General features: G+C 49.7%; 1 protein-coding gene and 1 long non-coding RNA gene across 11 annotated transcripts; one reads left to right on the top strand and one right to left on the bottom strand.

The window, feature by feature from the left end:
• Positions 1 to 5,203: 5,203 nt before the first annotated feature.
• LOC102546363 (uncharacterized) lies at positions 5,204 to 25,175 on the bottom strand. 9 transcript variants are annotated; one of them, XR_010055633.1, is made up of 6 exons: positions 23,391 to 25,175; positions 21,598 to 21,704; positions 18,255 to 21,365; positions 17,021 to 17,084; positions 16,107 to 16,267; positions 5,204 to 5,456 (listed from the first exon to the last, which is right to left on the bottom strand). It is a non-coding gene; the product is annotated as an uncharacterized LOC102546363 (long non-coding RNA). The 9 variants fall into 9 exon arrangements; XR_010055630.1 differs by having other exon boundaries at positions 5,571 to 16,267; positions 18,255 to 18,324; XR_010055631.1 differs by having other exon boundaries at positions 7,781 to 16,267; positions 18,255 to 18,324.
• Positions 25,176 to 25,671: 496 nt separating this feature from the next.
• Positions 25,672 to 31,873, top strand: Prss38 (serine protease 38). Of its 2 annotated transcripts, NM_001304375.1 has the most exons (5): positions 28,725 to 29,141; positions 29,316 to 29,478; positions 30,139 to 30,410; positions 30,980 to 31,122; positions 31,365 to 31,867. In NM_001304375.1, exons 1-5 carry the CDS (start codon positions 29,006 to 29,008, stop codon positions 31,617 to 31,619), a joined length of 969 nt encoding a protein of 322 aa, NP_001291304.1. In that variant the 5' UTR covers positions 28,725 to 29,005; the 3' UTR covers positions 31,620 to 31,867. The 2 variants fall into 2 exon arrangements, with proteins under 2 accessions (XP_006246600.1, NP_001291304.1); XM_006246538.5 differs by having other exon boundaries at positions 25,672 to 29,478; positions 31,365 to 31,873.
• Positions 31,874 to 65,349: the final 33,476 nt, after the last annotated feature.

Below are 65,349 nucleotides of genomic sequence, written 5' to 3'. Positions count from 1 at the left end.
GCCATTGGCCTTTTGAGACTGAGTGTTACTGTGTATTCCAAGCTGGTTTCTCACTTGAGATCTTCCCACCTCTGCTTCTGGAGTGTTGGGGTTATAGTCCTGTACCCCTACATACAGCACGTATTACATTTCTTTAATCCATTCATACCACAAGACTTCACCTGTGTGGAAGCTGGAAAAGCTGATCGCATGGGAGCAGAGAATGGAATAGTAATCACTAGAGGCAGGGCCTAAGGGGTAGGCAGGGAAGTGGGTACAGAACTAAAGTCAGACGAGCAGCACACTCTGGTATTCTACTTAGCAGAGAGACCAGAATGAGCAATGGGTATTAATCCAGAGCAGCTGGAAGAGAGTTCTCACCTCTCAGGGACTGATGAGTACCTGGGGGTACGGACTCGCACCACCTGATCTGACAGCGCACCATCGGTGTGTGCCGGGGCATCACACCGCTACCCTCCAAGTAGGTAAAATCACCATGTTAATTACAGGCAAGGCCGAGGGGCTGGGGTGATGGCTCAGGGGTTAAGGACACTGGTGGTTCTTGCAAAGGATCTGGGTCCAATTCCCAGCAGGCACACAGTGGCTAACAACCTCCTGGAACTCAAGGTCCAAGGGATCTGACGTCCTCCTCTGATCTCAAAGACACCAGCACACACAGGGTGAACATGTGAACAGATACATTCAGGCAAAACATGCACACGCACGCACACACACACACACACACACACACACACGAAATACAAATCAAAACACAAAAGTAGCACCCAGAAGGCAGTGTGTAGGGATGTGTGGCTTTTGCAAGAGATCTCCTCTGAGTGCTACCCATGCTGGAAATGGGAGGAGCACCACCCAGCAGGTCCTTAAGACAAGTTCTAACATTTTGAGAAACTGATCCCAGTACAGCAGTTGGTGAGATTTGTGTGGTCTGTAAGTTGAGGCACTGCCCCAACCCAGGGCCAGAAGGGACCTCCGTGAAGGCCCGGGGCTGGCCTGGCGTCCCAACCACAGGCTGACGAGCTGCGTGTGGGTGCCAGGATGCCTGGTCGTAGGCACCTTCCGTCACTGCTGCGGATTCCACATCCCTGTCTTACGCCCCTGGCACCTTCTCAAAAGTTGATTCTGTTGGGAAGATTCTTCCCCTTGGTCCTTTTGAATAGAAAAAGCCACAGGGCTACTCACTCCTGGCCTAGAGGACTTGTCAGCCTTCTCTCCCCTATGGGGCCTCCAGACAAGCTAACAGGGCTTGGGATGGGAAGATTCAATGGTGAGCTTGCTTAGCGTGCGTTTCTCTGGTCACAGGGAAGTAAGGACCTTAGGAGTCCCCCACATTAAGCCCCTTTCCCTGTGTGACACTGGACTGTGGAGTGGAGACACAAATATGGAAGTGGCTGGCAGGCTCCAGTCTGGGCACTAAGGGCTCCAGGCCTGAGAGGTTCTGCTGGGGAGTGTGCAGAGCATCATGTAGGCGCCACTGTTCGAGCAGGTGCAGAAGACTGGAGTTAGAGAGGGTTACGAACTGAGAATTGAACCCAAGTCCTCTGAAAGAGCCTTCAGGGCTCTTAGCCACCGAGCCATCTCTCCAGCTCCCTGCCCCCATTTTTGAGTCAGTGTCTCACTATGTACTCATGACTGACCTGGAATTAATAAGTAGAACAGGCTGGTGTCGAATTCATAGAGATCCACCTGCCTCTGGCTTCTGAGGGATTACAAAAGAATCTGCCTCACATCCAGCTTTTAATTACTTTTTATAATTTATTCTTTGACATTTCATGTATGTATGTTCCCCTCCTTTTCTCCCCAGGCCCCACAATGGCCCTTTTCATGTCTGTCTGTCTGTCTGTCTGTCTGTCTGTCTGTCTCTCTCTCTCTCTCGTGTGTGTGTGTGTGTGTGTGTGTGTGTGTGTGTGTGTGATGTGTGTGTATGTGGTGTGTGTGTGTGTGGTGTGTATGTGTGTTTGTGTGTGTGTATGTGGTGTGTGTGTGGTGTGTGTGCATGTGTGTGTGCATGTGTGTGTATGTATGTGTGTGTTTGTGTATGTGGTGTGTGGGGTGTGTGTGTGTGTGTGTGTAAATCTTTTTTTTTAAAGATTTATTTATTATATAGAGGGTATCAGATCCCATTACAGATGGTTGTGAGCCACCATGTGGTTGCTGGGATTTGAACTCAGGACCTTGGGAAGAGCAGTCAGTGCTCTTAACCACTGAGCCATCTCTCCAGCCCCGTGTGTGTAAATCTTATCAGTTTCCCAGGGCTGGGATTTGAAATCCAGATGCTGGCAGGTTGTATCCTCATCTGGGCTCAACTGAGGTCTCCAGTGTAACCACATTGATGGCAAAATTCAGTGTCTGTGCCAGTAATGGCCCAGATTGCCACTTCTCTGACTACCGGATTGTTCTCAGTCCCCTGTTCTCTTTACACACAGCCTCTGCCTCCACACTAACAGCCACATAGGCCCTCCAGCTGTACTTCCTGGGCTCTCTATTGCCAGTGGTGATGCTAGGCCCAAGGAAAACTCCCTGTCTCACAATCAACTCATTCCACACCTTGCTCCCATCTGCAGAGCCCTACCAAGACCTCATTAGTGTTTGTTCACATCACTGAAAGAGTTGTGTGTACAGCAGGGCTTGAAATGTTATGGCATCTAAGGATCTGCCTTTCTTTTCCCTTCATCCATGAAACCATTGTCTGGCCCTCACTCCTGACTCTGAAATCTGGAAACTCTTTTGGTTAGATATTACTGTCAATTTGACATAACCTAGAGTTACCTGGGAAGAGAGAACCTCAACTGGAGAATTGCCTTGATCAGGTTGGCTTGTGGCCATGTCTTCAAGGGACTGTTACTGACTGAGGTGGGAGGGCCCAATCCCTGGGCGGGCGGTCTTGAGCTGCATGGGAAATCTAGCTGCCCATGAGCTTGAGAGCCAGCCAGAGAGCAAGCCAGCCAGCAGTGCTCATCCATGGCTTCTGATTCTAGTTCATTCCATCCATCGTGGATCGTGAGCTGGAAGTGTTAACCAAATAACCCAAAGTGCTTTTGATCAGAGTATTCTTTCACAGCCACAGAAAGGAAACTAAAACAGAAAGTCAACAGTCCACTTTCACTTGCTCAGCCCCTAGCCCCTTCATCCCAAGTCTTTCTGCCAATAAAACTCTCAAAACCCCACAAATCGCCTGTGCGCATCCGGGCTCTTTCAGCATTGGCTGTGCTATGCTGCGCTGCGCGTGGGGCTCCAGCAGTTACTGCTGATCCGAGCTTTTACTTCCGTGTTTATAGCATGCAGCTATCCCTATTTCCTATGAACAGTGACTGAGTGCAGCGGCCCAGCCAGCTAAGACCCTTGACTCAGCCCCATGGTGGGCAGTCTTGAACCTCCTAGTCCCTCCCTGTCCTCATCTGTGAAACAATGTCAGCCCCTATTCCTGCCCGTGTCCAGGGACTCCAGTTCCATGTGATATCTAAGGCAGAGGACACAGTGGTGCTATGGAGAGAGACTTCTCTCTCTTCCGTCCTTCCCATAAGATAGCCAGCACCTGTCATCCCTGTGGGCACCTTTCACCACGAGCGTCCCAGCAGGGTAGTGGCATCTTGGCAGCCAGCTTAGAAATCCAGTGAGGGCCTGGGTGAGACAACCACAGTGGCTGCCACACCCAGGGGGATGGAAGGCCCTTTTTGTTCTTGCTTTGTTGACGTACAGTGAGAAGGCTGGGTGCAGGCATAGCCCATTCACGGAGCTGTCGGGATTTGTTCCACATGTGAGGCATGTTTTTAATTTAATGGTTTATATCGTGGTGGATGGTGTTTACAGCAGTGAAGTCAGAGAGATGGAAGCACTGTGGGCCCAGAAACCTTGCTTGGCACACAGGCTGGTCTGACAGAGAATGTCATGTCTGGCTTGATGGTCATGGGTATAGGTCACCTGAGGGGCATAGCAATCCAAGGGAGGAAAAAAGCCAAGACACAGAAGGGCTGGGCCTCTTTGATCTCACTGGTCTCCACCTTGGAATCCCTCAGCCTTTCCCATATGTAGGAATCAAGACAGTTGGTCTGTTAGCCCCAGATCTGCACACCGTGCTGTGCAACTGGGAGCCATGAGGACAGAGAGATTCCAAGAGTCAAGATGATCTCAGGCAGATAGCCTCCATCTTGGGAGATGAATGTGAGTGTCTTGGGTTCTTTTTAACACTGCAGTTCAAAATCCCATCTTCCTAGTCCCATTAAGCCTGGGCCCCGACCTCCAGGAGCATACCGGAGGAATCATACTGGTTGTGGAGTCATTCAGCCAGCCCCTGGTCCCAGAGGAAGGAGAGGGCTCTCTGGAGGTTGGAGCCAAAGAGGGAAGGAACAAATCAGGCCAGCAGAAAAAGGCAGGTCTCCAGTTCTATTGAGGAGAGGGAAGGATGGCTAGGGAACAGGAGCATTACTCTTGGTTGTGCAAATGAACACACAAGTGTGTGTTTTTGTTTGTTGGGGTGACTTGATGGCGTTGGAACAGTACCCACAGATCAACAGGGAATGTCTTCTTCTTCTTTTTTTTAAAAGATTTACTTATTTATTTATTATATGTGAGTACACTGTAGCTGTCTTCAGACACACCAGAAGAGGGCATCAGATCTCATTACAGATGGTTGTGAGCCACCACGTGGTTGCTGGGAATTGAACTCAGGACCTTTGGAAGAACAGTCAGTGCTCTTAACCGCTGAGCCATCTCTCCAGCCCCCTAGGGAATGTCTTCTAAGAGCCCATTGGTTGTCTGAAACCTCACGCAGTGTCTGGCTTGACTACTTTTCTTTCATCTATGATTTTATAAGCTAAAATTCAGCCATGGCCAGAAACTAAAAACAGCAACTGGGCACAGTGGCACACATTTGTAATTCCAGCACCAGGAGGCTGAAGCAGGAGGATTGCTAAAAGTTTACTGCCACGCCCAACCCTGGAACATCCTTACCCAGATCTTAGCAAGCACTACAAGCTGGTTTTTAATTTGTTTATTACACTGCGAGTTTCCCTTTTTCACCCGAAGGAAGGACTTTCATGGCTGGTCTTTGGTATATGGTGGCAGTTGATCTGATTGTGGAAATAACTCCCAGGCCACTACAGGGTGGGTGATGTAAAAAGCTAGACAGAGGGGTGACTCACATACACAGAGGCAGTACTGAGCCCAAGGCCATGAAATTTTACCACGCCACACAGAGGATGGGTCAGTTCAGATGAAAGAACCATTTTTTAGAAAGTTTTATTAATGTCTTTAGATTGGGGTTGCCCAGAGTCAGATATCAGACCTGGGTGGGGGATCTGGCCCGGTGGCTGCCTGGCTTCAGTTCTGCACCCATGTCTGTTGGTGAGGACCCAGGCAGATGCCCTGGTAGGTGGGTTGGCTGACTTGATGCTGGACCAGGGCTCCGTCCCTCACCAAAAGCAGATGTTCATCTCTGGATCCCTGTCGCAGCGTGCAGCCTGAACAAATAAAAGAATGACCACAGGTTCAGAAGAAAGAGGGGCGGCATCGCCTTTCCCAGCTTTTCAAAGGAGAGGCTTCCAAAACAAGACTCTTTAGATTTGGAATCATACCTCCTAAGAAGCTAATTCTTTCCTTATGTCTGGAGCTTGATAAAAACAGGCTCCTTTGAACGCAGTCCCGTGGTGTTACGTGTATGACGGGAAAAGTTCCCAGAAAAAGCTCCCAGGGTCGTTTGTGGGCAGTGCCTGTGAACTGGTGCAGCCCTTGCTCAGGAGCACCCAGACAGGGTTGGGCCGTGTTGGGGGCGGCAGGAACAGAGAGAGGGTGACACCCTCAGACCCTGAGGGTGGGAGTGAGGCCACTGAGGGCTGAGGGGCACTTGTTAAAGTGAGAAGTGGGGTGTGCAGGGGAGGGGGTGGGTAGACTAGAGGCTAGGGCTCCTAAGAAACAGAGAAAACCTGGGTAGGGACACAGAGATAAGGGTCCAAAGGAAGGAGGGAATCAGAGGAAGTGGTAGGAGTGTGGGGGTGGGAAATGGTGATCCGAAGTGGCCACAGGAGGAGGGGCAAGGTAGGGAGCCAGAGACCTCAGGGAAAAGGATGTCAAAGGAAAGGAATGGAAGGGAGATGGGGTCCTGCGTATCAACAGAGACAAAGGTAGGAGTGGTGGGAAGATAGGGGCCTAAGAGAAAGATGTCCAAGACAGACAAGGTGAAGTTGCAGGCTGGTCTGTCAGTGAAGGTCCAAGTAGCTATTCCCAGCTGTGGAGGGGAAGGAGTTGGCAGTCCTGTAGGAGTGTAGAAGGGGAGGGTGGCGTTGGTGCTGGTGGGTATGCCATGAGGTAAAGAAGGCACCTGTATACAAAGCCCAGACTGTGATCTGGAGACAGCTCGCTGTGGCTTTTGCTGACTATCCCTGTGGAACCTGAGTGTGAGTACAGCTGTGTCTGTGTCCCTAGCCTCTTGGCCACCAGAACCAGACCAATTCAGGACAGCCAGCCATGGAAGGATTCCTCCCCAACAGCTGCTCTGGGGTCACTGCAGAAAGGACATTGGTCAAACCCAGCATCAAGGATAGGACTGTGCCTGGGGAAAAGGGACACAGGCTTCTAAGGCAGATGTGGTCCATCACCAACCTCCTCTGTCAAGTAACTCGGTGTTCCAAGGTGTTCGACAGAGTGTGTTTAGATGCCTGCGTCTGGGTGTGCCTTGTGTGTGTACTCAGATGTGATGGGTTGTCTGTTATCCTCCGTGTGTTTTCACAGGGGTGTGACTTCCTGTGTGTGTTCTCAGGCATGTGTACTTGGATGTGTTAATCTGTTGGTGTTCTTCGGTGTATGCCAAGGTGTGGCTGTTCTCATGTTTGCCCTGTGTGTGCTTTGGGTGGGTGGTGCACACTCTTGTGTTCAGAGGGATATCTGTGCACTGGACGCTGTCTTGCTTCCCTCCCTGGTGAGGGGATCCTCTCGTGGATAGCCGCTTTCACATAATTTCTTAAACACTATCACTTCCTGGGGACTTTGGCACTAAAATAATGACAGTCCTCGGCCACCCAGAACCTTAACTTCCCAAAGGTTATTTCCCAAACCTTAACTTCAAGGAACCCTATAATCCAATTGGGAACAGTTGGGCAGAGACAGTGTCTTCCTCCACTGACCAGTTGATGGCAGTTCCCTCCATCTTGGTTCCCAGACCCACTGAACCCACTGTCCCACCTCCATCTCCTAGAATGTTCTAGATGGAAGGAGTAGCTATCTTGCTGAAGCCTAGCTTTGGTCCTCCTATTGAGCCTCCCATGTCATGGGCCCAGAACCACAAAAGACCCTGACCAAGGGCTGCTGCCTCTCCCAGTGAGACATGGTCCTCACACCCACTTTGCACACCAGTGCCCACTCCTGGGTCCAGCTGGGCTTCAGACAGTCCGAGTATTATACAGTACGCAGCCGGTACCCATAGGAGGGGGATCCTCTCTTCTCTGCCTGTTTACCAACACTCTCTACGTGGACACCTGCTTATACTCAGCCCCGGAAGGAGGCTGGGCCCAACACTCTTGGGATGCTCACTACAGACTCAGCCAGCTATCAGTTCTCTGGAATCCAAAAGTTGTTCATGACAAGGATGTCGGTGCTGTCTGTCAGCAGCACTTGACCCTCAAGAATGGGGTCCGCTGCTGTTTGGAATTGGTGAATGTCTCCCAAGCCGTCAAGTGTTGAGATATGATCCTCACTGTGAAGGATGAGGAGGGAGGGGAGCTTTGGAAAGTAATTTGGACTAGATTCGGTCTACAATTGTGTCCCAGTAGCATGAGAAGAAGACAAAGACCTGAAGAGACACTGTACGTCCCCTTCCTCTTGCCATACCGATGCTACAGCCCCTCAAGACTTTGTCAGTCGAGTCTCTGGGGCAAAACCTTGACCTTGGTCCAGGAGCCTGGGAGGGATGAAATCACTCTCATGGATGACTGAAGAGCCTCGTGTGGGAGTTCACACCTACAGTCCAAGCACAAAAGGGGAAGAGCTCGGAGTTTGGGGCAAGCCTGCTCCCTTCTCCTTTTTTGAGACAGGATTTCTCTGTGTAGCCTCCCTCAGCTGTCCCAGAACTCACTTTGTACACTAGACTGGCCCAGAACTCAGAAATCCACCTGCTTCTGCCTCCCAAGTGCTTAAAGGCCTGAGCCGGATTGTTTCTTTTCTTTGTTTCAAGTCTGGAGTCTGGTCTAAATAAGCAAGCTCCAGGCTACCCTAGCGAGCCTGTCTCAAATAACCAAACAACAACAACAACAACAACAGAGAGAGAGAGAGAGAGAGAGAGAGAGAGGAGAGACTGAGTCAGGTTCTGCCCCAGGGTGGACTGTATACACACACACACACACACACACACACACACACACACACACACACACACACACACAGAGTACATAGCAACGACTTGAAGAGCCTGGAGAGATAAGAAGACGAAGGATACGGGATCAGATACGGGACACCATCCAGACCATCCAGACCCCGACGTGTGCCCATCACAGCAGGAAAGGAGTATTGTGTGGGACTGATGGGGGCACCAGATGACAGAAATTTTCCAACCTCACACCTGCCACCTGTTGTTGACCAAAATGACATCATGCCATGTTACCTGTATATAAGTCACTTAAAGTGAACTAAAAGTTAGACGGTATCACCCATGTGACAGAACAGAGCACATGGTGAATTGGCCATTGTTATTAGATTTATTTTATTTTTCTGTATGGATGATTTGCCTGCATATTTGTGTATGCACCAAGTTCACGTCTGGAATTCCAGAAAGTCAGAGCATATTGGATCTCCTAGAACTTGGCATCTGGAGTTATAGGTGGCTATGAGCTGCCATGTGGGTGCTGGGAACCTAACTCAGGTCCTCTGCAACAAATGTTTAACCACCGAGCCATCTCTCCAGCCCCCAAATTGGTCATTACGGGGCCAAATGTCAGATGGTTTCCTGGCGTCCAAGAGAACAGGGAGCTGCATACACGTTTCCCTGCATACACAGAGGCAAACTTAGTAAGAGGAACCTGCTCCCAGCAGGACATCTGCAAGGGGCTGGCCTTGGGGTTCCTCCCTCCAAATAGGCTGCAGTATCTTGGTACTTCAGTGGTCATTTCTGAGCCAGTCCTGGTTCTGGCCGCCTTCTTGTATCCAGAGCTTTCATAGATTAGACTGACTTCAAGATCCTTGTAAGTGTGGGCTGGCCTTGAACTCTGGTCTCAAGCAATCATGCTTCATCCTCCTACGTAATAGGTTGGCTGGCTTCCTGTTGCCCTTAATTGATTTTCACTAAACATATAAGCAGTTGTGGGTTTGGATTTTTGCCATGTTTTCCTTCTCTTGAGCTTCTGAGTCATTTTAATTAAATCTATCTTGTCTTACTTTTTTTTTTAAGGGCTTGCTCTGCAGCTCAGGGTAACCTTGACCTCTGAGCAATCTTCCCACCTTTGCCTCTCGAATGCTGAGACTACAGAGCTGCACCATTGTGCCAGGCTCGGACAGGACAGGGTAGTGTCCATCTCTAACTAAATGCTTCTGCACTTGGGAGGCAGAGGCCGGAGAACCGGGCTTCAGAGCCAGTCTGAGCTCCTAGTGAGTTTGAGGACAGCCTGAGCTACATGCAATCCAGTTTCAAAACTCCAAAGATACCTATTTAATATTGATTACATTTATTTATTTATGTCAGACATACAAGATGGGGGAAGGAAGGGGTGATGCACATAGATGAAGGCCAGAAGACAACTTGGGTTCTCTCCCTCCACCATGGAGGCTCTGGGAATCGAATCATGGCATCAGCTGATGACCTTAGCCACTGAGCCATCTCACAGCCTCAAAAACATTAAAAACAAAAGACAGAAGAGGACAAGGAAGAGGAGGAGAAGGGAGGAGGAGGAGGAGGAAGGGGAGGAAGAAGAGGGGGAAGAGGAGGAGGAATTTACTATGTGACCTATAGAATGCACTGTAGCTGAGACTCCTAATCTCAGATTTCACATTTTTGTGGAGCTCAAAGCCGATTCGCCACCGCCGCCTTCCTAAGCTGTCCGCACGGAGACTCACAGAAACGCGTGCATATGGGTTTCATTTGTTTCCCTGCTGTAAATCTGAAATCCACGACCTCCGCCGGAATGACTCTTGCACTGCTGGCTTGTTGCCCTGATGGGAGTCACATGGAAACCTCCGTTTACCAGCCTTGGTGTTAGGAACCAGTTTCAGTTTTCTCAAGGTATTCTCTCCCTTCAGGGCCCACCCTGTGTGTGTCACTCCTTCAGGGGACAGTCCCAAATCAGGCAGCTGACAGCAGATGAGAAGGGATTTGGGATCGGGCAAGGGTTTTCTTCCTGCTTTGGTTTTGTCTCGGTTGGTTGTCTTTTTGACCCAGGGGCTCACTGTGTTGCCAGGTTGGCCTTGAACTAATGATGATCCTCCTGCCCCAGCATCCCAGATGCTGGGGGCAAGACTTGGGCTCTGTGCCTTATCCTATTATGTTTTTTGAAACTATAGGAGAGAAGAACTCAGACCAGCAGCCTTACAGTATGTGCCAGGACTGAGTCAAGGCCAGGAGCTAAGAAGAGCATTCAAGGCTGAGTTTAAACTGTGAACCAAAGTGCCAGTCTCAAACACAGTTATTCCTACCATCAAGGCTTCCAAAATAAAACATTCTGAAAGAGCAAAATATCACAAAAATAGACCAACAAAAAAAATCAAAATCTTGAAAATTTTCATTTAAAGATTATATTGTTATTATTATCATTGTCATCAGCATTATCGTTACATTCACTTGTCTGTGGTGAATGCTAGTGTTATAGTTCCTGTGTGGAGGTCAGAGGACAACTTGCAGGAGTCAGGTCTCTTTCTACCATGCAGGTCCCCAGGAAGAAGACTTGGGTTGCCTGAATCTTCTGAACTCTTTTGGGCGGAGACAGAAGACAAAAGGCTTAGAATTCATTGGTGGGAAGTGAGGCAGGCAGGCTTCCCTTTGTCTGTCCTTCTTTGTGAGACAGTGAATAAACCTGTCTCCTCAGTATTTAACTTGTTACTAGGGCTAGTGGGCAAGCCTAGCATTTACTCTTCCAGGTGGCGGTGGGCCACACCTTTAGTCCTGGCCCTTGGGAGGCAGAGGCAGGTGTATCTCTGAGCTCAAGGCCAGCCTGGCCTACAGGATTCCAGGATCCCCAAGGCTACACAGAGAAAAAGAATGATTCCAATCCATCAATAAAGAGCATAGCTAGGGACCCAGTGGAGACAGATTGGCAGTCACCTGTCCTCCTCGAGGTGCCATGCAGGGCAGAGGGAAGGCTAGACTCAAACATCAAAAAGAAACACTGAGAAAATGAATCGCAAGTTGAAAAGGGAAAACAGAAAACTGACCTTCACGTAGTGAATGGCACATCACCAGAGGTCTCCAGCTATGACAACACATGTCATGTGACATGTCATGTGATACCATATGATGAACCACATCAGCAGCCAACAAGCCTCGGTGGTAACTAACTGCTCTAATTGGATTTAAGACCTTCTCAACAGGAGAGAACCAGTTCCTGAGCTCTCATTCTCTCTCTCTCTCTCTCTCTCTCTCTCTCTCTCTCTCTCTCTCTCTCATACACACACACATACACCACAAATAACAAATAAATATAATTTAAAAATAGGCCCAAAGTCTCTGACCGCAGTGCTCCTTGCTGACGTCAGATAAGGCCCACCCTTCTGATGACAGACAGAGAGACACAGACACACAGACACAGCAGTGCCACCCAGATACTTGAGAGCTTGGACTATTTCTGCCTTCAGATCTGTGACATTTAGACCCTTTATCCTCTAGAGCTGTGGCTAGAGTTTTAGACTGGAGGGCTTTTGGTCTTTGAGGGGTTTAGCTTGGGATGGTGGCATTCAGGTGTGTCTTTCAGGATTCTGCTTGACTCCACTCGTGTGCTGCCTGACTCTAGAGAAATGCTTTCTTGAATAGGTCTTGAATAGGTTCCACACACAAACATGCAGACAGATAGCAAACACTCAGTTAGGCACACTAATTCAAGTGTCCAGGCCTGGCTCCTGTGGGGGCTTCCTGCTTTTTCCAGATTTCTCTCCTTCCTAGTGTTCTGTCTCCCTTCCCTGGGGCTGTTGTCCCACATGCCAGAGATGAAGGCTATGGCTTCAGTGTGTATGGCACTCCTCTCTGGACCACAGGGGGCTGCGTATCTAGAGTCAAACAAGTTCGGGGACCTGAAGGGTTCGGATGTACCCTGTGTTGAGATAGAGAAAGGAAGTGGCCCACGAGACCCGTTCCAGGATGTACCATGTGGTTTTAGGTATTAATTCATTAATGGGCTTGGGAGAGCCCACCTGAGCTTGGCGACAAGGACATCTTGACACAGATGGTGTTAGAGCAGCCTCACCACCCCCTTCTCGGAGCAACACACCACATCTACTGGCTTCTACATACACAAGAAAACTCGTGTAACTGAAGCTGTTGATGTTGAAGCAAATATGGGCATCTCCTTGCAGAAACAGAGCATGTATTTCGCCTGGGTGTGCGAGGCACACTCCCCTGAGTGTGGTGCGAAGGGAGTTCGTCCAGAGGGCCTTCCCCTCAGCAGTTCCAGGCCCACAACATCAGTAACTGTTCCCAAGGTGTCTCCACTGTAACATTCACCCTCTACTAAAAAGCCAGCTGACATGAGCAGAATACATTTTACAAATATATGAGTTTCTCAAAGAGTAAATAGAAATATTAAAAGGGGGGTAAAAGCCAGCTGGAAGGGGATGCAGAAGGGCAGGCACTGTGGGAGGGCTCAAGTAACCTAAAGCACTAAGTCTGGGCACCAACGGTAGTACAGCTTTCAGAGAGACAAGCATCTGTGCCTCTGCTCCTCTGAGCCTTTTAAACTGGCTGTTAACCATTGATGCTGAGTATGGAGCCTATGGGCCCAAGTTGTGGCCTCACTATGTACAGGACAGAAATTGGTCAGTACCCTGCAACTTAAAAGATGTTACTGTGCCCCTCCCTGGGGACTAGCTTTCATGGTACCCGAAGGCACCATGCAGGCTTTCAAAGGAGGGAGGCAGGCAGCAACCCTGCCCAGCTATGACACCTGTGAACCACATCAACAGCCAGCATGGCCCAGTAACCCTATCTGTGCAGTAGCACATAGACCTTGGAGGTAACTAACTGCTCTATTTGGATTTAAGGCCTCAACAGGAGGGAAACCATGTTTGTACTTGAGACCTAACCACCTACTCATTGCTAGTGAAGTCATGGTTATTGGAGGATACGCTACAACCACCAATTTACTAAACCAACGTATTCTCTAACAACAATCTACAAACATTTGTCCTTACACCCACAGAAGAGTGTAGTCTGTACCCCTCATCACAGAAACTTCTCTTTGTGACGGGCAGAGACCGCTACAAAAACCTACAACCAATCAGTACACAGAGTTGTGAAGCCCAGACACAGTCAGTACATCTACCAAACATTGACACCTGAGGCTCAGGGGTAATTGCAGAAGAGGGGGCAGAAAGATTGTATGAGCTGGAAGATCAGGGACTTTGCTGTGAGATCTGTCTCCTAGCAACATCATAAGCTACATCCATAAAGTCTCACCAGCATGACTGTCCAAATGTAAACTGAACAAGGACCTCAGCGAACACGCCAAACAGCACGGGGAGGAAAGCCCATCCACGGTGAGGTCAGCCTACATAAAGAACTACAGGCAACTGAGTAACGCTGGGCACAGCAGAGGCGGTCCGCCCAGGGAAGAGCATCCCGATTGGTTGTCCAGTGCCAAATTGTCAGCCCTGAAAATACACATACAAGTAACATTATATGGACCAACAGGCTCTATCTGGGAATATTTTTGTATATACGAAGACATAAAGGCATGCAATAACAGAAAAACAAGGCCATGAATTTGAAGGAGAGAGAAGGGGCATATGAGAAGGTTTAGAGGAAGGAAGGGAAAGGAAACATGTTGTAATTAAAATACAATCTCAAAAGTAAAAATAGAGTCCACCTCATTGGTGTCCCAGGAGAAAGTGACCACAGCTTTTCCAAAATCCACACTCCTGTTTAAAGAATGGTTTTAAAAAAAAAAAGTCCCAGCCTGTGGGACAATCATTCAGGCTACGCACAAAAAACCAGGTTTGGTAAAGACAGCTGTGTCTGTCTGCCACCGTGTCTATCTGTCCCTGGAGGTACAAACCAGGACACAGGAGCCCATCAGAGGAAGGAGCAAGAACTCAAATGGGAGCAGAGGGTCACTCCACCATCTTCTCAAGTCCAGGAAGCAGGTGGTGCCTCATGGTGGAGACCAGAGAGGTGTGACGAGAGGTGAGCTCCACCCCAAGCGGAGGCTGCTCATCAGACTTCCCACCACACAGAAGGGAGGTGGCAGGGTAGCCCTGGGTGTGACGACTGTCCTTCGAAGATACAGATCACCTGCAGCCTGTCTCACCTTTCCTGCCCTCCACTAACACATGCCTTTTCCTGCTTAGGTGCTTCTTTGAGTCAGAGTACAGACCTTTCACAGGTCTCTCCGGGGGCAGTGTTGGCATCCTCTCTGTTGTGTGTCATCCAAATAGACTACAGAGCGTTGGTCTTCCTCATCTGCTCACTCACCTCAGCTGGGTTGTATCACCTCCTGCCTGGATAGTCTACATAGGGCCTTCCTTTGGCCCCATAAGTGCCTCCAACCTTGAGGGTACAGGACCCAGGGAGACAGTGACTGCTGGACTTTCCCAGAGACATCAGCCTGGCACATTCACAGCCAGATCTTATACCAGCTGAGCACCTTCTTCAGAGAAACTGAATTGTCACCTTGCTACTGTCAAAGGCACATAGTGAAGAGCTGTGGGCAGAACTGGACTTCAGGAGAAGGTCAGGAACTTCAGCAACCAGCTTGGCCCCTCTATGCCCGCCGGGGTCTGTTCAGGCACCTCAGGGGCTAGACAGCCTTCCAAGGAAGCCTGCTCCACATTAGAGCAGTGTGTCTAACTGGGTTGAGGTCTAGTCTCGAAGAGCCTTGAGTGTATGACCTCCAGGATCACAAGTAAAATGCCTGGGTCAGCCTTGGCTTCCATAGGGCCAGGCCTGGTCCCTTTGCAGTGTCTCCAAGAGAGTGATGCAGGGCCTGACTCCTCTGCATACACACAGTTAACACATGTAAGGCACACACATGTGCACAGCTTGGTCTCTGTTTAAATACACCTCAGGGAGGGCACAACCTAGGATCGGCCTCTGTAAGCACAAGCCTGTCTCAGATCTCTCTGCCTTTTATCTGCACAGGGGCAGGCAGAACAGGAAGTCCTGGGTCCTTGTTATTTCCGGGGCTACTTCCTGCACCAGTGGACCACCAAGACCTTTCCCTGAGCTCGACAAGAACCACTCAGACCTGAAAAAGAGATGGCCCAAGAAGGTGGTGTACCTGGCAGCCAAGTCCACAGGAGAGGGTGTCGCTTTCAGAACCAAGTTTTGAGGCCACCCAGGGAAGCTGAATAAATCAGGTTGGAGTTTGAGAACCAAGTAGATTTCAGCCTTCCTCAGAACCCAATGAGGCAGGTTTTAGATGCTCCTAAACGTACGTGTGTGTGTGTGTGTGTGTGTGTGTGTGTGTGTGTGTCTCCTTGTATGTCTGTGTATGTATCTGTCTCTGTGTGTATCTGTGTCTGTGTCAGGTGTTCGTGAACCTGTGTATGTATTGTCTCTCTGTTTGTGTGTCTGTATGTTTCTCTGTGTCTGTTATGTGTTCCTGAACATGTGTATTTGTGTGTGTGTGTAAGTCTCTCTTGTGCATCTGTCTCTGTGTGTGTCTGTCAGGTGTTCTTGAACCCTTGTGTGTGTCTGTCTGTTAGTATGTATGTGTACGTGTATATGTCTCTGTGTCAGTCTCTGTGTCATGTGTGTTTATCTGTGTTTGTGTGTATCTGTATCTGTGTCAGGTGTTTGGGAGGTAGTCTGTGTGTCTTTGCATGTGTGTCTTTGTGACCACACAGGGCACAGGGAAGGCAAGGGTGGGAGTCAAAAGCCAGTGGCTAGAAAATCCAGGCCAAGTAGAGAAAAGAGGAGCTGGGATAATAAAGCATATTTTATATCTTAAACAATATTAAGTATACCCAAAGCTTCCCAGATTTGTGACCTGCGGTCTCTGAAAATCTTCCATCACTTTGAATCTGTCCCATTCACATCGTTGGCAGTTTATTTTCATAGTCCTCATGGCTGGAGCTTCCCCAGATCCACTTCCTGGGAGCTTCACCCCAGGAGACAGGGATCCACTGGGAGGGCTCCTCTGTGCTCCTCCTGGAGAGGAGTGGGATGAGGACTGGGGTTAAGTTTCAGTCTTTGCCTGACATGCTCACTTCACCAAGGGGAGCTGAGCCCCCACAATCAGAACCAGCTGTGCCTCAGGCTGGGATGCTGGGGGTGCAGTGGCCATGTCTGCCTGGTCCCACTTCCCCAGGGAATACTTTCTGAAACCTCTCAGTTTATAGTCAGGAAACTGAGGTCAAAAATCCTGATCCAGAGTTCGAGTCACTACAGGGTCTCAGCCCCTCCCCCACCCTGCCTATTGAGCCTGTAGAGTGCGTCTGGCTGCAGAGACCAGGAAGCAGGACTCCAGGTATCAGACTCCAAGCTCTGACCAGCAAGTCTGCTGGCATTATTAGCCCCAGAAAGGGCTGTGACAGGTCCTGTGGACACACTGCACATGTGTCCGGATTTTCTGGTTGTGACGAGATGCCTGACAGGAACAACTTCAGTGAGAGTATGTCAGGGTTCATGGTTCCTGAGCATCCTGTACCCCTCCATCTGGCCCCAGTGTCAAGCCAGTGTGGGGAGCTGGTGCGACTGAGCATCCTGCAGGAGCAAGTGTGGGACAAAGCTGCTGGCCTAGTGGTGGAGAGGCAGACCCAGGAAGGAGCTGGGGACAGGCACATAGGTCACAGCCCTCAGGGTGTGTGTCAGTGGTCCTCCCCCAGCCAGGACCACACTCTTATGGCTTCCTCAGCCCAGAAGTCATCACTAAGTTATCTGATAATGAAGTCAGCGACTTACCAACACCATTCAGCTACTCTCCTAGATTTTTGTTGCTGTGTTCAGAATCTGTGACCAAAAGAAACTTGGGGGAGAAAAGGGAAGGATTTATTTGCCTTACAAATTATAGTCCATCATCGAGAGAAGTAGCTTGATTCGGAAACCATGGTTTCTTTCTGCTTGTTTCCAGGTTCATGGACCACCTGCCCAGGGTGGGGGCTCAACCCACAGCGAGCTAAGCCTTCTTCTATCAGTTAACAATCAAGAAAATGCCCCGCCCATAGACATACACAAGCCAATCTGATGAAGGCAGTGCCTCAATTGATGTTCTGTTTTCCCATGTATATCAAGTTGATGACCAAGATTAGCCATAGCAACTGGGAACTAAGGGTAAACACGGTAGTCTGGAGGCACATTTAAGCATAACGCCTTAAGACTGACCAATGGGTCTGGCAGCTCTAGCCTTAAAGTCCATTGCTTACTGCTTATACCAAGGGCATTAAAAAAAAAAAAAAAACCAACAAAAAGAGTCAGCCATGTAACAAATGTTCCACAAGGAATGAAACTGACCAGAAAGTCCCTGTCTCCAAAATCCACAAACTGGTAGACATAATTCAGGAAATAGGATGATGGAGGAGGAGCTTGAGCACAGGGTAGGGAGGACGTAAGGAAAGGAGCATGGACACAATGGAGGAGGATGAGGAGGAGAACACAAGCATAGTGCAGTGGGAGGACTCTGAGGGAGAGAGCAGTGTAGGGTATTCTGGACACTAGGCTGGATGCTCGTTAATGCTGTTCGTTTGTTAGTTTTTTGAGATAGGATTATTATGTGCAGCCCTGCCTGTCCTGAGACTCACTCTGCTTGCCTCTGCCTCCAGAATGCTGAGATTAAAGGTGTGTCCACCATGCCTGGCAGCCAATGCTATTTTAAACAATATTAAGTATACACGAAGCTTCCCCGTGTTGGTAGGTTTGTGACCTACAGTCTATGCTGCCCATCACTCTCCATCTTTCCCACTTATGTCTTGGCAGGTTATTTTCATATTAACCTTAGGGCACCTTGGCAGGGTTCTGTCTATCATCCTGTGTACCCATTGTAGCAAAGACCACTAAAATCCCCCCCACTGCTTGTGGAGAGTGCATGGATACAGTGTATCGCTATGGAGAGTGCATGGATACAGTATATCACTGCGGGAACTGCTCAGGATTTAAGCATCAGAAGAGGGTTAGCTAGGTGGTGGCATAGATAATGTACCTGCTAAGCATGCAAGAAGACCCTGAGTCCATCAACAGCACCTCATACTCTGCCTCCGAGACACACAGACCTGTACTCACAGACACCAGGAAAAAAAGAAATAAAACAGATTTGCTGTCTGCCACCCACATGCTTGGGACCATGCTTGGTCTTGTAGTATTTGCACATATGAAACAACTGATGATCTGAGGTCATGAGAAGTCCATGACTCATTCCCTCACCTGCCCCATTCACCTGCAGCTAGATGGCTAGGAGGGACTTCACTGTGCTTGCTCTTTGAGTGTGGCCTGTCTGTCACAGGAAGGCACGGGTGTCACTTACCTACTTCGACATCACAACTCTCAGAAGCTTCACATTTCAGATCCTTTTGGATTCTAGATTTTCAGATTAGGAATGCTTCGCCTGCCTCAGTGAGGGGGAGAAAAATCAAAGTATTTCTGGCTTGCTCATCAGGAATCCACGTCCGCAGGCTCATCGCCGCCTCTTTCAAAGGTTCCGGTTCAGCCTGTTCATATGAGCTCCTACCTGCTTGTACATGTCACCAGGGCCAAGGGGCATTTCCCTGTCATATCACCCATATCTCATCACCGCCTGCTCTGGAGGAGCCAAGAGGAAGAGCAATCCTGGCCCTGACCATGTTCCCCACTGAGAGGCTGAACTTAGGGCGCGGGGCTCCGGGTGAGGCCCGAGGGGGAGCATTCCAGGCATGCCGAGCTGGGAATTGACTCTGCGTGGTGGGTGGTGCCTCCGGAGGCCCCTGGCTGACCCTGCAAGAGTAGGAAGGATATTCTTCTGCCCCCAGACTCCTACTTGGCAGCAGAGTTCAGGGGGCCACCAGACCTTTCCCTCAGTGCAGTATGGGGGAGGTCACCAAATCACTCTGCCTGTCTCTGCTACCTCACACAAGAAGGGTGGTTGGCCACACCTTTGACAATGAACAGGCACGCAGAAGAAACCACAGAGGTCAGCGTAGGCAGCTCAGCCCCTCTGCGTATCTCAAGCTGCCCTGGAGGATGGTGTGGTACCTGCACACACTTTCCAACCGCAGGCATCTGCCTCCTGTTTCCCCAAGTTCAAAGGCAGACAGCTGGCAGGCAGAAGGAGAGTGGCTAGCCTGCAGTTGGGCGTGTTGTCTGTCTGGACAAGCTGGCCTGAAAGGGAGGAGGTGTGGCCCTCTGGCCCAGCCTTGACCCAGCCCTGCTTTGATTGAAGCCATGTGAAGGGTGGGTGGGCAGACAGCCAGGGCTCTGACCCTGGACAGCCAGGGCTCTGACCCTCAGGAGAGGGGCAGTGATCCTTGCCAGAGTCTGTTCGAGCTTTTTACAAGGCTGGGCACATTCTCCTGGTCTGAGTAGTAGCCCTGGCTACTACAAAGGAGGATGGGGCTTGTGGCTCAGCTCAATAGGGACTTCAGCTGTAGAGGCTGGGATGAAGCTCTCAGAGCATCTCAGCTGGACAGCGGAGGACAGTGACCTGCAGGGAGCTCTGTAGTTTTACAAGTGGACCTACTGGATACTGGGCTAGCCAGTCATTCAAGACTCTCAGTCGCTGTAGTACTGTCCATCCACCTATACAGTGTGCAGTGTTTATCAAGGGTTCACATGGGGGACCAGGTCCTCCAGGGGCATGGTGACACAGAGGAGAGATCAAAACCCAGAAGACTCCATATCTGGGCAGAAAGGCAAGGGAAATGTTGCTTACATCTTGTGGACAGCACTCTGTAAGGGGCCATAAGGATGGGGGCTGTGGACACTGATGGACAGGTAAGTGGCATTAAGGGGTATTGTCTCTGTGACATCTGGGTGTCCCTCATCCCAAATATCCATCTTCTCTCCTGCAGAATGCCCACTGCCAGCACCACAAACAGAGCAAGGCATGCGCCTTACTTTATATTGTGGGTTGAGCCCAGTCTCCAACTCCTGAGCATTTAATCCTGCAGGAAGTGGCCTTTGAGCCACTTCTGAGCCAGGACTGCCTGAAGCCCCTGCAGGGCTGACACGAGTTTTCCTGGAGAACAGAACAGGAATCTTTCCACCCCACTCTCCTGAGGTCAGCCCCTAGACACATCGCATAGTGCTAACTATACCATGCCTGTTACACGGTATGTGGTGTTCATGCTACACGGTGGGTGGTGCACACGTACACAGGGCACTGTATACACCACTTAGTGCATGGTAGGCTGCTGACTGGTAGCTGCTTAAATTCTGGGGTGTTGGACCCTGCCCTAAGTAAGGGCTCACCTCACTTACTCTATCCATTGATACAGAGTCCGCTGCCCTCCTGAATGTAAGTCTGTCCTCCTCTGATTCCTATCTCTGTGCCTAGAGGGGTCCTGGTATGCTCTGATGGCTGAGGGAATGAGGAGCCTCCTGGGAGGTTAGAGCCAGAAGGGCCAGGCACATTCTGTGTGAGGACCATGGGTGGAAGGGACAACCAGAACTCCAGATGCATGGATTTGATGAAAATTATGTAAGATGCAAAGAGACACATACTTCCCTGCCACCGACCCCCAAAGTTCTCAGCCAGGTAGAAGCCAGCCATCTAATGGGGCTTCTCCTAAAGTGAGGCCCAGGTCTGCCCTGCTCCCATCTTCTTGTTCCCCATCATCTTGCCCAAAGGGATGGAGCCTGGAAGATAAGACTGCTAAGAGAAATGTAGATCATGGAAGCCAGTAAGCAGGATCCCTCCACAGTCTCTGCATCAGCTCCTGCCCTCAATGCTTCTGATGACTGACTGTTGTATGAAACTGTGAGGGAAATAAACCTTTCCTCCCCAAGATGCTTTGGTCATGATGTTTTATCATAACAATAGTAACCCTAACTAAACAGACCATAAAATTTCCCAGCCTGCAATGTTCCTGCTTCCAAACCTCCTGAGGGGGTATCTCCCCATACCCCTGAGCTGCAAGGCTTGGCCAAATACAGTTGGCTCAGCCCTCTGCTCTGACCAGCATCGAAATATCCAGCAGTTCCAGCTGAGGCACTAGCTTCAGAGATCAATCTCTCCCTTGACTGGGGAATTCAACTGAGTTTGTAGAGTGCCTTCCTGGGGTACGTGATGTCCTCAGTTACTCCCCAACATTGCCCAAAGCCAGCCTGGGCTACATTAAGCCTGGGGGATAAGAGAGGGAGAGAGAGAGAGAGAGAGAGAGAGAGAGAGAGAGAGAGAGAACAGAAGAGACAGAGAGAGAAAGACAGAGAGACAAGAGACAGAGACAGATCACTCCAGATATTATAATGACAGCAGGAGAGCCCCACCTCCTCCTCACCAGAAGTAGATATCCCAGACAGAAATCCAACAAAGAACTTGAGAACCAACTGCCCTGTAGATCCACAGTACTTACAAGACACCAGCAGAATTATTTCACCCAATACCTGTGGTAAATGGGTTCTTCTCAGCAGTTCATGAAACTTTCTTCAAACCAGATCAGATTTTAGGCTCAAAGCAAGTCTTAATAAAGGGAAAAAAGAAATAACTTTACTATATTTTAAGATTGATATGGAATAAAACTGGCAAGCAAACAAGAGAAAGTATTCAAAGTTATGAACACTGGACAAAAAACACTTTTGAGTGGTCATTGGAGAGGTTCTGGGAGGAGATACAAGATTCCTAGGCCCAAATGTGAAGGTCGCCAGAACTTGCAGTGACCGCCATGGACTCTGCAAGAATGGTGCAGAGCTATGAGTTCTTATACTGAAGAAGTCAGAGTGTGAGGGGGCGACTGAGAGGTGCTACTCAAGCTCAGCCCAACACGAACAAGTGGAACCCCAAATCAGCAGAATAACAGAAACAATAACAATCCGAGCTAAGAATGATGAGACAGAGATGGAAAATACAAGTCAATGGAGTGAAAATCCAGTTCTCCCAAAAGGGTAAACAAGAGTGGCAAACCCTTAGGCAAACTAAGAGACAGAGAAAGAAGGCCTCAGTAAAATTAGAGGGAAAGGATTGCATGCTACAGCAGATACCACTGACGTTGAGATCATTAAGGTACATTTTGAAATTTTATATCCTAATAAATCAGAAAATTACAATAAATGTATTTCTCAACATGTAAAACCTACCAATACTAAACCTGAACAAAGCAATAACAACCAATTAACTTACAGCAGTGTAACCACCTCCCTGCCAAAAGCCCAGGGCCATACAGACTCACTGAGGAATTCTCCAGGCCTTTAAAAAGTCAATCAGTTTGACATACTGGCACACACCTCTCATCCCAGCACTTGGGAGGCTGAGACAGGAGGATCTCTGAGTTTGAGGCCAGCCTGATCTACATAGCAAGTTCCAGGACAGCCAGAGCTACATCTGAGACAGTCTTTTTTAAAAAAAAAAGAACTAACAAAAAGGGAAATGGGGGCTGGAGAAATGGAGGACCTGAGTTTGAATTCAACACCCATGTTGGCTGGCTCAGAGACCGGCACATTCTTTTGTCTTCATGGGTGAGTGCATGTGCACATACACACAACACACACACAAATAAAAATAAAGTAAGATTTAAAAATAATCGACAAATGGGACTGTATCAAATAAGTATCTCCATATAACAAAAGTAACAGCACCAATAGCTATTCTGTAGGACAGGGAACAATGTTTGCCAGCTATTCATCCAAAGAAGATTAATAACCAGAATATTCAAAGAACTCAAGTATAAACACCAAAAAGAGTGAAGAACATATTCAATGGCTAGGCAAATTAACCAAATACACACTCTTCAAAAGGAAAAATTACAAATGGCCAATTAACACATGAAAAAAATTCAACTACCTAGCCATTAGGAAAATGCAAATTGGGCTGGAGAGATGGCTCAGTGGTTAAGAGCACTGACTGCTCTTCCAGAGGTCCTGAGTTCAAATCCCAGCACCCACATGGTGGCTCACAGCCATCTGTAATGAGATCTGCTGCCCTCTTCTGGTGTGTCTGAAGATAGCTACAGTGTACTCATATACATGAAATAAATAAATCTTTTTTTTTAAAAAGGAAAATGCGGGTTGGGGATTTAGCTCAGCGGTAGAACGCTTGCCTAGCAAGCGCAAGGCCCTGGGTTCGGTCCCCAGCTCAAAAAAAAAAAAAAAAGGAAAATGCAAATCAAAACTACGTGGAGAGTCTCCTTACCCTAGTTATAATGGCTCTTACCAAGAGGGAAGATGCTGATGTGCACAGAGGGTGGGAGATCTTTACAAATGGACATTAGTGTAGCCATATTGAAATCAGTATGGAGTTCCTAAAATACTAAAACTGTGGTTGTCATATCATTTAGCTACACTACTTCTGGGTGTCTATTGAGAGGATTCAAGGTTAGAATACCATATTTATGGTGTCACTGTTTACAATGATGAGGTCATAGAGCCAGCCAATGAGGTCACAGATAAAGCATAGGTGACAAACATTCACAATGCAGTTTTATTCTGCCACAGAGAAGAAGGAAATCATCACATTTACAGGAATATGGGTGTCACTGGAACCCATTATATTAAGGAAAACAAACCAGATTCAGAAAGACAAATGGTGCGTGTTTCCTCTCATTTACAGACGCTTGAAGGGGAAAAGACTTGAAGGCAAAGTAAGGCTGTTAAAGAAAAGGGAAGGAGGTTGGGGGAGGGGAGTGTGATAGAGCGTCTCTCTTGGTCTTTGTTCTACTGTGGTGAAGAGCCAACATGACCAAGGCAATTGTTGTTAGGAGAAAGCATTTAATTGGGGTCTTGCTTACAGTGTCCATTATAATCATGGCGGGATATGAGAACTGCATCCTGATCCCTGGGTAAAGAAAGAGACTCTAGACTTGGCACAAGCTTTAGAAAGCTCAGAGCACACTCCCCTGACACTTCCCACACTTCCTCCTACAAGGTCAGATCCCCTAATCTTAGTCCTTTCAAATCATGCGGCTTCTGATGACTGAGTATTCAAATATCTGAGCCTAAGGGGGCCATTCTTATTCAAACCACCACAGTGTCCTAGTCTGTTTTCTTCAGCACTCGGAGGACACCCTGACCAGAATCAAAAGGGTTTGTTCTACCTTTTCAGCTTTCAATCTAAGTCAGGGCAGAAATGCGATGAATCTAGATGCAGGAACTGAATGAAACAGAGGGTGAGGAGGATCACTGCTTCCTGGCTTGCCCCACAAGCTCACTTTCTTAAGCCTTCTAGGACCACTGGGCCCTCCCACATTAACCATTAATCAAGAAAAGGCCAGTCTGATGGAGGCATTTCCTCAAGAGCAGCTCCTTCTTCCCAGACAACCCTAGCGTGTGTCAAGAAACTAACCAGCACATAGTGGGGAGAATATGATCAAAATGAGAAGGCTAGACTGACTCCATGACGTGCTTCAAATTGCCGGTTCAGGAGACTAGTCAAGAACTGGGCAAGCCCAGGAATGTCACTTACTAGGAAAAAAACCAAAAAAAAAAACAAAAAACAGGCTTCAGGAAGCCAGTCAGAAACTGCCCTGCCATCAAAAGTTGCCCTCCACCTGGCCTGAAGCAAGGGCAATGGGTCAGCAACAGTTTCCAGCCCCAGTGCCTCAGTAATGATTCTCGAATGTCCCTAGAGACTGAGTAAGATAAAGGTCACCTACCCCAGAGTTCTCCTAATATGCTTTAACTTGGTTGTCTCCATCTTGGAAAGGGAGACCCCAGCATGCTGGACTTCTACAGAATAAAACACTCTTTGCTTTTGTATACTGTTTGAATCTGAGGTTATTCTTTGGCGAATCATGGACTCTCACAAAAAGATATTGCATGCATGCCTGACAATACCACTATGCAAACTCATTATTTTGTATAATTAATAAATGCTAATTGAAGGAAACATAACATTTACCATCATGCACGTGTAAGTGTATGATTGAATGGCATTAATACATTCATAAGTTTGCACAAACACCAAGGCTACCCATCTGTACAATGAAAATATACCCACCAAATGGCAACTACCATTTCCCCAGGGATCACCATTTTGTTGTCTATCCTTACAACTTTGACTGAAATAAGTAAACCAGTTAGACATAGGGAAGAGTATAAGGACAACAGAGGGGAGGGGGTGGTGTCAAACGAAAATAGAAGAATTAAGAAACAGCTGGGAGTGCGAATGTACGATTACAATCTCAGCGAGTGAGAAGCCAAGGGTCACTGAAGCCAGCCTCAGTGGCATAGCAAGTTCCAGGCCAGGTAGGACTATAGTGTGAGGCCCTGTGTCAAACAAACAACATCAGAAACTGGAGGAGAAAAAGAAAAGAAGATAAGAAAAATGTCAGCTTACCGAAACAAAGGAAGAGAAGGAGCAAGGAGAAAGAGAAGGAGGAAAGGATGGGGAAGAGTGGAAAAGGGGAGTCACAGGAAGAGGAACGAGGGGGGGGAGGAGGGAGGAGAGAGGAGGGAGGAGGGGGTGGAGGAGGGAGGGGAAGGGGGTGGAGGGACAGAGAAGGAGCATTAAAGCACCTCACACTTCTTTCCAAGTAGTCCCTTGTCTCCTCCTACTTTGAGTAGTTTCTTTGGACTTGCACTCTACTTCATGGATTCTCCCTTCATCTGGGTCTAAACTCGTGTTAAGGCCATTCAGTGGGCTCTGAATGTGTGTGTGTGTGTGTGTGTGTGTGTGTGTGTGTGTGTGTGTGTGTGTGTGTGTTTAATTTCTAGAAGCTCCCATGTATGATGGTTCTTTAAAAAAAAATAACTGGGGGCTGGGGATTTAGCTCAGTGGTAGAGCGCTTACCTAGGAAGCACAAGGCCCTGGGTTTGGTCCCCAGCTCCGAAAAAAAGAACCAAAAAAAAAAAATAACTGCATATTGTCCAGTTGTTGAGAATAGAAACTTAGAGACCTGACTCTGGCACAACAAACCATGTCCTTTATGTCTCTGGCTGATAATTCAAGTGCCTGGGTTTCTTACCATCTGTTTTTAGGCTGTTTCTCATTCACCACGTCTCCTCTCGTGTTCCTCCAGTCTTTGCTCCTGGGCTGGAGAAATACCTAATTTTTTTTTTCTTTCAGAAATAAGCAACAGCTAGGGTAATGTTGTCAGTGTCCTGGAAAGCTCCTGATTGCAGATACAGATACCCCAGCCCCCTGCAGTTACGCTTAGCCTAGGAGTGGAGAACTTGAGGATTCCTGAGTTTAGGGCCTGAGCTACCAGATGATGCTAAGTTGGGCTACTGTCCAGCTGAGTGCTGACTTGCCTCTGCCCATCCCCTCACCCTTTGGGCACACTCTTCTTTGTTTTCAGTCAAAAGCAGGTGTGGTTGAATATGGTCCACACCCTTGATGGGTCCTGGACTCTTATTTGTTTCCTTAACCCAGAAAGATGCCAAAAATGACAGAGTCCCTTCCCGGCCCTTCCCGAAAGGGCGGGATAGCCTGGGTTCCAGGATCTCCTCGCTAGCCTAGCTTACCCTGGGGAGTCGTCACCATGCTTTTGATTTTTGCTGCTTCTATGGAGATGACATTTGTGTGCTGCCGTGAGTTTTTCCTTGTTTTATTAGGAGGGTTGACCCTCACTGCATTGCTCATCGTCACCGGAAGCTTGTCTGCGTTTTCACCTAAAGTTTTAAAGGGCTTTCTTGATCACTTTAGCTCAGTTCTGTATAAAGGGTGTGGTAGGATCACATTCTTCCTTTCCGCAGATCCTGTGCGTGCCTCTTGAGTCCTGTGTCAAAACTCTGTGTAAAGATCTAAGTCTGGGATTCATTTCAGCAATAGAGTGAGGTCGGCCTCCTTCCCCTTCAGGGGTTGGGATCTTGACTCCAAGCAGAGTGATAGCGTTTAGAAGTAGGACCTTGAAGACATTGTGATGATGGTGCACGTGAACGAGAGTAGTGCCCTTACAGAAGAGGCTTCAGGATTCTCTCGCCCTTGCCCTCTGTGAGGACGCAGGAAGCAGATTTAAGTGTGTAAACCCAGAGGAACCTGATCTTAGAACCCCAGCCCCAAATGCAAAGAATACTGTGTTTTCATAAGCCATCTAGCCTGTGGGATTTTCAGTTAATTTCTTTCTTTTAAATGATGTTTTTCTTTAACTTTTTATATGTATGGATGTTTTGCCTGCATGTGTGTCTGTGTGCCATGTATGTGCAGTGCTTGAGGAGAGGCTGGAAGAGGGCATTGGGTCCCTTGGAACTGGAGTTGCAGATGATTGTGAGCCACAACATGGGTGCTGGGAATTGAACCCAAGTCCCCTGGAAGAGCGGCATTAGCTTTTTTTTTTTTTTTTCTTTTTTTTCGGAGCTGGGGACCGAGCCCAGGGCCTTGCGCTTGCTAGGCAAGTGCTCTACCACTGAGCTAAATCCCCAACCCCACAGCATTAGCTTTTAATCAGAAAACCATCTCTAGATCTGGAGTTTTGTTTTAACACCATGAATTGATGAAGACAATTCCATTATGTCTCTCCCCAGCCCTGCTAAGTTTTGTTCTAGGCTACACCTTACTGATATCTTAATTACTGAAGCCTTAGGCTTCTTCTTATTTGGCTTCTGTTTGGAATTGCTGTGAATCTGGTGTGATCAGAAACAGCTGTGTGTATGACCTCAACCTTCATACCCAAGTGCACGGGATATTTATGACATCATACCCAAGTGCGCAGGATAGCTCCATCCCTCTGACTTTGACAAATCTTGCAAAGTTTTGTAATTTTTCTCATCCTTTATTCTATAGCCTTGTGGAATCCTCTCCTTAAAATATCTTTTAAATTGTGTGTATCTGTGTTGGTGAAGCTATAGAATGCATCTCTAAGGCCATAGGTGACAGACTCCTGGAGCTGGAGTTACAGGTGGTTATGAACTGTCCCACATGGGTGCTAGAAATTAAACCCGGGTCCTTTGCAAAAGCAATACTCCCCTTTTAATCTCTGAGCCATCTCACTAGCCTCAATTTTACTTTTTGTTATTCCTTTTCTTTTCTTTCTTTCTTTCTTTCTTTTTTTTTAAGACTGATATTGAATTCACCTGCCTTCCCAGTGCTGGGACTAAAGACTTGTTATATCATGATATATATGTTATACCATGACATACCAGCTGGAATCCTCCCTTGAGAGTAAAAGGAAGGGTTGTCAAGACTTGCAAGAGGGTATATTTTACTGCATATAAACAAAGACTTAATTTTTAAAAAAAGATTTAATAGCAGATGGTGCATGTCTAAATAGTAAAATCTGGCAGATCTGAGTCTGCCACTGAGAGAGCTTAGAACACTAGAGTTTGAAATAGAGGATTCTTAAACAGAACTTGTATACCCAGGCCTGACTCTGTGTGTGTGTGTGTGTGTGTGTGTGTGTGTGTGTGTGTGTGTGTGTGTGTGTGTGTGTGTGTGTGCGCGCGGGCGCGCATGCATGTGTGTTGCTTCAATGATCCATCCTAAATGCTGCCAGAGATGGGTCCTTTCGTTTGCTGGCAGGGTTACCCACTGATGCTATCAAGTAACCAGGCCCAGGCCCCGGCCCCGGCCCCGGCCCTTGCCCATGCCCAGGCCCAGGCCCAGACCCAGGTCCAGGCCTAGGTAGTGTCTGTCGCCTGTATCTGAGGTGAGGTCGGATAGTCAGGCATCCTTCCCTGCTGACAGAGTAGTCTTTTGGCAATCTGCAATGTCAGCCTCCACACAACTCAGGTTCCTTCCGGCCACACCCGCTAGTTCAAAGTCACCTGCTGGGGGCGCCACCGACGCATCAAGGACCCAAGTGCTGTCACCGTCACGTCACCTCCTCACCAGGGGAGGCGCTGTCACATTTCCTGGTCAGCTGCCCTCTCCTGCTGAACTGCGCCTCTGACTTCATGGCCGCCCCCACTTCCGGCCTGGGCTTCCTGGGATACCTGCTGCTTCTGCTTCTACTGGTTACCCCAACCTGGGTCACACCAGTCAGTCACCGACACCCTAAAAGCCAGCCAAATTCGCTGAGCAGTGACGTGGGTAGGCCCCTGTCCCAGGGTCTGGGTAGTGATCCTTTCTCCCTGGATGGAACCTCGGCCTTAAGCCCGGGCCCGGCCCCTCCCCATTCAAATATACGTTGTCCCTTCCTCCATCCGTGGCCGCCCCTCTTGTGGTGTGGCCGTGAGCCCAGTCTGCATTTGTTCCTCTCCTCAGCCTGTGGCCAGCCAGCTCTGCACGGCAAGCTCTTGGGTGGAGAGTTGACTATTGATCGGAAATGGCCGTGGCAGGTCAGCATACATTACGCTGGCTTTCACGTCTGTGGTGGCTCCATCCTCAATGCCTACTGGGTGCTGACGGCAGCACACTGCTTTGCCAGGTGAGACGTACAGGAGCTGTTAGGAGTAACTGAGCAGGGACACAAGAAAGGAGAGGCCTCAACCATGTGCCGGTGGCTTGGACTGGTTTATCCACTGTTGATGCAGGCCTAACCACCATAGCTGATACACTCATTACCTTGATCTCAGACTTCAAGCTGCTTCCAATGGACCAGCATGGATCTATCCACCCTCTCTGACTGGGCCAGTACCTAGGTGCATGGTCTGTCCCCTTGAGCATAGTTCACTACAGACCAAGCTACATCCCTCCTTGAGAAGAAATCTCCATTTACAGTGTGCCCCTGCCTCCATCTTACCCTCCCTTCTCCAGCAAGGTCCCCGACACTAGAGACAGTGTTCCTCCACAGAACCTTTGGGTAGCTGGCCCTTTCTCCTGAGCCTCATCCTGTCAGACCCACAACTGTGATATACAGGGGTTAGTCAGTTATTCAGGAAGAGGCCAGAGAGGGGCCCATTACATGGCTATCTGGCTCTCCAAGTCCCGGCACAGGCCCCTATTGATCCCCAAGTCTCCTTCCATCCAAATCAGGACCTCTGAGGTCAGATTGTCAGATAGGTGAGCAGACCCAAGCTGGCAGACCCTGTCTGTGGGCTGGTGATACAGGGGGCTGCAGGCAGTTGGCCTCTATTCTGGTTGCCAGGGAGAAGAGACTCCAAACCTTTGACATGTACGTGGGCATCACCAACCTTGAGGTGGCCAACAAACATACCCAGTGGTTTGAGATCAACCAGGTGATCATTCACCCCACCTTCGAAATGTTCCACCCTGTTGGAGGGGACGTCGCGCTAGTGCAGTCGAAGAGCGCCATCGTATTTTCTGACTACGTGCTTCCAATTTGCTTGCCATCTTCCAACCTGAACCTCAGTGATTTGTCTTGCTGGACTACTGGATGGGGAATGGTCTCACCGCAAGGTATGAGCCAAGTCAGATCTCACGGAAGTAGAGCATAGAATGGGTCTCCCTGGCATCGGGAAGATGGTTAGGAGAACAACTTAATCCAAAAGATATAGATTCTATGGAAATAATCCACCGGAAATTAAAAATCAGCTCTCAGAGAGGAAAAATTCCTTTATGGGGTTTATGGCCAGCTGAGGGAGAATCAGTGGCCTTGGGAATAGATCAGTAGAAATTATCCACACTGGAACAACAACAACAAAAACTACATGTGAAAGGGGGACAGAATGATATGAAAAAGAAACTCCGTGTGAGTAGGACTGGGTTTCCCTGTGTGGGTGTGGCTTCCCTGTGTGGGTGGGGCTTCCCTGTGTGGGTGGGGCTTCCCTGTGCAGGCCAGGCCTCCCTGTATGGCTCTTCCTTGTGGATAGGGCTCTCTTTGAGTGGGGATTTCTTCTAGATTTCTCCTCCATTGACCAAGAACCCGAGAATGTCTTTGCCTCCTTGCCTCCCAGGACCAAGAAAGACCTAGCTGGACTCAGATACACACCCTCACCTGGCACTTCCTCTCTCCTCTCCTCTCACAGGCGAAACCGGGAAAGATCTGCTGGAAGCGCAGTTGCCACTAATCCCTAAGTTCCAGTGTCAGCTGCTCTATGGATTGACATCCTACCTCCTGCCAGAGATGCTGTGTGCTGGGGATATCAAGAATATGAAGAATGTGTGTGAGGTGTGCCCATCTTTTTGGGATCAGAGTTGGGGACTCTCTAAGTAGGGGACTGCTGGGGGTGGCTTAACCCAGGCAGACAGTGTATGACCACCACACACTTGTATCAGACCTCAGTGCTGAGGCTCTGGGCTCTGTTGCAGCCAGAGAGGGGTCTATGTGGCGGGGAGGGGATGGACTCCCATTCTGCACCCGAGGGGCATACCTGAACTAGTAGGTCACAGAAAGCCCCTCTTCCTTTTCAGGGTGACTCTGGCAGTCCACTGGTGTGTAAGGTGAACCAGACCTGGTTGCAGATTGGAATAGTAAGCTGGGGACGTGGATGTGCCCAACCCCTGTACCCAGGGGTGTTTGCCAATGTCTCCTACTTTTTGAATTGGATCCGTTACAACATGGAAACCATACCTGATCCTCCTCAGCTAACCCCCTTTGTCTCTTCATCCCTGAGAGCCACCGTAAGCAGTTTTGTGACTATAATGGGGAGCCTGTTGGTTTTGTGAGGACTGAGACACCCACACCCTTGGGCTGCTTCATGCCCTGTTTCTGTCCTCCATAGCTGTCCGATCATGCTCCCATGCATTTTGTGCCATGAAGTCAGGACGCTTGTCCCAGACTCTTAAGTCTGTAAGAGGCTGAGCAAGAGAACTGGGGAGGGGCAGGACCAGGAGGGAGAGGTGGGGACAGCTGGGGTGAACCAAGAGCTTGGGTTCTACTCATGTGACAGACAAAATTTATTAAAGGTTTGTGAAACAAGCGCCTGGGAGCTCCCACCCTCGCCCCGTACACCGGTCTTACTGCAGCGTCCTTCCCTGTGCAGCGGGTAGGAGTCCACACATAGAAAGTAGGCTATCCAGACACTGTCAGGCAAGTGCCCATATGTAAAGAGAGGCACAGGAAGTCGGAGAGATTGCTCAGTGGGTAAGAGCACTGGCCGCTCTTAGAAAGGACCCAGTTCAGTCCCCAGAACCAACCTGGCAGCCCACAACCATCTGTAACTCCAGTTTCAGGGACCCAGTGCCCTACCCTGGCATCCACAGACACCAGACACCAGGCACACAGGAGGTACACAGACACGCATGTGGGCAAAACGCCCACACACATATAATAAAGATTGGGGGTGGGGAGAAGAGAGAGAGAGAAGTACAAAACAAACAGCTTTTCTAGACACTGACCTGGGTAGGGCCTGTGGGAACAGCCCGAGTGAGGGGAGAGGCCACAGTTTAAATGTTGTCAGAAAAGAGTTTGGAGACATGGAAGTACTCCAAATCGGAAAGCAGAAAACAGGAGCTGAGGATAAGCAAGGGACAGGGAAGAAGCCAAAAGGGTATGTGTGGGAAATGAATGAGCAGAAAGCCCCCAGGGCACCAAGTCTCATGTCTGCAGGATCTGTGCCCTGGGTTCTGCCCACCTCAAATAGAAAACATTCCCCTAAGTTTCATCTCTGCTGAACATGATCAGACTCCCCAAACAATGCACTGTAACAGTGATCGCCATAGTAGTTCTACTGTGCTAGGGGTTAAGTCAGCTAGAGGTGGTTCTAGGGAGGAACCAGGCACAGAAGCACATTCCTACAATTCAAGCACTCAGATTCCTATAACTCAATGCAGAAACAGGAAGGGCAGAGTTCGAGGCCAGCCTGGGCTGCACAGAGAGAACCTGTCTGGATGTATGTGGGTTCTGTGCAAAGCACATCGGTTTTATGAGGGTCTGAGCATGTGGCAAGCTCAGAGGAAAGTGCATCAGGCACTTGTGAAGAGAAGTTACTCCTGCATCCATGCTGAGGGACCACTGGGTTTTGAAATGTTGCCTTTTGAAAGAAAGGGGGGGAGCCAAAAAGTAGGGGAGAAATTATTAGCTTAAGATAGGAAAACAAAAGTCCACAGAAGAAAAGACACCTGCTGAAATAGGGGGCGTGTGAGATTCTCAAAGAAGGGATCATATGTAATAAGTAATGAAGAAGCACTGTTATTTGAAAAACAAAAACTAGCCCCGTAGAGAATGAAGGTTAAAACAGACCAGAGCCCATAAACTAATGCAGATATCTAAGAAAGTGGCCCCACCCCCTACCCCCATTTACTAGACATCCCTGCGAACAGGTTTTCTTGAGACATGTACAAATCTTCAACTGCATCACTGCCCCATCACTGCCTGGTCTTCTGTGAGCTCAGATAAAAGAGTAGCACCCCACTTGCTGCCAGGACCAGCTTTGGATGAAGATACACAACCTAATCCAATGTACGCACAGGAATTCAAAACCCCTGATGAGGAGCAGGTGAGAGAGTTCAGTGAGAAAAGGTACCTGCCACCAACCCTAAAGATGTGAGTTCAGTGCCTGGACCCTCTAGGGCGAAGAGCACTGGCTCCCACAGATCGATTATCCTTTGGCCTCTACGTGTGCCATTTGGCCCAGGATCACACACACACACACACACACACACACACACACACACACACACACACACACAATAGAGGGTGCTTATATTCTCAGCCAGGGCAGCATGAAGTAAAATGGAATTGCTTTTGTTGTTTTGGGACCTAGACCAGTTGGTTTCAACATTTACATCAAATCACAAATAAACAAATGCGCTCCTGGGCCAGGGACTCAGGTCTGTGCAGACACAGTCCCCGCCATCAACGTGCCACACAAGGCAGAGAATCTGTCTGTCCAAGAACAGGCAGAAGCACAAGTAGGTGGAGCCTGATGCTCAGTAATTCAACATGTAAATAAAAGAGAGGCAAGATGGTGTACGTGTGTAATCCCTTCACTTGGAAGGCTGAGGCAGGAGGATTGTGAGTTTAAGGTTGTGTAACTTGGGTTATACAATATCTTTTGAAAGAAAACAAAAATCATAAATCCAGTAAAAAGATTTTTAAAAGTTGCCGCATGCCAGTTAGTCACACTGGAAAGATAAGAGCTACCTAGGGTGGCTAGCTTCTGCTCCCATAGGCCTCCCGTTCTGGGGTGAGGAAAGTGTGCCACCACGGGCCCAGTGGTGTTCGCACCATTTCAGTCTATAATTTACCTCTATTTTAGCAGCAGTCTCTTAAGAGATTGTGAGCGCATCACATCTCTTTTCCCAGGCTACCCTTCACTGTCCCGGTCTAGCAGGGACTGCACAGGCGCTGTGGGGCTCCAACTCAGGGAGAGGCACTATAGGTGTGCACGGCACTTACACTGGGAGCCTGCCACGTGTGGTGCTGACCATGTGGTGTGTGCAGGGTGGACACTCCCCCACCCACCCCTGTCTGGATCAGCCGGAACTCTTTACAGCCAGCCCCTGTGTGTACCAGGTCTCTCCAGCAGATGAAGGGCTGAGGAATCTGGGTGCTCTGAGTAATCCGGTTATAACTGTTACCAAGTCGCTGTGTTCAGTTTCTAGTGAAACCTACACACGGGATTTCTGCCGTCGTTCACACCCACCAGCCTGAGATCGTAAACATTCAAGGGACAAAGTAAGCTCACACACCAAGTCTGTGAGCATCGTGTCTGTGCATATTATGAGAGATCTTTTTGGTGTATGTGTGCACATGCACACACACACACACACACATGTTTGTGAGGTTTGCATATGTGCACATGCATGTGGAGGGCATAAGTCAACCTCACGTGTCATTCCACAGGAACTAAACACTTTGTCTTTTTTGGTCTTTTGTTTGTTTTTAATGTGCGTAAGTGTTTTGTTTGCATGTATGTCTGTGTACCACATACATGACCGGTGCCTGCAGAGGCCAGAAGAGGTCATTAGATCCTCTGTGACTGGACTCTGAAAGAGCAGACAGTACTCTTACCCACAGAGCCATCTCTCTAGAGCCACACCTTGTGTTTTGTGACAGGGTCTTTCGCTGGAATGCACACAGTCAGACAGGCCAGCTTGCCACCCAGCTCCAAGGATCCTTCTCTTTCTGCCTGCCCAGAGCTGAGGTCCAAGCACGTGTGCTCGTCATTCTGACTTTTTTTTTTACATGATCCTGAAGGTCAAACTCAGGTCCTCAATCCTACACAGCAAGCACTTTACCGACTGAACCATCTCCCCAGCCCTTGGGGATTTTTTCTAAAGTTCATTAAATTGCCTTTCAGTTTATTTACTGGTTTAGAGATTCAATGGTTATGTTTCTTTTCCAGTTGCAATAATGCTACAGACTTTTGTGTATGATGTGCCGTTTGAGTGCATGCAGTCCCTGAGTAATATTCAAGGTAAAGTGGGCATGGACACCTTTCTCCTCCTACCCCTCAGCCTGGTGCGTCTGTACATGAAAACCTTCATTAAGGCTGCTGACGCATGCATTTCCCAAGGTCTGAACATGCCTCCTCATTTGTAGCTCCCAATTTGTGGGTTTCCTCCTAAGACACGGGGGCCTGCTGCTTCCTGGCATCCTGACCTCTCCTGCCACAAGGGGGCAGTTCTTTGGCTTCCTGAACCCTAGGCCTTATGAGCTGGCTTCTGCATGGGCTCCTCCACTACTCAGTAGGAGGAGCAGTTGTCATGCCCATCTCTGGATCCTGCGGTTGCCAGTGGAGATGGCAGATTGAAACCACAGCCTCACCAGCATCTCACTTGTTCTGCGCATCAGGGAGTGAGCACAGGTGTCCCGAAGGCCCAGACCACAGGGCCACAGAATCAATCTCTGTAGTCCACGCTGGGTTTCCATGAGTTACAACTCACACAAGCCTGGCTTGGGTTGTTTTCTTTCCTCCACTGTCCAGAAGGTTGCGTGCGGAGCATGGACCCACTGTTGGAAAAAGCAGTTTTAATGCCTGTCTTGGGGGCACTGAGATTGGTAGTGGGAATCAGGGTGAATCCTGGTTCACGAATCACTGAGTGACTCAGGAGCCAGGAGAGCCCATCTCCCCCAGCCCCACTGCCTATTTGAAATCCTTCCAGCTCCAACCCCTTGGGAATCCAAGAGTTATTCAAGAAATAAAATATAAGTACCATGAAATGCCATGTTATTAGAATGAAGGGGGGAAACTGACATCTCAATTATTAAAACAACAAAAGAAGCATTGGACAAGAGCCAACATCCTTTTCTGATTAAAAAAAAAGCATTTAATAAGCTGGGAGTAAAATAGAACACAGTCAACATAAAAAGGGCACGTTTCAAAAGCCCACAGCCGGTTCCCTGCCTGATGGGAAAAGAGACAAGTTTTCCCTGAGATTAATATATCTCAAGATTCCTCCACTGCCGCCCAGCATCCTACTGTGGTGCTAGCCAGAGCAAGCAGGCAAGAAAAAGGAATGGTGGCCTGATTGGAAGAGGGGGAAGGAGCACTTCTTGTATGGCACGGTTTTATGCTGTGGCATTTCTAACACACAACACACACACACACGCACGCACGCATGCACGCACACAGACCTCAAAAAGTTGCAGCATACAAAATCCACACATGAAATCAATCACACTTATAACCATTAGCCTTCAACAGCCCAAAAAGGAAGTAAAGAATACTAGATACAGGTCCAGGCTAAGTGCCCCGGGCTCACCCACAGAATCAAAGCCATGGTGTCAAGCCCACATTTCTGGCCTATTTCCTGTAGTCATGGCTGAGCCACTATGGGCATCCAGGAAGTCGTGCCCAAGGTCTGAGGCCTTGCGGGAGGATACTGAGCCAGGCTAAGGGGAAATTCTGCCCTTCCAAGTCTGGGCTCTACTTCCACTCAGCATTGTATACTGTTGCTTCTTAGCGCTCACTTGGGATGAAGGCTCCTGGGACCTCCAGGGTGGCCTTCTCATCGCACTTGTATGACCTGAAAGGAATGGGCCTTATTGCCAGGCAAGCCTGGCTCCCTGGTCTTCAACAGGAAATCTCAGTGGCTGAAGGATTCTGATAGGAGAAGGTGGACTGGACTGGAGCAAAAGCTAGTGGGTAGGGACTTAAGTCCCAGAGCTAGGTAGGAACTTCAGGGGGTGTGGTTAAGAAACTCCAAGTAGGTTAATCCTAATGCTGGCTTCCCTCCACACTTCCTAGCCAGAAGGAGAGATTGAGTCCCTAAGTCTGAGGGGCAAGGGTAGCTTATAGTTCAGAGAAGGAAGGCAGAGGACTCAGGTGGGAAGTGTCAGGGCTGGACACGTGCCTGACTTTCTGTGTGACCAGTCTACACAGTCACTGACAGGACACGGGATGGGAGAGAAGGCAAGCACGGGAGGCCATTGGGCAGTGCACGATCTTGCCTATTTATTTACAAGAGGGAAATATGAAGTGCCCCAGTCCCTGGAACAGATTATATAGTTCTAAGTGGGCTGAGGTTTCCTCTCTGGTCTTCCCTTTCCCAACTCTCCCCTTCTTTTCCCTACACAACCTCCCCCCATATTTTCCCTCCCTGGCCCTTCCCTCCCTGAACCATCCCTCCCCTTCCCTTCCTGGCCCTTTTTTCTCTAGCCCAACCACTCCTCCAGCCTGCCCCTCCTTAGCTCTCTCCTCCCAAGCCTCAACCCCTCCTCCTTAGGCTGTGGAGCCGCCAAGCCTCTCAGCTCCTAAGTGGGACTCTTGGTCCTTTATGAGTCTCCCACCCCATAAAAGAGATCACAGCTGAGCAGTCCAGAACCTCTAGAAGCAGCTGGGCCAGCCGCAGCCTTGCAGGCCTGGCCCAGGGAGGGCATAGTGGGATAAGGCGGTCTCAGAGGGTGGAAAGGATCCTTGTCCCTCAGTCTACAGTGGCCCTGGCCACTGAGGGACCTGCTTGGCCTTGTCTTGGTCCCTAGTGATCTCTAGGCCCTGAGCCTTCCTGTTGGGGCAGATTGTGTGGGCAGGAGACCAGGCACTGGATAGGCCCCAGCAAGCCTAGGCCTCTCCCTGGACATCCAGAGGGATCAGACAGGGGTTGGTTTACAACAAACGCCTCCTGATTAATAAAAGTTTGATGGAAATTTCATATGTTGACTGAGGTCCTAAACATTTTCCAGGCGCGTCTGGCAGAAACCAAGCTGCCTGTTTATGTTCACAATGAGAACATTTTTTCCAGTGAGGTCCATAGTGATTGTCTCTGTCAGAACCAGTATGGGGGACAGATGCACTTGGAGTAGGGCTCTGGGTTGTTGCTACTGCCCAGGTCCACCCCCTCAATTGGTGACAATAAGATCCCTTCCTAGAAATAAAAACCCAGGTCCTTCCCCACTGTGGGAGCCTCACGCCAGACGCCTCTCATTCCTTCCCCACAAGACACCTCCATTTCCACAGAGGGCCTTCCTGGTGCACAGCCCACAGGTGCACAGCCTCGGAGGGGGCTGCTTGTGTGAAACACCAGAGAGGGCCTCTACCTTCCCTTGGGATGGGCACTAGGTTGTTGCGGTTGCGTCCAGCCTCCCCTGCCCTCAGCCTGGATTGGGGGTGGGGAGGTCTTGCTGGGATCGTAAGAGCATACCAGTGTATGTGTGCGTGTGTCTCTGTCTGTGTGTCTGTGTGGTGTCTGACTCTACCTGTGTGTCTGTGTGGTGTGTGTCTGTGTGGTGTGTGTCTGTGTATGTGGGTGCCTGTGTATATGTGCATGTATGTGTGTATGCATATCTGTATGTATATGTCTGTGTGTCTGTGTGCATGTCTGTGTGTGTAGTGCATATGTGCGTGTGTGCATGTGTGTGTGAATGTCTGTATGTATATGTCTGTGTGTCTGTGTGCATGTCTTTGTGTGTGTGTCTGTGTATATGTCTGTATGTATGTCTGTGTGTGTCTCTGTGTCTGCATATGTGTGCATGTATGTGTGTGTACATGTTTGTATGTGTATGTCTGTGTGCATGTCTGTGTGTGTACGTGCATGTGTGCGTGTGTGCGTGTGTGTGTGTGTGAATGTCTGTATGTATATGTCTGTGTGCATGTCTATGTGTCTGTGTGTCTGTGTGCATGTCTTTGTGTGTGTGCATGTGTGTGTTCGTGTGTGTGCATGTGTGTGTGTGTGTAAATCAGTGTACAGACAGGGCTTTTCTTGGGTGGTATTTGGGTTGGGAGATGGGAGCCAGGACACGGCCCCCAACTGTTTTAAGCACCGTATACCAGGACTTCTAGAGGAAAGAGGTAGCAAATGGCACCCTCTCAGAGGTACGCCAGGAGGACAAGGCTTTGTTCAGTCTCCCAGGGCATTCCAGACCCCTGGTCAACAATCCCAGGGCCACCACAGAGAGCAACCATGTACAGAACTCGCAGTTGTGCCTACTTGGCCCCAAGTCTGCCCCTGGGCCTCTACTGCCATGGGGGTCCAGTTTGGAGGTGGCCGTGGCAGTGCAGTGTGCCAGCTGGGACTCAGCCTGCCCTGTGGCTACACCAGGCCACCGTGTGTGGTCCTTGTGGGAGACTCTCATTTATTTTTCTTTCTTTTTTTCCCTCCCCCCCTTCCTTTTTAATAAAATGCGTCGGAGCAGAAGCCAGACACCACCTCCATCCCGTGTCCTTATAAAATCTGTGCCTGTGCATGTGTATGCATGAGACGCAAGTGTACGTGTTCATGGCTTGCTTCGAGCAGAGATAGCAACCCACCTGCATCATCACCACACCACAACTCCACCTCCCTGCATGGCCATCTCTCTGAGTAAGGGCTGGGGCCAGGGGCCAGGACCCAGAGCCCAAAGAAGCTAAATCTTGGGAACTGTGGAGAGCTTCAGGCTTGAGAGCCTCCTGCTCTTCAGCTGTGGGCCATAGGAGGTCATGCCCTCCCCAACTCCCCCAGATGCTTTGCAGTGTAGGACTCCCATGGACTGCTTGACAGAACCCTGCCTTCGCTCTGTGTTCCTCCAGATTATTTGCTTTTCCCCGGAAGAGTTTGTCTCTGCCACCCACCCCACACTCTCCACACAGACACAACCTCTGCAAAATGCATGTGAACCTAGCCTCTCTCCACAGGCTCATGGGCCCCCTCTCCTCAGTGCTCCCTATTCTTTGCCACCAAGACCACGTGACACCAAATTAGGCAGACATCCGCCTGGGGCCTAGATCTCCTAGGCCCAAGATGGAACCTGTCTAATCTAAGCTTCCGGCTGGTTTCTCCTTCCAATCGCCCTCACGTACCCTACATTGAGATGTGCTCTTGTTATCAGAGTTGGGGGTTCCTCTCCCCACTCAGTCACAGTCTGTGTCCCCTCTTGGGCCTGTGCTCTGTGTAGGCAGTGTACAAAAGGCTGGGAAAGCAGAGCATTCTGGGAATGGTAACCTGAAAAGCACCTTGTGTGCGGAGGCCACCTCCCCAGCTCTGCTTCACCCCTTCCCTCCTGTAGGCCTCTCCCTGAGCAGCTCTGAAGAGGTTGTTGCACCCCGGATGATACAGAGCCAGGGGGACTGGGACTAGGCTCTCCTCTCAGGATACCCCCGTAGTCGCAGATATCCCGACTGCCCTTGGGCAGGTGACTTTCCTCTTAGGGATCACTTTCCTCTGAGCTAACACCACAGCCACAGCTGGCCATCTGCAGGATGGACCACTCCTTGGGAACCCATTTCATCGTTGTCCCTCCCAGAGGCTACCCTACACTGGCCTGTACCTCTCAGGAACCAACCACCCTTGCTTTTTGCCTGCCTCCAGCCAGACGATAGCCTTCCCCAGTACCTCCCCTCCCCCCGAGTCATACCTCAGACCTCCTCTCACCCTCTGGCTCTGACCCTAATGTTTTCTAGAAATGCTTTATTTCTTCTCCCATAGGACTGTACCTGGGAAGGACAGTTTGAATGAGAAAGTTCCCCATAGGCTCATGTGTTTGAACGCTTGGTCCTTCAACAGTGGCATTTTAGCAGGGAGGTCTAGGAGGTATGTATGGCCTCGATGGTAGAAGTATGTCGCTGGAGGAAGGCCCGGAAAGTTGGATGCTTCATTCCACTTCCTCTTTCTTTCTCTCAGCTTCCAATTCCTGCTGTTATGCTTGCTGCTGCTTCCATAACTCTCCTGCCACGATGGACACTGATGCCTTTGGTACCAAAAGCCAAATTGAGCTCACATAATGGATTGTATATGCTTGGCCCATGGAGTGGCAATATAGAGTAGGTATGGCCTTGTTGGAGTGGGTGTGGCCTTGTTGGAGTAGGTGTGGCCTTGTTGGAGTGGGTGTGGCCTTGTTGGAGTAGGTGTGGCCTTCGAGTAGTGTGTCACTGTGGATATGGGCTTTAAGACCCTCATCCTAGCTCCCTGAAAGCCAGTCTTCTCTTGCAGCCTTCAGAGAGAAGATGCAAAACTCTTAGCTCTTCCTGCACCATGCCTTCCTGGATGCTGCCCTGCTCCCACCTTGATGATAATGAACTGAACCTCTGAACCTGTAAGCCAGCTCCAATTAAATGTTGTCCTTTATAAGAGTTGCCTTGGTCATGGCGTCTGTTCACAGCAGTAAAACCCTAACTAAGACAGCTCCCTTTTTTCATAAGTTGCCTTAATCAAGGCATTAATCACAGCAACCAAGAATTAACTGATACAGACATGTAACTCTCTTGAGGTCCCCAGCCTCTCATCCTGTTCTCTCTCTCTCTCTCTCTCTCTCTCTCTCTCTCTCTCTCTCTCTCTCTCTCTCTCTGTCAAAGCCCTGGAAAGGAAGCATCTTCACAGGAAAGCATCTGGGAAGGTGGGTGTGTCAAGCCGGAGTCGTGGAGGTCAGTGGCTTGGAGGCAGAGGGGAAGAGAGAGAAAGGGACAGCAAAGAGGAGGGTTAGCATGGCCACCACCTGAGTCCCATTCTTCAGAACAGCTGGACGTGTTCCTGAGGCAGGCACAGTCACTGATCCTCTCCACAGGCCTTGGCCTGGGCTATCCCTATATCCCTGAGTTCCTTTTCCTGGCTATCCAAGATGTCCTTGGCTGGACAGGTCTCCATGCATCCTTTTCTGTGTGACCAGCCCGGGGTCAGACTGGACTTAGAAGTAAAGAAGCTTTATCTCGGAAACCCTATCTTACACGGAGGCAGGGGTGACCTGTGGAACTCACGGAGTGAGCAGGATTGACATACGGTGTTCACACTCAGCTTCATCATAGTGCAGAGAGAGCCCATGCAGAAAGACGCCCACCTCCACAGTCACGACACATGATCTTCTCCCACAGGTGGTTCTTCCAGCTCCATCTGGCCCTTGGAGGTCTGCCAACTTGATCAAACAGCCAGAGAGCCATCCCTGAACCCTAGCCCAAGAGGATCATGAGGGCAGCAATGACTTGTGATTGTGGAGTAGTAATCATTCAGTGTTGGCTTGGACCTTTCAGGTTCAGGGGGTCAAGATTCAACAGAATACAAATTCTTAAGGGGTTCTGAGTGGTGACTCAGCAGACCTGGAGGGGACGCGATAGTCTTCCCATAATGAGCTGTCCCAGACCTGTGAAGGCAGATGTGCACATGTGTGTCTACAAAGAATGGATGGTAGGGTAGCCTTGCTGCCTCCGGGTCCTAGAGCTTCATGCATTGGGCTCCATTAGACTCTGACTGTCTACTTGTCCTTGAGCCAGGGTGGAGTCACTGTTTCCACCACAGAGACCTGGCCCTGTACCCACGTCAGGAGTCTCTGTGACCCTACCTGTGGCACCACATATGCCATGATAGGGGCCTCAGGCCAGAGAAGCAGGATTCCAAGGCCATCTTCATTGTTTCTGTAGGTAGGAGAAGTCAGGAAAGCTAGTGAGCTCTGCCCCACTTCTTTTTTTTTTTTTTTTTTTTTTTTGGTTCTTTTTTTCGGAGCTGGGGACCGAACCCAGGGCCTTGCGCTTCCTAGGTAAGCGCTCTACCACTGAGCTAAATCCCCAGCCCCTCTGCCCCACTTCTTAAAGGGACCCTTGCGCTCAGAGGGCCTGTCCTGGGAAGGCTACAAGTCCAGGGACCACCAACACACCCTTGTCTGCCTTCTAGAGACAAGGTAACTGGAGAGGCCATTGCCCTCCCTCAACCTCCGTCCTATCTGTGACCCAGCACACTAATCAGTCGAGACAGCCCTTTGTGCAGAGGGGCACAGAGAGCCAGTGAGAAGAGCCTCAGCTCCATTTGCTTCCTCAGTTCATGGCTAGAGTAGAGATGCTCTGATGGTGATTTGAATGAGAATGGCTTCCATATCCATATTCATATTCATAGTTAAATGCTTGGTTCCTAATTGGTGGAATTGTTTAGGAGGGATTAGAAGGTGTGGCATTGTTGGAGGCATTGTGTCCCTTGGAGTGGGAGTTGCAGTTTCAAAAGCCCACATAGGCCCAGCCTTTCTCTCTCTTTCTCTGGGCCTCCAAGTTACGGATCGAATGTAAGCTCTCTGCTACTGCCTCAGTGATATGCCTGCCTGCTTGCTGCTTTCTTCCTGGCCACGATGGTCATGGACCCACCCTCTGAAACAGTAAGCCCCAGTTAAATGCTTTTTTTTTTTAAGTTGCTTAGGTCATGGTGTCTCATCACAGCAATAGGAAAGTAACTAAGACAGTCCTGGAATTTTAAATGATGCCACCTATTTGTCTGACTAGGGAGAAAGACCCCCCTACTCCCAGGAGAGCAAAAGAATGGGGACAGGTAAGGCAGGTAGGAAAAGTCCTGATCAAGTAGGCACTAGGCAGGGAGAGTGCACCACAGGCAGTGTATCCATAAGCACACTTACCACACAAATGTGTTAAGCATATATTCAGGCACTTAAACAGCACATAGGTGCACACACAAACATGCTTGTATATATAAGCATATGCATGCATGTACATAAGCACATACCTACATCCAGAATCCTCCTCAGTCACACATAGGAGCATATTCCATGCACACAAATAAGCCATTCCACACAGTTACAGATAAGCACATATCTGCATACACAAGCTTGTTTGTACAGACGTAAGCAAGCACATGCACACAAATGAACACAAGCACATACCTATACATATACCCACATATACCTCATGCACACATGTGAAAACAATCACGCTTATATGCACAAGCACATGCATGCACACACACAGCCTGCTTGTGTACACACGAGCATATACAGAGAGCACATATGCAAACACCTAGACAGAGAAACTTACTTGGCCACATGCACATACGTGAGCATACACTTACACAGAGTGTGCTCGCTCCTACACACACTCATGCATACAAAATGCACAGATGAACGTGTTTCTGTGTACACATAGGTACTGTCACACACGCACACGTGGAGCACAATCACGCACCAGGGTTGCTCACTGCAAACTGCATTTTTCCTGAGCATTTCTGGCCCAAGCCTTCCCAGCTTGGCCTCCCTCCCTTTCCCTGGCTCAGGGAAGCTTTGTGGGAGGCGAGGGGCAGCAGCCAGCAGCTGGACCTCAGAGCAGCCTGAAGCCTGGCTCCCAGGAGGACAGCCGCTGGGGCCTGCATACACGTGTGAGAGGCCAGGCAACCCCCTGCGTGGACACAAGGGTGGACCCCAGGCTTGATTTATGATGGGCTCCTGCACATGAGTCAAACATGCTGTGTTAAGCACCGGCATAAAAATAATATATAGGTTACCACAACGTTTTTATGACCTTCCCCAGCCCTGCCCTGGAATGCCGGAATCTAGCAGGTGAAATAACACACGTTTCAGTGGTTGCAGCCGCACCGGGCGCAGGCAGAGAGCCTGGGCAGCAGAGAAGACTGCATCTGGGCCCCGAGTCTTGTGGAAGCCCAGTCAGTCGGATGCTACATCACAGTGGGGACGCAGACTCCTGGGTGGTGTCAAGGGAGCTTCTGAAGACTGAGGGAAGGCTGTCCTGAAAGAGGGACGCCAGATGGGGTCTCTGCATATCCCCGTCCTGTTCGAGAAACACCTGCTTCCTACCTGTCCCAGGACGGGCTGCAGGAGACAGTCACTCCAGGTGTTAGGTCACAGAGGAGTGCAGAGAAGGATCAGTGACAGCCCCGGACTACAGTGTGGAAAGCAGGTGAGCGTAGTCATGGAGAAGCTGCAGATGTCCCCTGCATGTGTACTAGTGAGGACACATCATTAACCATTGCCGAACAGTTAACATCTACCCTAATGCCCGGCTCCATCCAGTATTCCCTGTTCTTGCTTCTGTTTTCACGTTGGGAAACAGGATTTCTTCTTTCCACTGATGAGGAAACTGATGTCTTTTACAAGATGAAGACCTCTGTTGGATGGACACCTTGAGGATGCAAACCAGGGGTGGGAGTATACATCTGTCGTTTCAACACTGGGAGGCAGAGACAAGAATCTATGACTTTAAGAGTTTGAGGCCAGCCTGGTCTACATAGCAAGTCCTAGGCTAGCCAAGGCTACCTATTGAGACCCTGTCTCAAAACAAACAAACAAACAAACAAACAGAAAACAACTACAACAAAACCAAATGCAAACAGCCCAACCACCACCCTTTGGAATGTGGGGTCATAGATGGGATGGGGCTTTCTCAGTTGGCTACCCCAGAGCCATAGAGACCGGATGGATCTCTGCAGCCAGGAGAATAGTGGGCAGTAGCTAGAGTCTGCCCGTGGCTGGGGACTTGGTGTGGGGGGACACAAAGAGACACCTCCAGTTCATTTGCTGGACCAAAGGACATCCCTATCCTCAGTCCACATGAGACCTGAGTACTCTTGGTTAGGCACAGGTCTTGGTCTCCTCTGGTCCCCTGTCCTGCTGTGGGGGTGCCTCAAGGTGCCTGTATCATAGGCTGAGATCGTACCTTCTGAATACTTGCCACAAGCTCCTTTTTCATGTCTGCTAGGCCCTTCCACAGAGACCTCTCCTGGGTGGGTTTCCTATTCCACAAAGGGAGTATGATGTTGGGCCCATTACCAGGGCTATCCCTGTAGTAAGGGGCACTTTGTGCCTCAGCAAAGGACTTTGGTAGAAGCTGCCTTGCCAGCTGGACAAGGGAGAAGAGGAGGCAGGCACCCGTTTACTGGGTGTGGTGGGTTGTCCTCACAGAATGGAGCTAGGGGGTGCATGGATGGGGCAGAAAGGAGGCCAGCCTGAGTTCCTTCTCACTGGGCCCTGCAGTATGGTGACCTCCCAGACAGGCAGGACCTTTAACAGCTCAGTGAGAACAAGGCCTGAGGCCCAACCCTGCCCAGAAGCTACCTTTCTGCGGCCCTATCTAGCAAGTGCTTTGGTTTCCTCTGTTAGAGCCAGGGCTGGATGTTGCTTGCTGAGGCCTGCAGCCCTTCCCTACCTGAGGCTCAGAGAGTCAGTCAGCTGGGCTTGGGCTAGCAAGAAACAGAAGGACCAGCCTTGACCTCCAGTCTTCAGAAACCCCACAGAGAGAAGCAGAAAGCAGAGGAGCCAGGTCAGCTCAGGTGGGTTCCAGAAACACCTTCTCTCAAGCAGCAGAGCCATCAGCCAGCTGCCAGATTTGGGGATGCTGCCCACACGGTGTCCCCAATGGCAAGCACAGAGGCAAGCTAGAAAGACAGGAAAATTAAGGGGCCGTGTTAAAATAGCAATGAGCCCATGTTAAGGCCTAAGCATATGGGACCGTTGAGTATGATCTTACTCTTTGTATGTATATGAGTGACCTGTCGGCATGCACACCTGCATGCCAGAAGAGGGCATCAGATCACAGTATGGATGGCTGTGAGCTACTGTGTAGTTGCTGAGACTTGAACTCAGGACCTCTGAAAAAGCAGCTGGTGCACTTAACTGCTGAATTGTCTCTTCAGCCCCCGTGACCTTACTATTCCTACATATTTTCTGGGGAACCATTTGTTTGTTTGTTTGTTTGTTTGTTTGTTTCAAGACAGGGACTCACTATGTGTCTGTCCCTGGCTATCCTGGAACTCACGATGTAGACAAGCCTGGCCTTGTACTCACAGAGATCCACCTGCCTTGGTCTCCAGAGTGGTGGGATTAAAGGTGTGCACCACTATGCCCAGCTTGAAAATTTACTGTTTCTTGTCTGTTTGATATTTAGTGGTTATTTTCAGTGTGGATGTTTTGACTACATGTATGTGTGTATCTCAGATCCCCTGGAACTAGAATTACAGACAGTTATGATTTGCCATGTGGATGCTAGGAATTGAACCCTGGTCCTCTGGAAGAGCTGACAGTGCTCTTAACCCCCTAGACATCTCTCCAGCCCGGGAGAATCTTAAAAACAACACAAAACCATTTTTTGTTCTTTTTATTTTTTTAACAATATAAGTCTCTTTATTTTCCCAGCAACTCATGTGCCCTAGTAGGGTTTTACCATGACAGCTACAAGCCTACCCAATGCATAAAAACCACTCTATGGTTCCTTAGCAACCCTTGAAATATGGCTTCAGATGTCATCCAGACTGATACATATGGCTACTGAGAAGACCATTCTCTTTGAGAAGGCCATGCCTATGCCCCTGAGTATGTGGTATTATTCTCCTGAGTGGCCTTCTCTTTTTATTAAACCCCTGTGCTAAAAAAAATTCCATGTTGACCTTTCTTCTCAATAAACGCCAACTCTGTTTCATAGTGTATCATCCTGAAATTATTTTCTGTGTCGAGGTCGGTAATCCGGCTCTGTCATTTACTCCATGGCTGAGGGAAGCTCATGGAAGATGGAAAGAATTTAAGAGTCAGAGAAAGGGTGGAGCGCTGTGGGACGGTGGAGCGGTGTCTTCTGATCAGGCTCGATGTGGCTGTTGCCCTCTTGAAGTTGCAGCGACTGTAATGACTTGCACAAGATTGGGTCCATTAACACTGTTACAGAAAGGGGACGGGCTCTTGAGGCCTAAACCAGAAGGACAGATAATTTTTTCAGTGCTCTAGCTACTGGTAAGTGACCTACGTTCCTGTAAATAATACCTTGCCCACGATCATGTAAGCAACGCCAACTAAATTAAGTGGGTTACAATAAAAAAAAAAAAAAGACATGAATAGATCAGTGGGAATGGAGGGCGACAGGAGAGGGTGTGTCTTAGTCAGGGTTACTATTGTCGTAATAAAACACCATAATCAAAGCAACTAGGGGAGGAAAGTGTTCATTAAGCTTATACTTCCATATCACTGTTTATCACTGAAGGAAGTCAAGACAGGAACTCAAAGAGGGCAGGAACCTGAAGACAGGAGCTGGTGCAGAGGCCACGGAGGGGTGCTGCTTACTGGGTTGATCCCCATGATTTGCTCAGTCTCCTTTCTTATGAAACCGAGGGCCACTAGTCCAGGGGTGCCCCCCCCAACCACAATGGGCTGAGTCCTCCCCCATCAATCACTAATTAAGAAAATGCCCTACACCTTGCCTACGGCTGAATCTTATGGAAGCATTTTCTCAATGGAGGCTCCATCCTCTCCAATGACTCTAGCTTGTATCAAGTTGACCTAAAACTAGCCAGTACACAGGGTGAATATGATCAAAATGCTTTATACACACGCGTGAACATGTCGTGAGGAAATCTATTATTCTGTATAATTAATATATGCAAATACAAAACGTAAAGTAATAAAAAAGAATTTGCCTTCATCAGAGTGGAGTTCCCTGAAGAATATGAGAATTCCTCAGGCTGCGGGCAGCAGTTCTGGGCTGTCTTCGGCTTGCCACGCCCTGCCCCTCCCATCCTCTGCCCTCACATATCACAAAGGCATCTGCAAGGATGGAGTCATGGCTTAGATTCCACAGGCCAAGATGAGGCTAGAGAGTGTGGCCTCCTGAGAGGGAGCCTGAGGTGCCATTGAGGCCAAATATGCAACTATTGGGTGAAGGACCAGGGGGTGAGTAGGGAAAATTCTCAGAGAGGGGGGCTCAACAGGCTTTTTTAGGGAACCCACACACAGCTCCAAGCCTTCACTCCATGTGGTACTTCAGTAATGTATGCTATTGCCCAGGAGTGCAGGAGGAGAAACTGAGGCTCAGAGTAAGCCAGCTTCAGAAAGCCACCCCCAGTTCAGTCCTTGCTCTCGCCTACATTTAGGGTCACCCTGACCCCGTCAGGCTTCCAAATAGCTGAGGGGCCACACATGGTCTGGGTGTGGGAAATAGTTGGGCGAGGTCCACGTGGTTGTCACCATGAATCCTGTGGGTCCAGCAGGGCATGACAAGACAGGCTTGTGGTCATGTAGAATCTGCTCTCACACTGCTCTTCCAGAAAACCTCACAGCCTCCAAAGCTAGTGGCCTGGGTGGGGCCTCAATACTTCTTAGCCCCACAGTAGGCACGGGCTCCACATATGCTGGCTTTCAACCTCCTAATGCTCCTGTCTCCAGCTCTGTTTCTGTCTTTGTCTCCTTGTCACACCTCTCCCAATCTCTATCTCTCTCCTTTTATTTCAGCTTGTCTCCAGGTGTGTCTTTACTTGTCTTCCTCTGTCTGTCTGTCTGTCTGCCCTCTCTAATCGGCCTTCTCTGTTTCTCCCTCTCTCACTTAGTCTGTCTCCCCATATCTCTTCCTGTGGACCTCTCTTAGTCTCTTCCATCTCTTCCCCTCTGTCTCTCTTCCCAGTTTTCTTTTAATATGTGCATGTATATATGATGCATATGTATATGATGTGTTTGTATATTAATGTGTATGTACATGTGTACATATATGTATATATACTTTATATACTTTGTCTTGTGATTTAGTTTATATCTCTATCTTTTTCTGTCTCTGTATTTCTGACTTCCTTATCTCTGTGTCTGTGGCTCTGTGTCTCCTGTGTCTCTCTGTTCGTGCACTCTTGAACCCAGTGGAGGTTCTTAGGAACCCCAGTGCTCAGGATTAGACACTGGGAAGTTTGGACAGCCTAGTGGTTTTCCAGCTTGTTTTCCAAATCTGTCTTCTATCAACTCCTTTCCTATCATGACCCTGGAATGTGTTCGGGAATCTCAGAATTTGGCTAGGATCTCAGGAGTGTGGCTGGATCTCAGGAGTGTGGCTAGATCTCAGGAGTGTGTTCTGGGATCTCAGGAGTGTGACTGGATCTCAGGGATGTGGCTAGATCTCAGGAGTGTGGCTGGATCTCAGGAGTGTGGCTGGGATCTCAGGAGTGTGTTCTGGGATCTCAGGAGTGTGTTCTGGGATCTCAGGAGTGTGACTGGATCTCAGGAGTGTGGCTGGATCTCAGGGGTGTGGCTGGATCTCAGGAGTGTGTTCTGGGATCTCAGGAGTGTGGCTGGATCTCAGGAGTGTGTTCTGGGATCTCAGGAGTGTGTTCTGGGATCTCAGGAGTGTGTTCTGGGATCTCAGGAGTGTGGCTGGGATCTCAGGAGTGTGGCTGGATCTCAGGAGTGTGGCTGGATCTCAGGAGTGTGGCTGGATCTCAGGAGTCTGACTGGGATCTCAGGAGTGTGTTCTGGGATCTCAGGAGTGTGGCTGGATCTCAGGGGTGTGGCTGGATCTCAGGAGTCTGGCTGGATCTCAGGAGTGTGGCTTTATCTCAGGAGTGTGTTCTGGGATCTCAGGAGTGTGTTCTGGGATCTCAGGAGTGTGTTCTGGGATCTCAGGAGTGTGTTCTGGGATCTCAGGAGTGTGTTCTGGGATCTCAGGAGTGTGGCTGGATCTCAGGAGTGTGGCTGGATCTCAGGAGTGTGGCTGGATCTCAGGAGTGTGGCTGGATCTCAGGAGTGTGGCTGGATCTCAGGAGTCTGACTGGGATCTCAGGAGTGTGTTCTGGGATCTCAGGAGTGTGGCTGGATCTCAGGAGTGTGGCTGGATCTCAGGAGTGTGGCTGGATCTCAGGAGTCTGGCTGGGATCTCAGGAGTGTGGCTGGATCTCAGGGGTGTGGCTGGGATCTCAGGAGTGTGTTCTGGGATCTCAGGAGTGTGGCTGGATCTCAGGAGTGTGTCTGGATCTCAGGAGTCTGGCTTGGATGTCATAGCCCTGCTGAAGTTCTGAGGATTAGGCTACACTGAGAAGCCTGGATCCAACCTGGAGGCCATAGCCCAACCGATGTTTGGAGAAGGGCAGTTAGGGGATGGAGAAGTAATTCTGGGAATTTTCCAGGAGCAGGAGAGAGGGTTGCTAAGGCAGGCAGCAGATGCCTGCAGGAGGGGCTCAAGATCTCTCTCTTCCTCCAGTATTCCATGGTTGACAGGCATTTAGGACCAGCAGAGACCTGTAATGGCTAATGGTCCCCAAAAGACCATTTTCTACATGTGGGCACACTCCAGACCTTCACAGATGCAGGTTCCTCAGGCTGGCTTCAGGCCTTTTCCTCTGCCTCTTTGGGTCAGAGCCCCAGCCTGGGCTCACGAACACACTCCCAGCTCTGCCTCTGGTCCTAGAGTATCAAAGGTAAATGCGAGATTCCATTCCCAGGGAGGCTTATGGGGCTCAGATACCAAATGGACCAGGTGCCAAAGGGGATAAAACCCACCCCAGAGACCCCAGGGGAATCTTCAATGTCACTGGAGCTGGGTCTGGTCCTGAGCAGGTTCCACAAGACCTATGGGAGTAGCCTGCAGGGAGCCCTGTGCCTGAGCCCAGTGGGGAAGAGTGGAGGAGCTGAGGCCATAGCTAAGGCTTCAGTCCTGCTGAGGAAGGGGCTTCTAAGACTGATCCCCTAGTATACATTTTAGGAGCTCAGCAGAAAGGGGTGATATCCTGGAGTAGGGGCTGTCTTCAGAGTCACTGTGGCTATAGGATCTGCAGTCTACTTGACAGCACCTTCCCTCTGATTGGAGAGTCCCAGCCCCTGTCCAAGGTTGGGATTAATCCCACAGCAGGAAGGGAACACATCTGTATGCTCCTTCAGAGAGGACAGAGAAAGCAAAATGGCCCCTTCACTCCCAGCTCAGGGATCACCCTTGGGGATGTCCTGAACCAGTCTTTCCCAACAGGCAGTGTTGAGCTACACCGTGCTGGGTCCTGAGCAGATGTAGCCAGATGGAAGCAGGATTGAAGAAGGCCTGATGGTTCCACCCCACCCCACCCTTCCCTTCCAGCGGGCCTCTGAGCCTGAGATGCGCTTTATCACCTTTGGCTCCTGGTCCATTTGGTATCTGAGCCCCAGACCCCTCCCTGGGAAGGGACGCTCCTGTTTTCCTTTGATACTCTAGGACCAGAGACAGAGCTGGGGCTGCGCCCATCAGCCCAGGTTGGGGCTCTGACCCAGAGAGGCAGAGGACAGGCCCTGAAGCCAGCCTGAGGAACCTGCATCTGTGAGGGTGTAGCGTGTGCCCAGCATGTAGAAAATGGTCTTGTGGGGGACCATTAGCCATTATGGTCTCTTGGGCTGAAGCCAAGGCCACTCTGATCATGTGTGTGTTCCTCAACCTTAGCAACATAAAAGAGACGTCTAGAAGAAGTAGAGGGCCCAAGGCTGCTCTGTCAGAAAGAACCCTTGAAGGGGTTGGGGCTGCCATACATGGAGGGTCTGAGCCTGAGTGTTCTTGAGTAATCTCTGGGGCTCCTCAAGGCTTTCTCTCCCCAAGTGAGACCTCCACCAATCAAAAGGAGTTTCAACTTGGCTCTCCTCCGGGCCATGGTCTAGCCCTCATCTCAAGTGCCACCCAGATGGGGTTCCCAGAACCTTCCAAGCAGAACCCAGAGGGCAGTGAGATGCAGGAGGTCCCAAAATGCCTGCCCTTTCTGATAGCCTGGGCCCTCCAGTGTGAGAAGTGGATCTGCTCCAGTTGCCCTTTCTCATCCCTCTCAACTTTGTTTCTCTTAGAAACAGCAAGGATGAAACAGAAAGGGAAAGGATGGGCTTCTCCGGCTTCTCATCGTCTTCAGCCTTAAGAAGCTGAGTCTGCCCCTCGTTTCTCGGATAATAACAGATTTTTCTACTGGAGAAGAAGAACAAGCCAGGCAGGGAGGCCACAGCCCTGGGGTGTGGCACAAGATGTACACAGATGCACACATGTATGTACATCGTGGCATCCACAGCTCATGATGCTGCACACAGAGTGAATGTCCATTCCATACTGAAACACACAAGGCCCACAAGCCATATGTGTCCAGGGCACGTGACATCCCAGGTGCCTGGTTCTTACACGATGCATGTAAACCCATGCATTGGTTCTCAATGTGAGGTGTTATAAGGTTGGGTTTCAACACACAAGCCATGCACCATCATACCCAGCATCTGCAGATGTACACACAATATACGAGGTGTCCATGCATGCACCTGGATTTCACAGTGCCTGGGTTGCTCCCTCTCAGCACCTTCTTGAGTTGCTGGCAGAGCCGGAGGCTGTATCGGTGAGGCCGGCAAACACAGGAAATAGTCTAATAGCGCAAGACCCTATTCAAGAAGCTCACCTCCCTTCTAATAGTTCACCCGACAGCCCCATCCTTTACCTGCATGGCCTATGTGCACAAGGCCCTCCCTGAACAATCCACCGAGAAACCTCAAAATCTCATCAAACCTCACTTGCATCAGGTTACACGTGCGGCCCTCTCCGAACAATAGTGTTTCCTGGCTGCCAACAACGATCGAATTTAGAGTCTCTATTCAAACGCGTTCCCAGTGTATCCAGGAACTAAGAGTGGAAAAGCTGATCTGGCCTCAACTGATTTGGGGCACATGTACCAGAAGGCAAACCATGTCCTTTAAAATGAACTTTTAGGACTCACAAGATGGCTCAGCAGTTAAGGTACTGAGTTCAAGGCCCAGCACCCACACGGTGGAGAGAAAGCCAATGCTATGAGTCGACCTCTGGCCTGCGCGTACATCTGTGACTATGCATGCACACTTATGTGCACACATGCACGCCCACCCCCAACACACAAATAAAGCTAATAAAATTAAACAACGAAACCAACAATAACATGTGCCACGCACAGGGGCACATCCCTTTACCTTAGCACTCAGGAGGCAGAGGCAGGCAGAGAACTCTGAGTTTGAGGGCAGCCTCCCTGATCTACACAGCAAGCTCCAGACTAGGGCTATGACGTGAGACCCTATCTATCTCAGAATAAATAAAAAATAAATAAAGTGCACTTTGAAGGAGGATTTTCTACTTACCATTTTCTGCCTGTGCACAATTACAACTAATGCATACATGTGATTAAAGCTCGATGTATTATGGGCAGGGACCTGTGCAGTAGAAAAATGATTACATGACCTAGTGTTTCAGCCAATTAGAGACCCATCGTCACTATGCCCCTTAGGAATCAAACTGCCCTTCCCAAGAACCCACGAAAGGACCCCCAAACACTAACTGGGCCCCCGAGTCTCCACTTGTGTGCCCTGCTGTCAGCATTGACAGTGGATCCTTTTCTAGTCCGTACTATTTATTGCTTTTCTTTTGGAGTGCTGTCTCAATATGTTTGCAAGTCTCTGAGCCTTTGTTTCCAATTATTTGGAGAAAAAGACAAGAAGTGAAAGCATCTGACCCGAGCCCTAACCCTGACCACTAGGAACTGCACACGTGAGGTCCTTCTCCTCCCTCTACTCAGAAGCCTGGGCCTCACATGCAGCACCAGGGCACACAGTACCCAGTGTACATGCCAGCAACTTCACACAAGTACCTAGAAGCTTGAAGCGGGGGAAGGCTTGGGTATTTGCAGGGAGGGAGAGACCCAGGCTTCTCCCAGATGTGGGAGCCATCTCTCCTGGAATCCAAAGGCCCAGTGGCTTCCTGGTGCTTCAGGTATGTCATGGAGGCCACTCATGTTGCCTATAAAGACAATAGGCTTCTGATTTTCATCTGACAGATCCATGGGGACAAGGGACAAGGGACATTGCCTGAATGTGCTATTATGCTCTCCAGTAATGAAAAATGTACTCTTGACACTTGTTAAAGACGGACTTGTAGCGGGGCATCCCAGTGGGTATAGGACCTCACAGTAGGGAGAACTGTTCCTTGAACACATTTAGGTAGTAATTACATCCAGGAGCAGGGGAGGTGAGTGGTTAGAGAATCACTAAGAGGAAACATCAGGTAAGGGCACTCTGGTCCAGCCCATCTGACAGGGTCTGACCGAGGACCAGATTGATGAGTAAATATTACCCAGGGTTGGGCATCGGAGGGGGAGCTTCCAGCTCAGCTACCTTAGCAGGTCCTCAATAAACCAGACCTGCAAAGGTGTGTGTGGCTGCACAAAGCCAGCGCTCCAAACAACAGAGTTCCCCAAGAACCTGTGTGATGTGACCACCTCAGCTTGCCCCTCCAGATCCTACAGGCTGAGCAGCAGTTGGCCTGGACTCCTGAGTCTAACCTTTTCTAGGTTCAACTTCTCTTTCTCAGGAAGTGCTGGCTTTGGCTGGGCCTCTAGCTTGTGGAGAGAGCATGGAGGCTGCCCCTCTCATCCCCTGTGGTACCCAACTCAGGAGCACAGAACAGAGGGCAGCCGCCCAGTCGTGGCTGAGATGGCTGCTGTTCAGGGTCCACTTCCTCAGTACTGCCTACACCAGGCCCTTGTGAGAGTCTCCTGGGCTGGGGACTGGCTTCTGGCTGCCTCCCATTGCCTAGTAGCTAGACCTGAGGTGCTCACCAGAGTAAGCTAGGAGAGTAGGCTGTTTGTTCTCAGATGGACAGAGATGAGGAAGAAGGTGGACACAGTGGATGGATCTTTAATACCCAGTCCTTCTAAGCCTCTGGGTCCAATATAGCTATCAGCTGCCTCCTGGGCCTCAGTTTCCTTTCTCTGTCCTCTTGACACCCATTTCTTCCTCTTCTTTTTACTGAATAATCATTTGATCCTGTGCAAGACCTGCGAGTTGGAGCTGAGTAGTAACCTAGGGCCCACAGGGCAGCCCTTAAACACCCGTAACACTAGTTCCAGGTGATCTCTTCTTCTGCCCTCCTTTTATGTACATGTGGTATACATAAACTCACGAAAACACACACACACACACACACACACACACACACACACACACACAAAACATATAAATGAATGTACTTTTAAAAGACCCCTGGGTCTAGTAAGATGGGCACACAACACAAAGCAGGCACAAGTGGGGAGCACTGTGGGGGCCCAGGACAGAGAGGCGTCTGAGAGTGAGTATCCAGATATCTTTCCAGGAAGTGCTGTCAAAGGAGATGTTCTAGGGTGAAGAGGTCTGTTACTCCGTTGTTGCGGCTGTCTCTACCTCTATCTTTCTCTGTCTCTCTACTATTGTTATTTTGAGGTAAAGTCACATGGGAGGTAGCCCAGAAGGTCCTGGACCTCGTCACTATCTTCTTCCTCAGCCTCTCCAGTGCTGGGATAGCAGATGTGAGCCGTCACAACCCTCTGTCCCTGTCCCCTTCTTCACTCTGTCTCTCTGTGTTGACTCTGTAACTCCATTTCAGTCTCCCAGGGTTTCTGTGTGTCTTTACAGCCATCTCTTACTCTCTCTGTCCCTGTCTCTGTCTCCTCCTCCTTCTCTATCTGGATCTTTCCATGTCTCCTTCCCTGCTTCTTTGTGTCTCCACCTCCCTTTTTGTCCCTACTTCCCGTCTCTGTCTTTATGCCTGTCTCTGTTGCCCCACAGTCCCTCTCTTCTGGTCCCCAGATGTTCTCATCTGAGCCAAGTGGTACAGGGGGCGGGGGGGAGGATACTTCATAAGCAGCCCTGTTCTTGCTAAGCTGCCTTCATCTCTGGCCAGGAATCTGATACTGCAGGGCAGAGGAGAGGTCACATCTGCGCTGCCTGCCAGAGGCTCTCCTAGGTACCAAATCACACAGTGCCTATGAGAGAGAACATGGCCCCGGTGTAGGCCTTAGTGGCCTTAGTGATGACAAGCTTTCCTTTATTGCTCAGGCAGGGGATCCCTGCCCTGAGAGAGACTGAGATCCAGGGCTGGAGACAGCCATGAGGAGCAGTCTGCCATTAATCTGCCCATTCTGCCAAAGACACAACAGGCCAGCACAATGAACTGCCCAGGGCTACCTGATGTAGAATGGCCAGTCTTAATACTCACCGGAAACTCAGCACACTCTCTGTATCCCGTTCCTGTCCTTCTACGGTGTCCTGTCCCTCATCCTCTGAGGTGACCCTGTATGTCCTCTAGTGTCCCATCCCTCAGTGACATTTTTTTTAAAGATTTATTTATTTATGTGAGTTCACTGTCACTGCCTTCAGACACACCAGAAAAGCGCATCGGATCCCATTACAGATGGTTGTGATCCACCACGTGGTGGCTGGGAATTGAACTCGGGACCTCTGGAAGAGCAGTCAGTGCCCATAACCTTTGAGCCATCTCTCCAGCCCCACCCCCAGCCCCATGACTGGTAATGTTCTGTCTCTTGTGGTTTGAGTGAGAAGTCCCACATAGTCTCAGAGGCTTGAACGGTTGGTCTCCAGCTGGTGGCGCTGTTAGGGGAGGCTCAGGAGGTGCAGCCTTATTGGAGGAGGTGTGTCACTGAAGGGAGGCTTGGGAATTTAAAGGTTCCAAGCAATTTCCAGTTCTCTTTCTCGGCTTCCTGTTTATGATTCAAGATGTGAGTTCTCTACCCCTCCATGATGGACTCATCCCTCCGGAACCATAAGCCAAAATAAATCCTTCTCTCTATAAATTGCCTTGGTCATGAATTTTATCACAACATGTCTTCTTGGTGCTCTGTATCTCCTGTCCTGTGACCTCACATGTCCCTCTAATGTCCTATTCCTCTCAGTGTCCTCTTCTTCATGCTCTGTGCCCTACATGTCCTCTTAGTGCCCATGCTGCCACAGTACATCATGGAAGGTAAACCTTCAAGAGTCTGGGGATCTAGGCAAGCCTGGGTCTGCAACCCAGCCTTCAGTGAGTGGGGTGGATACTGTGCGTGTCTTCCAGGCCTCTCACTAGCTCCCTGGCTTCCAGGAGTTACACATTCTGGAAGCTAAGTCAGCCATAGAGCTGCCCTAGGTCCTGGCACAGTTGAAGCATCCTGTCTTTTCCACATCTCAGTCCACTGGAATGAGTCCAAATCTCCCGGGAGCCTGGCTGGTTCAGAATGGTCTCTGGGCAGCAGGACCTTGACTCTTCTTTCTACAGGTTCTGGAGCAAGAGGTCTACACATGCCCTAAGCTCTCTGAGCCCCCGCAGGAAATCCCCAGCTACTCCTTCTGCAGCTCCAGAGATGGCTGTCCCAGCGGCCGTGGGGCTCCGATGCCTCTCCTTGTTGAGTTCATTCACTGAGGGCCTGGTACAGCCCCAGGCCGACTCAGCCCTCCTGGCCAGTTCCCCAGACCCTGAGCCAAGCAGCGTGATTTCATCTTGGGAGAATCCAACAGTGTACGGCATTTACATAAATAGTCCTCCTCTGCCCTGCCCCCATAACCAGGCAAAGAGAAAGGCCAGAGCCCTGTGAGGCCAGGCCTCCCTCTGCCTGCTCCTGGGGTTCCTCTTGGCTCTTGGTAGCTTCTGGCCCCTTCCATTGTTTTCCTCAGCCTGCAAAAGAGGGTGCATGAAGCAGACTCCTTGAGAGCACCAAGGAAGGCAGAACCCCAAGTCTCAGCCCTGACATATAATACCTCAGGCTACCTACAGGTGGCACACTGGCGTCTGGGGGGATTTGACAGGAAGAGAGAAGACCTAGAAGGCCAGGACACAGTTCTTTGGCCTTAGGAGGGTCCAGTTGCTGTCAGAGGAACAGAGCATAGGCTGACCCACTGAGAGGCTGAAGCCCCAGGGTTTCCTAAATGGGGCTTCGGGGAGAAGAGCCTCCACATACAGGTGCTCACAGATGCTCTGAGTGGTGACCAGAAGCGGGGCCACTGAGAGGTACAGTGCTGTCCTGTCCTCTAAGCTGAGTAGGCTAAACCCTTGCTTCAGTGTACACTAGAAAGGGTAGGAGAGGCCATGGGGGGAGAGAAGCAGGCCCAGTTCACTCCGAGTCTCTGTCTGCAGAATAGGCCCCCATCTTTTCTGCCTCCTCTCCCTCCGACTCTCCATCTCTCTGTCTCTCCGTGTCTCTCTCCCTCCCCCTCCCCTTCTCCCTCTGCGTCTGTCTGGAGAGGTGGAATGGCAGGCTATGGAGGCTGGCCTGGCTAAGGTTAGGAAGAGGCTGCAGTGGGATCAGAGCTGCCTCTATCCCTACAACTCACTCTCGACCCATGAGAGCCCTGTGGGGACAGTTCTACCCACACAGTGCTCCACTCTCCCCGGATGACCCGAGATGGGTATAGCCCCAGCCCAAGGCCTAGAGTGTAGGGCATGGGGATGAGGTGAGGAGAGCACCCTGCAGAGACCCTGCGACCTCAGATGCATCCTGAAAGGCAATATAGCAGCAGACAAGCTGTGCCCCAGGCAGGAAAGAGTCTGTGTGGTGGCTCACAAATTGTGTGCTGTGATGCTAGGCCGAGACCAGGCTGAGGCAAGCAGAAAGTGGAAACCATGAACATCTAGATGAGGTTGTGGCTTAAACCCCCACTCCTAGAATGTTGAAAGATTTTAGCTTTGGGCTCTGAGCCCTCCTGGGAGAGGCAGCTCTAATGTGGACTCTTGGACTCAAGGCCTCCAGAACCATGACCTGTCAGATTCCCATCCTTTCTGCATGTGCCTACCTATTAGCAAGATGCCCATCTATTCAGACCCTGTCAATGTACCGAAGCCTCTCTTTAGCAGGGAGAATCAGCCGCTCTGTCCTCTGATCAGCTTGGCTGAGGACAGGGGTCATCAGGAGGTGCCATGGAACATGTGTCCCCTTTGGCTGGCCCCTAGCTATCACACTGGCTAAGCTCCCGGCTAACCCCTGGGTCACCTAGCTAATTCTCTGGCTGGCTCTCTAACTTGAAAGCCTGGTTGACCCCTGGGTCACGAGGAACTCCCATCGGATCCACCTGATCCTGGCTACCTGAACTCTCTCTTACGACTCAGGGATAGCTTAGGTGGAGTGGGAAAACCCTGGCCTGATTTTCATTCTGGATTCCTTCTACATGGAAAGATAGGCCCAAGAAGAACTGTCTGTCAGGGAGAGTAAGGATCCTCATTCTTAGAGGGGAAGATAAAAGTGGCTGGGCCCACAGGGTCTAGGGTCACATGTCCAGGTCACTTGGCAAGACAGTGTCTTCCCAGACCCCAAGGTGGACCATGCCCCACAGGTCTCAGAGTAAGTCGGTTTTCACAGCTTCTGCCAATAGGATGGACAGGGCCCCCTGTCTTCTTCGTGTCTACTTGACATAAGAGCATGTGTTAAATACCACCGTGTATCAGTAGGCAAATGCAGGATGGTACCAAGTCTTCCCCCATGGTCCCCAGCACAGCAAATTACTTGACTGCAGTGGGTAAGAAGCTGCTGAGGAGGCCTGAGAAGCTCCCTGAGAAGCTCCCTGTCCCACAGACCATGTGGCCAGGCCCCTCACAATAAACCTTTACAGCCCTGTCTGCCTTCCTGGATTTCACACATTCATTGTCCCTGTGTGAGCCCCGCTGAGTTATTTGGCACAGAAAATGTCCCCAAGGGCACCATAAATGTCATCATCAGTAGATGCTATCAATGACAGTTACCAACAACCAGAGCTGGCCACCCAGCCCACAGCTCTGTACTGGGGGCCAACCAGGGGCTGGCTGGGGAACAGCTCATCACTCCCTTCTTCTTGCTATGAACCTTCCTGAAGCTCTAACCATCTCTGGGCTAATTTTGCCAATCCCCTTAAACTCTGAGTGGGGTTTCCGCCACTTTGGACTGAGCCAGACACCACAGAGGATCTATGTGGATCTGGGTCACTGCAGACCTAGACTCTGCAGAAACCCAGAGTCCCAGACAATCACAGAGCCCAATTCCTCAGCAGAACGGCTGTTCCTTCACCATGGAGCAGTTTCCTACTGGCCACAGTCCAATCCTCATAGTCCCACCTCTGGCGTGCCTAGCGCAGAGTAGATAGGACAAAAGGGACATTCTTAGTCCAAGTCCCAGAAGCTTCTGGGCCCTGCTCCAGGCAGCAGCACACCCCAGGAAGCCACTGGCTAACCGTGAAGCACTCAGCCCACAGCCCTTACCAGCCTTCACTTTCTCATCTGAGCCAAACTCCTGGCCTGCCTGGACTCCCCACTCTCTTTAGTAAGCAGTGGCATTCATCTGCCCAGCTTCCTCTGTACCATTCCTGCCCATCTCACTGCCAAGCCCAGGCTGCCATCCTTGCAGCCTACACTCCCAGCTACATGGCTCCAATCCCTTGCGTGGGATGCAAGTGGCACTTACAGGGCCAGCAGCTTGTCCCAAGCACATGGTACTCCTCACCCTGAGCCTTTGGTGTTGTCTGGCCAGTTGTTAAAGCAGTGTAAAGTCCCCACTCCCACCAGCAGTAACATGTGCTACAACACGTTTCCATGGGGATCCAGGAGGCCATATCCTGGCCAGCTTCTCTGCAGAGTAATGTGTCAATCTCTGTACCCCAGCTTGCTTGCCTTTGGGGGTGAGCTTGCCTCCAGACAAAGACCCCACAGAGGCCTCTGGGAGTCCTCCCTAGCTTCACCCTGGGATGAACCCCTCTTTAACATGAGGCTCTGGCCTCCCACAGCCAGCCAGCACCACCTCCTCCTTCTCCATTGCCAGCCAGTGGCTTCTCAGCTATACTATGCACCTAGCCACAACCTTAAATGTTCTGGCTAAAGCCCCCAAGCCAAACCTCACCATAACTAGGCTTTCAGATAGGAAATCCTGGCACTGATTACCCCACAACAGATCCTTCCTGCCAGCCTCTTCCCCACCCTTCACTCACGCCACTCAACCCCACTGCCTCCACACCAGGAATCCTCCTCCTCTTCTCTGTACTCAGGCCTCCAGATGGCTATCTGGCTATCTCGCACGTATGACCTCTCTTGTCCAGCAGATGTCCTCTCTTACTCTCTTTTTCTTTCTTATTTTGGATATGGTTTGTGTTTGTTTTTCAAGGAAGGGTTACTCCTCTGTAGCCCTGGCTCTCCTGGAACTCATTCTGTAGACCAGGCTGGCCTCAATCATAAAGATTCACCTGCCTCTGCTTCCCAAGTGCTGGGATTAAAGGCATGTGCTGCCGCCACCCATCTGGTTTATGAGTAGTGGACACATCTCACTGTAGACTCGGAAGTGGATACTATCTTGTTTTCAGCAGCGCTTTGGTTACACTCCTGATTGCTTGAAAAGGAATGGCCCCCACAGACTCATTTGTTGGAATGCTTGGCCCAGAAGGAGGGGCCTTATTAGGAGGCGTGGCCTTAGTAAAGTAGGTGTGGCCTTGTTGGAGGAAGTGTGTCATGTGGGGGTGGGCTTTGAGGTCTCATATATGTTCAAGCTACACCAGTGTAACCCGGTCTCTTTCTGCTGCCCATGGTTCTAGATGTAGAACTCTTGGAGTCTCCGGCACCATATCTGCCTGTGTGCCGCCATGCTTCCCACCATGATGATAATAGACTGAATCTCTGAAACTGTGGGTCAGCCCCAATTTAACGCTTTGTGTTGGGGGTTGGAGAGGTGGCTCGGATGTTAAGAGCACTGTCTGCTCTTCCAGAGGTCCATAGTTCAATTCCCAGCAACCCACATGGTGACTCACGACCATCTGTAATGGAAACAGATGCCCTCTTCTGGTGTGTCTGAAAACAGCTACAATGTACTCGTATACATTAAATAAATAAATAAATAAATAAATAAATAAATAAATAAATAAATAAGTGAAGTGCTAAAAAACAGAGTTGTGTTGGTCATGGTGTCACTTCACAGCAATAAAATACAAACTAAGACACTTGTCTACCAAGAAGCCTATTCCTCAGGATCTTGATATTAAGAGTTGGGACCTTGGGCTGGGCTGGAGAGATACATCAGCGGTTAAGAGAACTGGCTGCTCTTCCAAAGGTCTCAAGTTCAATTCCCAGCAACCACTCTGGCTCACAACCATCTGTAATGGGATCGGATGCCCCCTTCAAGTGTGTCTGAAGGCAGTGGCAGTGTACTCACATATATATGATGTTTGTTTATTTATTTATATGTATATATACATATATAAATGATAAATAAACAAGTCTTTAAAAAAGAAGAGTTGGGACCTTGATGAGCCCAGTGGAAAGTGGTTGTGTCACCAGGGTGCTGCTGCCTTGGAATGAATTAGGGATGTTTTTATGGGATCCCAGTTTGTTGAAGCCAAACACCAGGTTGGGATGGAGTTAGGAGCCTTCTCCCCCAGTTATCCTGTCACTGCTCCTGGACTTCATGTGGCGGCTCATACCTGGTGTCTACTCTCCCTGCAGCCGCTCTGAGGCTGGCACCGTTCTGAGCTGACCCATGGTCTGGTTTGTTGCTTGGACATGTTCGTGACTCACTTGTGCGTCCCCGTCATGACAAGTGCTCCATGTGTCAGGCTCACAGAACCTCTCTCTTCATGGCATCGTGCTGAAGAGATCTCGGTCATCACTAAGGCTCATTGAGCAAGTGGCTTGTGTGACCATACTTTAGGACAGGTTCCTCCTGAGGCACTTCCTCAATCTCAGTATGCAGGAGGGAAATGAGCAAGGTACTTGAGAAGTATTTGCTGGATGGATGGGTGTTGGGCGGATGGAGGGAAAAGAGGGAAAAACACAAGAGGAAGGAAAGAAGTAAACAGAAAAGAAGAGGGAAAAGTAAAGGATTAGAGAAAGAAGAAAAGGAGAAGTTTTTTGATTATTGTTTTTTGTTTTTAAAGGGAACAGGAAAAAAAGAGAAAAAGGATGGACAATGATTCAAGTCAACAGCACTTGCAGGTTGTTCAGCCCAGCTCAGTGAGCTCCATTGCTGATTGGCCAGTCAGTTCAGCTGAGTCAGTGAGCTCCATTGCTGATTGGCCAGTCAGTTCAGCTGAGCCAGTGAGCTCCACGTTCACTTGAGAGAGACTGTCTCCAAAGAGTGGGATGGAAGGCACGGAGAAAGACACTTGGCACTGACCTCTGGCCTCTTCACATTATGCATGGGCAACCACATCTGTATACATACATGCAGCACACACATGCACTGTGTATACTTCTTTGGGTGGCCTAGCACTCAGATGAAAGATGGAGAAGGGGTGGCGAGATGGTTGAAGGTTTAAGAGCACTTGCTGCTCTTGCAGAAATCCCGGCTTGTCCCCCAACACTCATGTGGTAACTGACAAGCAGCTGTAATGCCAGTTCTAGGGAATCTGATTCCCTCCTCTGTTTCTGCAAGCACTGAGCATATACATGCTGCACACACACATTAGTGCACATAAAATAAAAATATGTATCTCAAAAAGAAGGGGGATGGAGAGGCTGCTGAGTGGATAAAAGCACTTGCTACTCTTGTGGGGGACTCAAGTTCAATTCCCAACATTCACAGAGTGGCTCACAACTGTCTGTAACTCCAGATACCTTCATCTGCCCTCCACGGGCACACACAGGTACACATACATACATACATACATACATACATACATACAGGCAGGATACTCATGCATATAAAATAAAAATAAATCTTTTAAAAATGACAAAGAGAAAGAGGAAAAATGGAACAGTGAGGGAAAATAGCAAGAGAAGAGGGAAAGTGAGTTCGTGAGGAGTGGAGTACGATGTCTCCAGGGCACCGGGGTTTCAGTGCTGAGCCCCAGCCATCACTAGGACGTGGATCTGCAAGGACACAGCCACCATCTGTCCCAGCTCCTCATCCTCAGATGGTCAGCTCTGCATTTAAATGGCCTCAGGCTCCCAGCTCCACGGGCCTTCTGTTCACAACTCAGATCCACTCTTTCTTCCATGTATGCGAGTAGCATGTGGCATGTGTGTATTGCAGGGGTCTGACGGGGCTCATGTAAGCGTGTGCAAGTCCATGTGGAAGCCAGAGACTGGCAGACTTGGGTATTACACAATGCCTACACCGGAAGAACATGGCACAGTGCCCTATGACAATGCGTACTTTGTACCCATCAATATAAAAAGCTGGTTTATAAAAAGCTATCTTGGTGGGTGTGAACATCTGGGGTGGAAATGGCTGTTCCTTGAATTATCTAGGTTTGGTGGTATTTTGGTATGGGGGATTGAGCCCAGAGCCTCTCACATGCAGGATGAGCCCGTACAACTGGGCTACATCTCAGTCCGTTCGTTCTTTCTCTCTCTCTCTCTCTCTCTCTCTCTCTCTCTCTCTCTCTCTCTTTCTTTCTTTCTTTCTTTCTGAGACAAGGTATCACAGAATTGCCCAGTGTCAGCCTTAAACCCTTGATCTTCCTGCCTCAGCCTCTGTAGCAGCTGGAATCATAGGCCTGCACTACCAGCCTGGCTTCGAGCTTAGCTGCAGCTCTGATTTAACTGGTGCCTAATGCTCCGAGCTTCATTCGGCCATTACGGAAAAAAAAGTTGGTTTTCTCAACTGAATCTACTCAGACAGACCGTTGAAATACTCAGACAACCCTATGAAAATTTTAACATGTGTTTGTTTACTTGGGGGTTGGAGATCGAACCCAGAAACTTGCACATGCTAAGCACATGTTATAGCACTTGTTGAGCCATGCCCCCGGCCAGTGTTCATTTGCATTAAGTCACACAGGCAGTGAAAACAAAGGGCAGTGCGGGAGCCCTTGCTTTTCCTCATTTTCCCTCCATCAGCCTCGGAATGTGGCTTCCCTACTTGAGAGCTCAAGATAGCTGCT

This window comes from Rattus norvegicus, chromosome 10 (assembly GCF_036323735.1).
Source record: "Rattus norvegicus strain BN/NHsdMcwi chromosome 10, GRCr8, whole genome shotgun sequence".
NCBI classification, from domain to species: domain Eukaryota; kingdom Metazoa; phylum Chordata; class Mammalia; order Rodentia; family Muridae; genus Rattus; species Rattus norvegicus.
The sequence above is the reverse complement of the archived record's forward strand: the minus strand, read 5'-3'. Positions and strand labels throughout refer to the sequence as shown.

Bases quoted from the DNA above. Each gene is read 5' to 3' on its own strand.
- Prss38 (XM_006246538.5), top strand. From the start codon at position 29,006: ATGGCCGCCCCCACTTCCGGCCTGGGCTTCCTGGGATACCTGCTGCTT. The intron at 30,411-30,979 runs GTATGAGCCAAG...CTCCTCTCACAG, and splicing joins GGGAATGGTCTCACCGCAAG to GCGAAACCGGGAAAGATCTG. The intron at 31,123-31,364 runs GTGTGCCCATCT...CTTCCTTTTCAG, and splicing joins ATATGAAGAATGTGTGTGAG to GGTGACTCTGGCAGTCCACT.